The sequence below is a fragment of the Microtus oregoni genome, unplaced genomic scaffold (assembly GCF_018167655.1).
Source record: "Microtus oregoni isolate MIOR12 unplaced genomic scaffold, Mior012 000019F_ref0000042, whole genome shotgun sequence".
NCBI classification, from domain to species: Eukaryota; Metazoa; Chordata; class Mammalia; order Rodentia; family Cricetidae; genus Microtus; species Microtus oregoni.
Genome location: NW_024543078.1, coordinates 23,220,196 through 23,292,284, shown reverse-complemented (window position 1 = coordinate 23,292,284; position 72,089 = coordinate 23,220,196). Strand labels below are relative to the sequence as shown.

Genomic DNA, 72,089 nt, shown 5'->3' with positions numbered 1-72,089 from the left:
GTGTTATGTACAATTATTAGGGTATGACTCTTACTCAGTATATTTAAATTCTCTCCATCCTCATTTAAGTGGGGACTCAGGGAGGGAAGCCCATCTTTGATCTATTCATGCATGCATAGTTTATCACAATGCTTCAGAAAAGCTTAGGTGGCTCAGAGTATGTCCAGTGAATTTCTCGGGCTGGCCCAAAGCAAACACATCTTTAATGAGCAAAGACTAATCCCAAGTGAGATATAGTATTCGTTGGAGAGCCACCAAATTTGGGCATAGATGGTATGCGGATTGTAATTGGTTAAATGATACATTAGCACAAGAGCAGAATTTTGTTCACGCAGAAGAATTATGAAATGTAAATAGTATCACATTAGCCCACCCTCCATGCCTTTCAAGCTTGCACCAACCCCGCGTTGTACTTAGAGCAAAACTAAACCTCTTTGAGCAGACCACCTGGAGCTGGATTATGCAATCCAGTTTGTTCCCGCTGATCCACTAATTTACAACCCTCAGGGCAGCCCGACTCTTCTTAGAAGTGTCACACCGTCTTCTGTGTTAGGGTCTTTGTACCTGCTTTCCCTTACTCAGACCGTGCTTTCTGTTCCTCGGACCAAATGCCATTAATCCTGTCCGTCATCTCCAAAGGCTGTGTCCTCCTACGCACTTCTCTGACTCCGAATGCTTGGCTTATCACCCTCGAGCTTTCTCTTTAGAAGAAAGCTGTGTGAGTGTGCTTACAAGGGGGTTGCCCTGTTGAGCATCTGCCCCTCTCCTGCCAACGGGACAGAGATCGCATCTGCTTGACTCAGTACCAGAGATGCTTGGCACATTCTGGGTGCTCAACAAGAAGACTAAATAAAAGAATGAATGGCTGCCTAAGGGGGTGTCTGGATGTTTATGACAGACAGTGCTGGGATCTGCTAGCAGTACTGAGGGCAGGCTGGAGTGAGGGGTGGCCGAGGGCCACTCTGCTCAGCGTGATGAGGCGGGATATGAAGGAAGAGGCAAAAGGCCCACCTTTGTCAGATAATTTTCTTTTCTATCAGAAAAACTTAAGAAGAAAACTTGTAAGAATGATAAAAGCTTAAGCAAATTGAGCCTCTTCAAATCTCTGTAAACAAAAACCACAACTTTCCCAAATGGTGATAAGTAATTATTTTTTTAAAAAATGGGAAAAATATTTAAAATAACGAAAATTAAAGTATCAACTAAATTGAGGAATATATGAAGGACTTGACCCCCATAGCAGGAGCACCAACCTTCAGACTAACATCTTATGTAATGAGAAGCCTTTGTCTACTAAAGAGGAGTTCTGTTCATCTACAAATATATAGCTCTTTTCAAAATGCTCACTGGGTTTTCCTTTTAAAGAAAACTTAATGATTACCTTCTAAAAATCAACTGGATGAGTACTTTTAACTAAAAAAGAATTTTTATTATTGTATGTGCATATGATGAGGGTGGTGATGAGGGCTCAGTAAAGTGTGGAGTTCAGGGCAACCCTGTGCTCCATTTACTCCTCCCATCTTTATGTAGATCACAGGGATTGAACGCCAGGCAGGAAGACTCATAGCAAAGGCTTTACCCACCTTACCCTCGAGCCGCCTTGGAGTCCTGGGAGGAATATTTGAGAGTGACAAGAAGATGCAAAGAATACGAATTAATAAGGAAAAAAAAACCTCTTTCCATAAATTAACAATTTAGAGCCACCATAATTTGAAGGAGAATGCTGTGCGGTACAGACATTAGGGGCTGGGGAGGCGTGGATAAAAACCCAGAAAAAAAATCCAAGTATTTCCAAAAATTTTGATGTGATAAATAAGTCATCCAAATGACTGAGGCAAGGCTGAATTATTTAATAAAATATTTTACATTGTAACTGAGTTGAAATTGAGATTGCGCCTTCACTTCACGAAAAACCATTCTGACACTTTAAAATATATTTTGTAAATCTAAATTAAACAGCAATTCATACAGTTTGCTACTTCACCAAAAATATTTTAAAAGGTCATGAAAATATGTATTAAAATCTAAAATAAACAGCAATTCATATGACTTGCATATCTGCATATGAACATAGATAGAAGTGAACTTTCCTCAATAGTAAATTCTTGAACCTAAATTTTAAACTTATTTAAAATTTACAATGTGTATAAGCAAAATCATTAAGCTATTAAGAAAAAGTATTCAAATGCTTTCTGGGTGGGACTGTAGGGTAGAGAGTTCAAGGTCAGCATGGGATATGTAAAAAGATCCTGTCTAAACTCGTGTTGTGGAGGGAGTGGACTAAGAGGAACCTCATCCAATCCTGGTGGGAGTGCAAACTTGTGCAGCCACTATGGGAATCAGTGTGACAGTTCCTGGGGAAGATGAGAATCAGTCTACCACAGGACACGTCTGTACCACTCTTGGACATATACCCAATGGATGCTTCATCCTACCATAGACATTTGCCCAAGCATGTTCATTGATGCTTTATTTATAATAGCCAGAAATTGAAAACAACCTAGATATCCTTCAAGAGAAGAATGAATATAGAGAAGATGTGGTATATTTACACGATGGAGTATTACTTGGCCACTAAAAATTGAAATTATGAAAGCCACAATAGGTAAATGTATGGAATAAGAAAAAAAAAAAGGCATCGTGAGTGAGGTAACCCAGACCCGGAAAGACAAATATGGTATGTATTCACTTACATGTGGATATTAGTTGTTAAGTCAATGATAACCAAGGTACAATCTGTAGAGCCACAGATATTAGGCATGGAGTAAGGGACTAGGGGTGACAAACAGTTCTCATTTGGAAAGGAAAATAATTATAAATGGATGGAGGGGTCTAGAACAGGAGAATCAAGATGGGAAGGGGCATAGAAGAAGGAGGGGGGAGAGTAAATATGGGGAGAGCACTAAAATAGAGCCATTTGAAGGGTAGTATAAAATCTAGCACAGTAGAAGCTTCCCAAAATAAATACATACATGAGGGTGATCTAAATGAAATTGCCAAATAATGTGAAACAGAGTCACCAAATGAAGCTTGCATCACTGGGATTGGGTAACCTCTAATTGAGTTGTTGGCCAAAGGGGTCCCATGGAATCCCCAAACAACCCAGGCTGTGGCCCAGATTATAAACAACTCTCCACAAACTGATGGCAAAGCCCCTTCGCTAAGACAACACAAAGCCTTTTTCATACCTACATTTTAGAATTTTTGGTGCAGGAAGATACTCTGCAGGCTACCAAAAGAGAATCATAAACATCCAGCCAGCCACAAAGACCTTGATAATCAATACTGTCCTGCCTGAAGGACATGCTAGGGCAATGGTGGCACCGAACTTGTGAGAGTAGCCCCCCAACATCTGGTTTGACTAACGGCCCGTTCTCTGAGATGAAATCACATCAGACATTGCTTGAGTGACCAAAAACCAGACAGTAGATAGCTCAGGGGTCTATGGCAAAATCAAATTTTACTGGTCAAAATAAAAGCAAACAAAAAATAGTGGTAAAATGATGCTTTGTGGCATCCTGCTCTACACAAAGATCAATGCCTTGTTCATCCACCATCATAGAAACCTCCTCTTGTAACAGAAGGAAGCAAATGCAGAGAGCCACAGGCAGACATTATGCAAGTGAAAGAAATACCTTGGAACTCTTAGCCCTAAATGGGATGTCTCCATCAAATTCCTCCCCTCAGGGCTCACAGAAGAGGAGGCAGAAAGAGAGTTAGAGCCAGAGAAGATGGAGGACATCAAGAGAACAAGGCCCCCAAACCATGAGCAAAGCATATACGAACTTACAGAGACTGGGGTACCATGTATAGGGCCTGCATGGGTCTGTACCAGGTCTTCCGCATGTGGTGTTTATACAGGATCCCGCAGAGTGTGGGCAATAGGTCTCTGATTTTTATGCCTTCTTTTGGGCTCTTTTCCTTCCGTTTGTTTGTTTTGTCCAACTCTGTCCATTTCTGGACATTGTCAATGCCAGAAATGCCAAAGGGAATGATTTATATATATTCAACTACAGGAACGCTTGACATTTCTTTACTAGAAAAATATAACAAGGTATGAGCTAAATAAAAAAATTTAAACATGTAATATTTTAACAGAAAAAATTTAAAAAGCCTAATAGACAAAGAGGTTTTAAAATAATTTTTAATAGAAAGCTATATAACATTATGAAAGCTATATAACAAAGTCGGGCCGACAACATATTACACACAGGAGGAGAAATGAAGATGTCTCTGAACACAAACGAATGTTTAACTTTACTTATCATCAAGGACATGCAAAGTGTATCAGTATTGGAATGGTTTTTTTTTTCCTATACATCTGACAAAAGAAACAGCAAAAGACAAGCAATTATACATTCTGCTGAGAGTGCCAAACATCTCCCACAACTTCTCTAGAAGGTAGTATATTTTAAAAATATCATTTTTGAGTTATAATTCTCATTTCTACAAAAATTTCCTCCATAATTTGAAACTATACCCAGACTCTATAAACCCATACACTTATAACTTTCAGTCATTTGCTAAGTATTTATTTGGCGCCCGTAAGCTTGCGGGCACAGTAACTGAGGGCTAAGACAGAGGGATAAACAAAGCCACCATCTGTGTCTCCATCAAACCTGAATTCATAGTGAAGACAGATAGTAAATAAGTGGTCAGATAAACACAACGTAATTAATAATCATTCAGTGTGCCATAAGGAAACCCATCAGGGAAGCTCACGTTTAAGCTAAGGTAGGAAGGCTCTAAAGGAGATAGTTCCACCAAAAGCCAGGACGGAAGAAATGAAAGCCTTTAGGGAGGATTTCTTGGCTCCTTGAAAGAACTGATAATGAGTTCAGGAAAACAAAGAAAAAGAGCTCAAGCAGCTTGGAAAGCAGGATTGGGGAGGGCATGTAGGGGCTGGAAGAGGATGGGATGGGGCTGAAGAAGGAATTCTGGCTGTGGTAATGAGTCGGGCATCAGCCACTCCAGGTTTCACTAGTCGTGGTAAGATGTCCAGTTTTGTTCTTTCTACAGTGCAAGGGTACTGAAGGATTGATGTATAAGGAGGCAAGGGGCAATTTAGTTTTAATTTCACTTTTTAAATTTAGCTTTAACAGGTTGCTTTGAGGCTCGGCCTGATGGTGTGTGCTTGAGAAAGCCCAGCACTTGGGAGACTGGGGCTGGGAGATGGGAGGTCAGGGCCAGCCTGGGCTAAATAAGAGACAAGTCATGAAAGAGAGAGAGAGAGAGAGAGAGAGAGAGAGAGAGAGAGAGAAGAGGAGAGGAGAGGAGAGGAGAGGAGAGGAGAGGAGAGGAGAAAAAAAATAATAGAAACAAAACTTTGATGGACAAGTAGAGAATGGATTTATGAGAAGGTCAGTTAGTTTAGTATGCATCGGTCCAAAGACAGCATGGAAAATGTCATATTTGAAGCAAATAAATGTAACTTAGTTCATGGGAAGTTGGCTCAATTATTGAAGAACTGATTCATACAAGGCCAAGTCTTTCCTGTGTCAATCTATTGCTCCTCCAACCCAGCCACCCACCCCACCCCCACTCCCACTCACCCCACACCCAACCCGCTGTGAGCACTCACAGTAGGGATCTGGCTTTCTCCACAAACCTGAAAACGAATGGGGAAAAGTGGCCATCATTCTTGGCTGGGCACAATCCCTTTTCCTCGGCAACACAGGTTCGGGAGCTCCCCCGAGGATCACAGAGCAAGAATCCAGTATTTTTAATATAAGATTCGAGCAATCCCTAAGAACAGGGCCCCTTCGGCTTCTGATGTCTGCTCCCCAGAGCTCGGCTTTGCTGTTTTCACATATGGGGAAACGCAGGTGGAGCTTTCTCTGATCTCCACGTGCTCTGGTTAAGTCATATGCTTTTACTTCCAGCCACTTCTGTCCAAACATGTTTCCCCAATGAAGCATTATGCTCCTATTAAATCAAGATGTTTTCCGTCCAAACTAATATTTTGTTTTAAAATAACATTTATAGTAAACTTTATTAGTTGGTGGACAATAACATTATAGATCAAATCTAGACTATGGTGATTTTCCATAATTCTAGGAGCTAGCAACTACAGTTCATTTACACTGCAAAAAAAAAAAATGTATTTTGGATACATGGTTTCTCATCGAGTTTACTATATGTGGTATTTTCCAGGCTATCTTGTACAAATGCACGTAATTAAATGAAAATAAAGTTTATAACAATGTCATTGTCACAATCAAGGACAAAGCTAAAAGCCTTGGAGAATTTTAAGATAAATTAATATGCAAGAGAAGTGATAGTGCCCTGAATGTGGCAGAAAGAAAAAGCCCACATAACCAAACAAATCCTCAAAAATGGTTTAACTGTGGTTAAGGAAAAGGGGAGAAATCAGATGAAAAGATTTCGGATTGGATGTCATGACAGTGTTGTTGCGGGTTTCTGGGTATCTGGGGAGCTAATGCTACTGTCCTCCTAAGACGAGGAATTTTCCTTTCCCTAGGTACCTAGGTCACCACTGTCAGGCTTAACCTGGGCTTATAAAGGAAAGCTAATGGGAGGAGAGCCTGCAGTGAAGGAGCCAGTGGGTCTTCTCATCTTCTGTGGATGAAGCCAGCTTGCCACCCTCACCAGAGAGGCAGCTCTCTCCCTGGTGGTTATAAGCTGGAGCCTGCAATCTGGTTGTGAGCCTGCACTTTTCCAAGTGTCAGACCTGCCGCACGCCTTCCACAGCTTGTTTCATGGATGTAGCGAATGCTGTCTGTCTAATAACCACACTCGTTCCTCTCAAATTCTTTCCCAGTCCCAGCTCTCCTGGAAGACAAGGAAAGCAAGCTCTTGCCTTCTTCCCATTTAGCTGGCAAATCCTTACCCACCTTTCCAGGAACCCGGTCAACTTTGGCGTTTGTCCCTGAACACCACAGGAAACAAGCTCTCCTTCACGCGTCACTTCCTGCAATGACTTACCGACCTCCCTGCTTTCCTTCCCTCTTGTTCCTGCAGTCCCGTCAACACATTGCCAGCAAAGCAGTTGCTCCTCACTTCAACCGGCTCCGCCCTACGCTTCTCCTAGCTAATCACAGGACTACCCACCCAAAGTGCGTCTACAGCTTCCAGGTCAGTGCCGGGGTCCGGAAGAAAGGTACTAACTCAAAGGCAGCTTCCTGGGGCTCACTCAGGAACAGCTGGATCTGAATCTTTGGGCTTGGGGAAGAATAAGGCTTAGAACCCTGCATTTTAAAGTAGATCTCAGTTATATTAAGTGGATGGAGGTCTCTGATTGTTGCTGTGGTCTTAGTTCCTCTGCACAGGGACCTCTTTAGGTTCATCGGCTTCCTACACTGAAAGTCCATCTTCTTCCCTGCAGGTGTGGCTTCCCCTGCCCTTGCAGCTCTGCTTCCTAGACTCCTCATGACATGTCTTGGCCCTTCCTGGAATGCTCCTCCATCCCATGTCTTCTTGGTAAACACGATTTAATTTTCAAATGCCGGCAGAAGCTGGTAAACTGGGCAGCCATAGTTCCGCAAGATGTTAAGAGAGTACTCATAAGTACTAGAGTTGCATTTAAATTGCAATTTTCCTTTTGGTTAAAAAGGAAAGAAATCACCAGAAATTCTCTGTCCCCTGGTCTGTATTGAAGAATGAACCAACTATCATCCCATTAGAAAGCGGGACATAAAAATAGCTCACTCCTGCTATTTAAATGCAACTGTATCTGAGCCTCATGCAAAGAGGCATTTAAATCATGGCTCTGTCAAATAAAAACCCTGAAAAAAATCAAAAATAATCACTATTTGTTCTACAATCTAAATGTATATTTTTGTCTTTTTTATTTACAGTATAAAATGCTTTTCTCCCAGGAAATCAACAAATATGAGTATTCATGTCACCAAATGCTGATGATTAAAAATAATCACTCTAATGGGAGCTGGCCCAATGCCAACACGATCAGGGTCTGCATCGCAAGCATGATCATGATAATTTACATCTCCGTGCACACCAATGCCCCACCATTCTTAATGGATTCTATTTTAGTCTTTATGAATTCATAGAATCCTAATTTTCTATATTATGGTCCACCATTTGCTTTTAGAAACCATGGAATTGTTTTATTTTAAATGGGGAATGGCTCAGCATCATGTAATTCTTCAAGTTTCTTACTTCAAGGATTTAGCTGCCTACATACCAAGAGTCCTGAGAAGGCAGAAAAGAGAGAGGAAAAGAAGGAACAGGTCTCATGCTGCCCAACCAGGAAGACCCTTACTGCAGGGAATCTTTGTACCAGCCTATGGCTCTTCCCCCTTCGTAGAATATCTGACCCATCAACATTCCTGGCCATAGCCCAAGAACATAACAGCTGGCAGCGTCTCCCAGCATGAGAGAGACTGGGGTTTCATCCTTCACTTCTCTTATCCTGTTGAGGTTTCATTTATAACAAAGATATGTCAAAACATGATTGCAAAATTCGTAGCAAATCATCAAATGTTTATATTCAACAAATTAACACCTTTTGTAAAAAAAAAGGAGAGAGAAGCTATATAATTGTACTCTTCAGTAGATAATTATTAGCAATGTATATGTTGAAATACAATACGGTAAAGGCAGTGTTGACCAGTAATGACAACCCAGTTTCCATTTTAGACTTTTTTTGTTTTACAGTTGTGACTGTGCAAGCCCTGTGACACTTTGCAGACAAATTAGAGTCTATAATGACTTATGATAAGATCAGAAGGAAAATATGAAATGACTGAATGACAGTCAGACGGGGTCTGCTCTCTCTGCAAACCACATGTGTGCATGTATCTCCAACAGACACACCTCCAAAGTGCTGTTGTCGCTGGTGAGACTAGCAGAGTGAAAATGAGACTACAAGTTCAAATCCTGACCCACAAGCAGGAGACAGAAAGAGAGAGCACCCTGGGAATGGTGGCTGTCCTGAATTTGATCCACAAGCAGCGGCCAGAGAGAGAGAGCACCCTGGGAATGGAGGAAGTCATTTGAAACTTCAGATCTGCCCCTGGTGACATGCCTCATCCAACAAGGCCACTTGTCTTGACCTTTTCCAAACAGTTCTATCACCTGGTATCCAAGTATTCAGACATATGAGCCCATCGGAGCCATTTTCATTCCAACCACAAATTTAAAGGGTGTAGCCCTTTAAATATACCATCCCACTTAAAAATAGTCCCAAGCACACTTTGAGGAAAGATTCTAAATTAAACTTGGGGAGAAAGCAGCTTATTGGGCTTACCCATTCTGCTCACAATCCATCACTGAAGGAAGCTGCGGTAGGAATCAGGTAGCAGGATGTAGAAGGAGCAGCGGGCTGCATTCCTGCCACCTGGCTCCCGACCGCCTGGCTAGCTTATGCCCTGAAATAACAACACACAAATTGTATTCTTTTAAACACTACCTGGCCCATTATATCTAGCCTCTTATTGGCTAACTCTTACATATTGGTTTAACCCATATCTAGTAATCTGTGTATCACCACGGGGTTGTGGCTTACCGGGAAAGATTCAGCATGTCTAACCTAGTGGCTGGTTCCATGGCGTCAGAGCTTCACGGCATCTGCTTGACTCTGCTTCCTTCTCCCAGCATTCTGTTAGGTCTACTCTGCCTGTCTAAGCTGCTGTTCAATCAAAAGGCCAAGTCAGTTTCTTTATTAACCAATGAAAGTAACACATAGACAGAAGACCCTCCCATATCAGCAGGAACTGAAGCAGAAGCCCTAGACGAGTGCTGCTGATTGGCTGGCTTCCCATGGCCTTCTCAGCCCATATATAGGACCGCTTACTCAGGGGTAGACCTGCCCACAGTGATCTGGGCCCTCCTCCATCACTCATTAATCAGAAAATACCTCACATGCTTTCCTATTGGCCAAACTGTTCCTTCTTCCTAAATGACCTTAGGTTGTTTCAAGCTGAAAATAAAAGCAGCAAAGTAGCATGTGCAAGCACAATGTTTATACCCATTCTAGGACAGACTAAAAGGTTTTGGATGAAAACCTTAACATTAGAAGTATTGGAGACAGCATTTCAACCCAGACATCTGGACACAAGAAATCATGCTTCCCTACCCCACCCTGCTCCACTTAGCCCACACCCTTGGTAGTTCTTCTGCTATTCTCTAAATCCATTTTTTAGATAGTACAACATTAGCACCCCCAGTTCAAAGACAGGGGTCATAGGTATTTCTTCTGTGTAAAGAACGCACTTCTGAATCCCACAGAGTTGGGGTGAGCAAAGTCCTGGAGCTCACCGCTGCTGTAATTGTCGGGCGATGACTGTCTCTCCCTCCTCCACCCTGTGCCAGGGCAGTTTTACGATATTGACAGTGGCAGCATCAAGCTCCCACGGGACCTGCCTGCTCTTGGGTCCACTTCTGCTGCTAACTAGCTCTCCCTTTCTGCTCAACACATGGATTGGGGGAGTCAGAGCTCCTGTGACTCATAAGCTCTCCCGGAGGGAGTGCAGTGTTCTCTGACTTTTAGCGGCACATTTCCCCCCTCCAGAGACCTTTTCCTCCCATTGCCTGCTCAGAGGTTTGGTGACTTTAAAGTTGGTACTTCATTGCCAGCTCAAAAGGAATCTTACGAGTCTATTTGGGGAACGAAAAGAAAGACAGGAGAGGAGGAACGCTAGCTTCGCAAGCAAGAACTCTGGCATGGTGTTGGACTGCAGCCTAAGCACGGAAATGCTGGAACCTATGACTCTAGCGACAGAAAGGCCAGTGCTTCTGATGGGCAGGTGAGGCAGCCAATCACAAGGGAGATTCAGCGGCCTGAGAGGTTCAAGCCATAAAGAGAACTGAACTCTGCTTCTTGTGCGCGTAAAGCAATTCAATGGGCTCACTCGGGCTTCCGCAGAGTGCCAACTTCGACAGACTTTTTATGTCCTTTGGGGACTTTGTAACCAGGAACATCTGCCTCAGTGTCTGGGTTATTGAAAGTGTTCTTTCTTAAAAGGATCTTGTGTACTCAATCCCCTTACACAAGACAAAGCCAATCATTGTAAATGGATTTAAGTGTAGAAATAAGTGTACGTGATTTCCCCCCTGAATACATATTGAAATATAGCCTAAATTTTATCATAGTGGCAAAAGTTCCCGAGACAATAATGAGCATCTTGCTTTGGAAAATAGCCGGGGCCATTTCTTCTTCTTGCTTTGTTCTTTTAATGATATGCTCAAAAGAAATTGCCTACATTGTAACCTTCTGCACAATGCGCTGCTATTGACATCTGAGGATTAAGTTTTAATTGAATTAGGATTTCAAATAGTCTATTATCTTTGATCCCTGGATAATGATGACAAAGACATCCTAGAGCAGGCAATGAAACTGGCAAATGTGTTGAAGAGACAGCTAACAGCTCCATTCAGCTTACAGCAACTTGCCAAACACACACACACACACACACACACACACACACACACACTACTCCTACACTTACACGAAGCAGCAGAAAAGTCAGCAGCTGCAGAGACTGCCTGTCCCACGCTGCCTCCTGGGGTTGAAACCCAGGTGTCTCTTCTGCCAAGGTGTAGAATTGTCGCAGCAGGGGAGGGCACTGGACACGTCATCATGCTATATATTTCTGGTTGGAACTTTTTGGAGGGTGTGGGTGATGGAGAGTCTCTCACGTCAGTTATGTCAGAGGGCGAGCAAATGTTCATAAAAAAATCTCAACTCCTCAAGGAGAGGGGAGAAGTGACGTCAGCAGGTACCGAACAAATAATTTTGCAGCAGTGATTATGAAGTATTGCGCGCATGCCAACTGTGCCGGGCTTGCTCTGTCAGTGGCACACACAATGCTTCAGATTCCCCCACCCTCACCCCTCTCATAGGCACTCAACACTTTTGCTCAAAAAGCATGCCAAAGAAAAAGGGAATTCTGGGCCAAGCAGATCTGTCCGATTTTGGTGTGTTTGCCAAAGTGAGTCAGTAAGTAGCCTGGATTCCCATAGCACCCACATGCCGCCACAGGAGGCTTAGCTGACAGGGCAAGGTGGGGTCCAGAGCCGACTGCAGCTGCTTGTTGTAATTATGAGAGACAGCACGCTGTGCCACCCTGACTGCCTCCCCTAGCCAGCCCCTTCCAGCTTCCCAGCTCAGGACTGCCTTAGACCTGGCAAAACTGAATCCGAAATGCAAAGAAAGATCCTGTCATCAAGAAGTCAGCGAAGGACGGTCATGTGGTGCATAGGTTGGCATGAGAACAGCCTCCTGCTTCTCCACACCCATGCTTATTCTTCCACACTAGAGGCCCAAGAGTCAAGACTTTGGATGGGTCGGTTAGCGTTAGCATCCTTCCTGGCTCCATCCTGGTCCGTGCTCTTTGGCCAGCACGGACCCGCCACCCCTCCCCCAACAACAGACACGGCTCTGCTTATTCTCTGACGCCAATTTCTCATTTATCACCCTCACCCACACAAGTCAGACTTGGGATAAAGGTCTGGATATAAAATCCACAGCTTGCAGCAGTGTCTGGGGTGAAGCTAGCAGTAATTCTTCCACTTTACCTCCTGAAGCCAGGCACTAGGAGCCTTGAAGTAGAGACGATGCTATGAACGGGAACATACTACAGAAAACCCAATGACTTCCTGCGAGTTGTGTGGGGACACATAGAAGTGGTTCTTTGGCTCCCATTTTCAGAGCACTCTGAAAATGTAGGAAGAAGCTGGCAGTAAGCAGGTTCAGGATAAGCCACTTGGCTCATGGGTGTGAAAAGTGTGAAAAGAGGCATGAGAAAAAAATAATAATTTGTTTCTCGCTCTCCATTTTTGGTTTGGAAAAAGGGCACCCATCCCCATAGAGATGGACTCTCAAATTTCTCAGGAAGGCAGCCATTTCGTGCCCTGGCTGCGCCTCCCTCCACGGGAACCGTGTCTGCTCTCTGGTTCTGTATGGCACGGCCCAGCACCTAGGAGAGCTCACAAGGATTGTTGAGATGACCATGAAGCCATTGCCCATAGCTGGGCCAAGCCAGCAGGGACCAAGGCCAATGAAAGCAACCTCGTGGCTGCTAAGCCAGGGTTCTCATTTTCTAGCCCAACTTCCTTTCCCATTCCCCATCCAAAGGATGCCCTTTCCATCCCTCAAACCAGCTTAGCATCTCACCTCCCTGCCAGCCATCTCCAGAGTCCCCCTGTGGGGAGCTGGCAGCCACTTTGCCCACCACAGCAATTGTCTCCTCTTACACTGCTGACCTGGGCCTTTCTTGAGCTCGCTGAGCTCCTTCACAGAAATGATGGACACTCCTATGTGTCTTCGTGCACACACGCGGAGTAAGTCTGAGCAACGGCAATGCTGGTGACCGTGAAAGCCAACACTTATGCAGCACCTCCCGGGCACCGACCTTTGCCCCTCGCTGCCCACACACATCCCCTCCTCATTATCCCAATGGCCCGAAGAGACAACATCTATTTCTTTTCATTTTCCTCAGCAACACAACCAAGATCTTGACTTATTAAAAAGTGCTTTGTGTCTTAAAGGCACAGCCACATGGCTTCCGTGGTCGAAGCTGCTGACAGAATTTTGGCTCCGTGTCTTCTACTAGTAGAACACATAGTGGAGTCAACAAATGATCTCTTTTGAATAAATCAGTGTGCCCCAAATAAATGTCACCGAAAAGGATTCTGGCGTTTCATTTTTAGCTCATAAGACCTAGTTTTGGAGAGTCCATGTTGTCTTTGAACAAAAGATTGGCTTCTTGTCATTGAATTTCTTGACATAAACTATCTTATGAAAATGTTGAAATAAATAGCATATTAGCATAAGAACATCTATGTGTGTGTATACATCTGAAATTTGTAACATAAGGCTACAATGAGTACAAGATAAAATAATCTCTAATATAAAAGTCATCTAGATCTTGCCCAGCCCCATAGGCACATTCCTGTAGCAGGGCATTCATTGCTAATCATCACAGACTTGGGCTGAGTTCCTCTAGGGATAGGAAACTGGGTATCTTTCAGAGGAACCCATTCCTCTAAAGTGCCTCCCCAGCACAGCATCTTCCTGCAGCATAGCTAGAGCCCAGCGGTTACTCTGTTAATAACTTTGGTTTCTTTCTACAGTTACGCTAAGGAACACAGCTCAGGGGTAGGAGGTATATTTAGTTCCCTTTTTTCCATAAGCGAGTAGGTGAGTACATTTGCATATTAATCTGTCATAAGGGCATCAACCCTTGGATTTTATGCACCTATCACTTGACATCGTTTCATTCACTTTGGTTTGGAGAACTAGCAACGAGGCAGGTGAGGTCTCTAGAGAAAGAGTGACCACAAAAGCGTTTGTACTGCACTTAGAATACGGTTTCTCAAAGTTTGAATTTAATGTGCACACAGATCTCCTGAGCATCTTTTTTTTTTCTTCCAGTCGATGGAAGGGGACTTTATTTGGTCCCAGGGTCATGGGCCAGTTAATGCCCCGGCTTTATTTGACCTTCTTCTTGGGGCGCAGGTTGTTGGTGTGGCCGCACTTCTTGCGGCAGTTGACTGCACGGGGGTGCAAGCGTGCATAGCACTTGCGGCAGATCATCTTGTCACAGTTGTACTTCTGGGCAAGCTGACGAAGGGACGGCTCGATGGTGCCACCACGCAGACGAAGCACCAGGTGCAAAGTGGACTCTTTCTGGATGTTGTAATCCGACAGGGTCCGGCCATCCTCCAGCTGCTTGCCGGCAAATATCAGCCTCTGCTGGTCAGGTGGGATGCCTTCCTTGTCTTAGATCTTGGCCTTGACATTCTCGATGGTGTCACTGGGCTCGACCTCAAGAGTGATGGTCTCGCCCGTCAGGGTCTTCACAAAGATCTGCACGTTGGCGTCAACCCGCTCGGTTGCCGCGTTGAAAAGAAAACCTGACCATCTTTTTAAAGTCTAGGTTTTAATTCATTTGTTCTGACTTAGGCCTAAACTTCTAATTGTTTTCTAAGGCCCGGTTGATGCTGATAGAACCTGGAATCCTCTTCCCTAAACCAGATGGTTCCACCAAATCCCTCCCCTCAGGACTCAAGAAACCCTGAAGAGAGTAAGAGTAAATAGGGTAAGAAATGGGGGACACCAAGAGAACCAGACGTTCTAGACACAACAGGCCTGGTGCACATACGAACTCACAGAGACTGAGGCAGCGTGCGCAGGGCCTGCGCAGGTGCTGTAGAGCTGAAGGGACAAGGGGACAGATGCCCCATCCCTAACCCAGAAGCAATTTCCAGTTTATAACCACTCGCAAAATGAAATTTCGCTTTTCCACAGGAAACAAACTACTCTTGCAGGTAGGCTGCGTGCCCAGCAGTAGGTGGCCAGCAGAAAAATGAACTCAGTAGCATCTTTGGGGGTCCCTGTCTCATCTCATGTTGTCTTTTCCCTTAAAAACAAACAAAAAACCAAAAACCACTATTATATTTTTACTTTTATTAACTTTCTATTTTTATTCTCCCCTTTTACCCTACCAGTCTTTTGTGTATATATCATGGCTTCTGGCTTAGTGTTGCTAATGGAGTTCCTGAGTGTGCACATGAGTGTGTCTCTGCATCTTCATCTGTTTCTTGCACCTGATCTTGGGCGCTTTTCCTTCTGCTTGTTTGCTTTGTCCTATTCTATTGTGCCCATTTTTGTTCATTTTATTATTGTCCCTTAGAAGACCATTTTCTAACGAAAGACAGAAAGGGGGTGAATCTGGGTGGGGAGGGAGCTGAGGAGGAACTGGGGGGGGGCATAGCAGGGGGGGGACAGCAAAATCAAGATATAGTACGTGAGGAAATGAAAAAAAATCCCGACTTTCAATAAAAGGATTAAAAAGTATAAATAAAAATTAAAAGCAAAGAAATTCTGAAAAGGAAAGAAGACTAAATATAAAAAGTTGATACTTGTGAAATTAAAAGAAAAATGAACTCTGTTTCATCCACTTATCTTGAAAAAAGAGGCTCCCCAGTGGAGAAAGCGATGAATTCTTTCGGACTTCAGATGCCTGCTGCTTCGAGGAGCGCTGGTTTGGATGGTCTGAAGCAGAGCCTGCCTGGGGAGCAAGGCTCTCAGAGGTGTGTCCCGCATGTGGTCCTGATGCAGATGTCCTTCGGCTCAGAGGTTGGAAGCACTCCTGGAATGAATAAGTTAAGTGCAGCGTGGGTTTTGTTCATAGTTCATCATTCTTGGTCATTAGCGTGAAGGACGTCAACTAAATGGTGACCATATTTTGCAGGAGTTGGGTCAAGCTACGCTTAGCCACAAGAACGTACCCCCAAGAATGCCTGCTGACTGGAGACTCCAGCCCATATGTTTTTTCCCCATTTTTTTTTCAGGAAAACCTCAATAAATAACATTATTCAATGAGTCAGTGGTGCAGTGGACATATGGATAGCATTTATTGTTGGATTAGCCGGGACAGGTGCCATTTATTTGGATTCTACCTCTTAATTGATGGCATTGTCATAGAACAAAACGAGGCAGTGAGATCCTTGCCAAAGTCATGGCACCCTGGCTTTAATCTGGGTGGCTAGAAAACTACCTAACTCTCATGGGTTCCAGAAGAAACTAAGCCATATTTGAAAATACCCGAGGGTTATGAACTCAGAACTCCGTTCTCGTCCCAAATGATAGAATAAAACAACCAATAATTTCCATGTTCTCGACTGATTCTCCTAACAAAGCGTCCAGGGCTTTTCCGTCAGAATCAGGTAGAACGCAGAAGGAGGGCTGGTGATAGGTGCAGTCTACATAATAAAACTGAGACCAGGAAACTTCTACATCGATTTCTTGAGATGCTGGGATGTGGGTTGGATTTCTAACATAAATATTTCTTAGAAAACCACACATCCAATTACTTCCTGTGAAACAGACGAAATACCACAGAGATCAAACAGAGAGTAGGTGAGAGAAAAGGATGGCAGGAAATGCAAAATCCTTCTCTGTACCATGCATGTATCAGCAGGGCTGTGAGCTCACAGACAGACTCACTCAGCTATTCCTGAATGACCCTGTTGTGCTGAAGGCTCACTGAGGCTGCGGCTAAATGCTAAAACCAAAGCTATGCCCCTAGGAAAGCACCGAGGAAATGGACATTGCAAATACCCAGTCTCCGTGTGTGCATTTTGGTGCAGACTGTCTTGAAACAACAAGGCTTTTACTCTCAGGATGTCTGGAAATGCGCCAGTAAGATCTCAGAATAAAATGGGTAGGAAATGATGGTAGAATGCAGACGTGCATGCAGGGATATTTGATAAGTGATATAAACACGCACCCAGGAGCAGAGCCATACCCTCTCCGCTCCTGGGTCCTCGCAGACTGATTGGATGTGGTGATAGAGGATCAAAGGGACTTTCAGGACAGCCATCCCCTGACCTTTCCAAAACAGACAAATATTCAGTGTTGCATAGAGACATAACAACGTTTAGTGACACGGAGACTCCTGTAACCAGACACAGATGTAAACAACCGAAAACGCATTCCCAACAGTGCCTCCTTGATTAGTGGCAGTGGCTTCATCCTTCTTTTCAAACTAGCTGATAGTCCAGGGTCTCGTGAGAATCAATAGGTCTCTTAAGAAAAGGTTTCCAGGTCACTGACATTCTGGCACCATACAGACCCACCCCGATGTTTGAGATTTCTATAAGTTGAGGTGCGGAGGTCACATGCAGTTAGCTGACCACAGAACCAGAAGTTGAGGATGAGACTCCAGCTTGACACACTCTACACTGGCTCTGGTTCTGCCTGTCACCTATGTGCAGAACCATGTGGGCTTTGTGTCACCCTGTTGATTTCACATTGGGATGCTGATTTCGATGATGGGCTTTCTAACTCATCACTTCTACACCCTTGGTCCTTAACAATCACTGCACTGTTGAATGAATGAATGAAATAAAGAATGAATGAATGAAAGAAAGAATGAATGAATAAAAATATATTACCTATTACTAATCCTTTCGCTTTCAGTACATTATATCAGGGTATACTTTTGAATATTAACTGATTTTGAAAACATGCTTTCATTTAGATTTCCTTGGTTGTCATTGTTGTTTTTTGAGACAGAGTCTCACTTTTATATAGCCTTGGCTGATCTAAAACATACTATGTAGACCAGGCTGGCCTCATACGCACAGACACCCTCCCCTGTCCCTCTTCTGCCTTCTGAGTGCTGAGATTTTGTTTTATTTCACACACTTGTATCTAACACTGCTTCTATAAATGACAGTATCAAGCTAACTCAATCTTACTGTTCACAATCTATATTCAAAAGCATCCAAATTCAATTTTACTTCTCCAGGGTCCTTTTATGTCATCAGAATGCTTCCATCTTTCCCTCTTGAGTCCACAAGTAGCTAACCATCCTTGAAGATGTTCCTATGATCCTCAGCGAGGCTGATTAGGAAGCCAGATGATTTCTGTAACCCTGAAATCCTTACAGATACCAAGCGAAGGAACCCAAACGGCAGACTTAAAATGCTCACAAAATTGTGAATGAATTAGGTAAAACTCCGTTTTTACCGACATACTGTAACATTGCATGTATTTCTACCTCAGAAGCTATGTGTTCATTTCTTTGGTGACATCACAGCAGGTTTTACTGATCTGTGACATGGAGTGTTCTCAATATCCCCTTGAAGGTTCTGATACAGAAGGCAGGGCATGGGATGGGGGAAATGTGTGGTGAGGGGCCCAGGCAGATCTGACGTGGGTTTGCTTGGTATGCAGGGGAGCTGCAGCCTAATGAAATCAGAGCTGTTTCCACTCAGCCTTCTCCTCATGCTTCCTTGAGTCACCTCACAGGCTCCTTGGTGCTCACCGACCTCTGCTTTGAGAGTGTAAACCCAAGACACTCCTAGAAGGCTCAGGTGTGGGGCCTGTGTTCTGCTTTTCTTGCTTTTGTTCGATGCCAAGCATGATTAAAGAAATTGTCTGCTAATGCTGAGTTCTTTGGAAGGCTTGCCTGCTCAGGTTGGGACAAGCAGTGTATGAACTACTCCACCTGCCCCCTGAAGCACCATTTCCACCCTGGCCAGAGGCCCCAGGATGGCTTCAAGGTAATCAGCTTATTAATTTTCTGGTCCCCACTCCTGCTTTGCCTGGGAGCAACAATGATGCAATTATTTTCTACCTCTTATGATGAGACAGTGCCTGAGAGAATGTTTCCTAACCCAGTTCCACCCTCTTTGAACATGACTTCAACCCTAGAAAGTTCTGCGAAGGGCTTTGTCCCACATAACCACCCTGAGAACGAGTCTGCCCTGTTGGTGGAAGCCTGCACCAAAGTCGGGAGTGTAGATGCCACTCCATCCTTCCCGAGACAGAGATTACAGAAAGTTGGTGCTTTTGAAAGAATGAACATGTATTGCCAGCGCTTCCTTTCCATTCCCTGTCCTGGGCACATAGGTTGATGTCTTTCCCTTTTGGGGAAGAGGCAGAGCAGGGAAGAGAACCCAGGGCCCTCAAGCACGCTACGCAACTGCTATAACACAGTCAAACTCTCGGGCCCTTCTTTTCTGTGTTTATACACATACAGCCCCCTCACTCCACCCCAACACACACAAGTCCCAAGTAGCATAATTAAATGGATCCAGATTGAAATCCCCTCCAGCCATTTGTGCCAGGGGTGACTTTGGCTGTGCTGCTGTCTTCAGATGACAGGCATAAACACTAGCATCTCCCTCAGGAGGGAACTTGGAGGGGGGGGGGGGGTGGCATTGAGAGGAGCTGATATTTCTGATCCAGAGTTTCACTCAGCGCCTGGTGCCCAGTCTCCTTCCCCCTCCTCCATACTTATACCTCTCCTGACGCCAGTCCTTGGCACCAACCCCTTCCTCCAGGGATAGATCCCTTTGAAAAGACCCCCTACTCAGACCATTACCACGTGTCCTGTGATGGTCATTCCACATCTACAGTCTGAGGGACTTCCTTCCTCAGTTAGAATAAAATGACTTCCTCTTGAAAGTCTTTGCTACAGCAAGACAGTTTTCCCTCTGGGTCTCAGGGTAACTATCTCAAGCCAAGTCTTCCCGATTAAAATGGAGCGTCACTAAGTGGCCTCCAGCAAAGCTCAGCTGTATCCCGGCTTGGGGTCTGGGGGTCTGTGATCCCTGAATGAAGATCCCTTTGACTTCAACAAATTGGAATAACACCTATTTCAAATATATTATTTGATGAAAGCAGATGTCAGCAGATACTGCCTATGTAATTGATATTTGATTTATTCAAGATTTATGCATGCTGTGCCTTAGATTTATTAATGATAATCCCCGGCTCTTGTGTTTAATATAGTGGAACCAAAACATAATTTGCTGGGATCAGTCAGAAATGCATCAAAGTGATTAACTCTCCATGCAAACCATTATGCAGCGACATCCCTACTGTGCACAGTGCAAAGGAGGCAATAATACAGTAATTGACTTCACTTATGCGAGTTAGATATTTGCTGTGATTGCTAGAAAAATGTTATCTCTTTATCTTTGATCCTGGATGTTCATATCGTCCTCATCCTTTGATGTTCCTTTTACTGGTAGGATTTTCCTGAAATTGATACACACATATGAATACACATGCACGCGCGCGCGCGCACACACACACACACACACACACACACATACACTATACCGCTCCAACAATTCCATGCTAGAAATGATAGAATGTCTTACTAAAACAGACAGGCAAGATAACTGTCTTTGTGAGGCTGTCTGGTGGGCAGTACTGCATCTAGTTGGAATAAGGAACCATCTCTTTTAGCCCCTAGTGGAGGGTTGTGGTGTGTGTGGCTAGCTAACATGGGTTACACACCTGCACAGCTCCTACCCACGTCTATCACAGACATTAAGACCCAGAAAGACTGTGGAACCCTTGCCATGTAGCAGCGACGCTACAACTAGGAGAGAATCGGGGACTTGCCTGTTCTCTTCCAGTTTGCAGTAGACTTCTGTTTCTACATCGTCTCCTTGGGGCCATCCCACATCTGTGTCTCAAACACGTCACATGACTCACACTGTCAACTCATCCTTTCACCCAGTGTTGGTCCTTTTGTTTTGTTTTAGATAGCTAATATTTGATTGGGCGAACATCCATTCCTTATAAATGCCCTTCTCACTTCTTTTCTAGGATATTTTTCTCTCCGAGTAGATGAGGGCAGTTTTATTTCAGACTTTTGGAAGTCAGCACACACACGCAACAAAATACCCAAGGCCTGCAAGAACACCTCGTGAGAGCTGGCGGTCCTCTCTCTGTGCCTGTCCTCATCCGCGCCTCCCCTCCGAGGTAACCACTGCAGCCGTTTCTGGCATAATATTCCTGGAAATGTAAACAGTAGGCGGCCGCATACACGCACCAGGTGCTTTTCATTTAACACTGTGTTTTAGAGCTGTTTGGTGTTTGCTGATAAGGAGCCATTTGATTCTTTTTCATTGCTATCTTTGATCATTTTTAATTGTTTAAAGAGCTGCCTGGCCTTCGATGTGGTACAATAAACTCCACCCTTGAAAATAATTTTCAAAACCTTTTGTTTCCAGCCTGGGAATTGGGGCTGCAGTTCAGAGTGAAGGGCCGTCCTGTGTGGATTGAGTGAGGCCAGGATGCTCTCTCCCGGACCCCAGGATGCTCTGGTGTTTTGTCTGCTGCTGCGAATGTGCCATCTGTCTCCCGGCCATGTGGCAGAACATGTCAGTACATCAGCATGGCCCTTGATGGGTGAGGGCATTTGCCAATCTCATGCCCTTGCCGGTTCCTCGTAGGTTCCTTTGGAGTGTGAGGCAACTCATATTACCTAGCAGGGCTAATATGACTCATGCTAACTTAAGTTTTAAGACACCGTCCCAGGTCGTTCTTCGTGACCCTCAAAACAACCCCAGTTGTTTCTACATTGGTTTCCCTTTTGCTTTCTAGGTGGACAGAGGGACACCCTCTTGTGTTTTTTTAAATCTATCACCCTAACAATCAAGTGGACCCCCCTTTTCATTTTCTCTTCCATCTTTTTAAAGCCTCACAAACAATGCCCAGGATCCAGAATGGCACTCTGCATTGGTGAGACCTGCCACAAAACACCTCAGCCTTGGTCATTAGGAATTGTTTTCTCAAACCCTGCAACCTCCTGAGCCATGGGCACGGTAGTTCGTTCTCAGGGCTCCTTTTCTTAGCTGCTATAGAAGCAAGTCCTGCCTCAGCAATCCAGATCTATTTTCCTGTCCTAAACGTTAATTGATTCCTGCTCCTCAGCACCAGGAATGAAGAGAAACTTCACCTCTGCTCAGCAGCTGTCTATCCAACCAGGTTCAGCCAGACTGACCAGGGAACCTGGGAAGGCTGCCACAGCATGGCACAGCCCGAGGACACTGGGGCCCTAGTCCAAAAGAAATGAGGCCAGAGATCCAAGAAGCCTGTCTGAGGGAGGAATTGCAAAATGTGTGTGACCACCAGCTTCACATGCGGATGTGGACAGCAGAAGAGAAGAAGATGACACGTTCTTAAAGAGAAGGTAGTTTGTAAACTGCTAGTCGCTTCCACAAGAGGATCCTTAAAGCCAGAGTCACCCCGGTGCAAATTATACGACGGTACCTGAGACACCACAGGAAGAATATTTCCTCACTGGGAACCCCTGTTTCTTTTTCTGGGGCAGAAGTCTACATCAGGTGCTGTGGAGACAAATCTAGACAGCAGGTGGGAACACATCTTTGGAAAACGACACGGTGTATTTGCAGTTCTCGGCACCAGGAACCGATGAGCAATGATACCAATATCAACCGTATTGACGGTGATCTGATGAGGGTCCAATATTCACACTACCCCCAGTTTTCTCCGAGAAGGGCAAGGAGGGTTGCAGACGCCCAGCCTATGTTCCAGATGACACCTAAAGCCGGCCTGCTGGCCGTCTACACCCATTCTTTCCAGGCTCATTCAACTCAGCCCTCTCTCTGTTGCTCTGTGAGTCGGTGGGACTCATGATTCTAAAGGAATCTTTTTTCCGCTCCTGATGACAAATGTAATGAATACCCCCATACATATCCCAAAGCAGTAAATGTTTAGTTAAGTTCCAAGTGCTAGGGGAGAGGCTAGCTTAGTCTACTGAAAACCTAAAAGCACAGGACTCTCCTGACGCCTGGATACAAGCCGTTCCTATTCCATCAGCAACTAGTCATGTCCAAGTTATCGAAATGGCGCACGATGCTGAGGATTCTGGAACCTTCTTTATGGACTCTTGAGCCACTCTTGAACTGGAGGAACATCGTGGGTTTTGACATGTCTGTAGTATTTAATAGCCTCTGTGCAATACCAGGATGTAAAGAGATTTAAGGCTCTTTGGGGCCGCTGAGTAACAAGATGTTTCTAGAATATCAGAGGCAGGAGGAAAATCTTAGAAGTCCTGTCTAGCAGCTTTACCTTCCACTGATTTGGGATGGGCACACAGAACAAGTTTTATGACATAAAGGCCGTGCAGAAGCACAGTTAACACAATCTGTAAAAGCGAAGTTGTGTTCAACATCATGGAGATGGGGAAAAGCCCAGCGATTACCCCGGAAACTTTAAAATCAGAGACATCTGGCAATCACCGCTGCCCAACCTCATTCTCACCCAGTGGGAGTGAATAGCAAGAGTTATATTTTTGCTTTTAAAAAACCCTGATACATAATATGTGTCCACAGCCCTATGGTCCAGCGCGATAATATGATAAACATATCCAATGTGAAGTGGTAATTATCTTTTGCATATCCTCAGATATTTATCACTAAGACAAATATTTGGAATTTTCAGTCTCTTCTGATGTTTTTCAATTAAATAACTATCTAAAACAGCAGTTCTCAGCCTGTAGGTCATAACCCCTTCAGGGGTCGAATGACCCCTTCACAGGGGTCGCATATCAGATATCTTGCCTATCAGATATTTACATTACAATTCATTAAAGTAGCAAAATTAGTTATGAAGTATCAATGAAATAATTTTATGTATGTGGGGGGCGGGTCACCATAACATGTGGACTGCATTAAAAGGTTGCAGCGTTAGGAAGGTTGAGAACCGCTGGTCTGAAATCATGGTCTCCTAAGCCACCAAGACCATCATCTTTGGAATTCATTAGGCTTTGAAAGTTTGGGGCCCACTCCAGATCTGCTGGAGATAGATGCAAGAATCGAAAGGGTTCACTTAGAATGCTTTCAGACACACCCTAACTAACATTTGAGAGCAGATCCACCCCAAATTGAACATCGGGTGTAAGGGCAAGGAAAGCCAGTTTCCATCTCGTGGAGAGTTCGGGAATGGTTCTCTTGCATGCCAGACCCTTCCGTAGCATCAGTAGAATTCTGTCCTGCATTAGAAACAATCCTAGAAGAGGTTCTTCCAGACAAAAGATTATAATCATATAACAAAGAGATTTTGATCTCAGTAGATTATCATAAAAGATGGAGCAAATGTTCTAACTATTGCCAAGGGAATAAACCCAGGTAAGAATGTGATTTCCTAGAAACAAATAAGGCCCACCTTAAATTTAAAATTGATTTAATTTTTAAGATATATTTTGCATGCATTATCTCATTTGAAAATGCCCCCACTTTAGACCCAGGCCCTCACAGCCTTGTTCTTCCACATTCCAGGCATAAAGAAATGAAGAACAGAGAAGTTAGATGCATTTTCCACGGCTACATGACCTAGATACAGAATGCTAAGAAGATGGGCTGGAATTCGGTTCTGCCAGACACCTCGTCCATTGTTTTGGGTTTTATTTTTCTGATGATCTGGGAACTATGTCGGGCAATTATCTAAGATGCGAATCTGTAATGAAATTGGTTTCCTTTATGAGTCCCTCTCCTTTCCTCTCTTCTGTTTCTCATGTCTGGTAGTAATGGCTTCATAAACACCTAAAATTGTGAAAATCCCAGCTCGGTGATGAGATCGGGAGCTCCCTGCCCCATCTCCGTTACAGGTGAGATACGAGACGCTGTAACTAAGGCAACTGCTCCCTCCTGATCTTATTGGTGGGCATCTGTTTCTAGTTGTAAATGGCCCAACATCTCCTTTACAGGAGAGCTAATAACATCTTAACATATGGTCCTGAAACTGGGCTGCCAAATGACCTTGCATGGAGATTAATTGAAGGTGTTAATGGCATAGTTCCCAGCCAGGAATGTCAAAATACTGGCCTGGCCTTCTATGCACATATTTCAAGAGGATTTGCTAGTGATACTGAGCTGGATTAACGTTAAATATAAAGAAAAACACTATACCTTCAGCAACCACCCGCAAGGCATGTTTCTGTAGCTGAGGAATCTGGATTAGTGTTGCAGGCTAATGAATTTGACATCCCATTTTAACCCCTGGGAAAAATTCTCAGGATACAACCTTCTTAGGTGGAGGTAAGCCAAGCAGCAAACCTGAGGGTGAAATCTTTTCTGTGACTTTCTGTAAGATCATCATGGACAATGCCATTAAGGATCAGAGCTGATCTCTGCGTGTTACCTGTGCACCCAGCCTGTGGCCCATGGACCACATGTGCCCTGTGATAGCTAGGTATTCACCCCAACACAAAATCAGACACCTAAAAATGTGAGATATACATGTGTGTGTTAATTACTGTATGAGCTTTAGAGATGACCATGTCCTGTCACAATATCCAAAGAGTGGACTCACCTAGGCAGTCACCTCTCATTGCCCTTTGTAATTCACCCATGTGAAAGAAACAGGCCAAACACCAGAAAGAAAGAAAAAGTTATATTTTGAACTGTATTTTCTTAACTATTTACATGAACTATGTTCAACTTTCAGAATCCTGCAAGCTTAGTGATAATTATCAATGTCATATTTTAATGGCATAATTTTTGTTTTCACTAGTTCCTTTTGCTTGTTACCTGGGTATGTGTTAAGCATGTGTAGTTTTAACCCACCTGAAAGCCTTTTGGGCTGAAAATTACAGACATAAAAGGAAACGTAAAATAGTTTCCCTTCAGAAACTTTTTGTTTTTTTTTTTGTTTTGTTTTGTTTTTCGAGACAAGGTTTCTCTGTGTAAGAGTCCTAGCTGTCCTGAAACTAGCTCCATAGACCAGGCTGGCCTCAAACTCATGAAGATCCACCTGCATCTGCCTCCCGGGCACTGAATTAAAATCGTGTGCACAACCACCGCCCAGCAAAAAAAAAAAAAAAATTCCTTTCAACCGCATGCTCACTGACCAATAAACTCTAATGAAAGATAAACTGTATTTTAAAAATGCCGAGAGTTACTTGGACTGGACCTTTCTCTGCCCAGTTTATTCTGCTCTCTGGGCCACTGGAGACAGACTTCAAATGTTGAAGCCATCAGCCGCTAGCTGCACAATCAACTGGCAACTAAGAATTCCTTGGTACTAGAGCCAAATGGAATTGAGTCATGTCGTTACTATACACGGTACACATTGGTTTCATAAACTCACAAAGGCCAGACAGCACCCATTAGTATTAATTGAAAAATAGTCAGTATAATACAAAAAATAGATAAATAATCCCTCCCAAATTTGGATTAATCATTACAGTGTACTTTTTTTTATGTACTTGTGCTGACAAGAGTCCATAGGTATAATTTAATCTCTCCTAAACAAACATTCCAAACTTATTTTTAGATTATTTGTTTTTATTATTTTAAATTAAATGTACATGTATGGGTATGTTTGCACGCATGCAGATGCCCTGGATGACTCTGGAGCTAGGCTTACAGGTGATTGTAAAGCCTCCAAACAGAAGTACTGAGAATTGAACTCGGATCCTCCGCAAGAGCACTAAGTAAGTGTTCTTAACTGCTGACCCATCTCTCTAGCCCGTCCAAATTTGCTTTGTTAAAAAAAAAAAAAAAGCATAACCCTTTATGTTTAGATGAAAGAAGATGAAGTGGATCAGCTTTATCTAATTTTCTAAATTAAATAAGAAGAAAAACAAATATGAGAATGACGTAAAGCAATGTACGTCTGATTCCCTTGGCTTTCCAGGGGGGCGGACCCCTCAGAAAATCCATCTGGGCCCCTGAAATTCAACACACACTGTGCTCTCAAGAGAACATAACAGACCAGCCATCTGCTGGATAGCCATTGGCAAAGAGAGTCCCACAAATAATAAAAAGAAAGAATATTGAATGCTGAATACTGACCATTACAGGAGTGCCAGGTTTAGGCGTCTGGGAGCATGAAACACAAATAGAGTTATAAAAAGAGTCCATGGCCCTGCGCATTGCAAATCTAGACTCTTAGCTCACCGACAAGAGCCAGTGGACAGAGACCTAGGTGGAGAAGGCAATTAGTGGTCGGGAATACAGTTCCTTCCTTTGCTTTCTCCATTCGTTCCCTCCCAATCCTTTCAAATCTCCCACGAGTCCAATTTGGGAATTCTTGCAAAGGCTAAAGTCCAGCAGCTTAACAGCTATTAAACACGCTCGTAAAGTGAAGATGCGTCCTGCGATTTGGGCTCTTGGCAGCGTCAGAGGAATATGGCAAACGGCATAGCTCCTTTACTGAAAGGAAATAATGGAAGAGCTGGCGGGAGGGGCTGTGGATAAACCAGATTGGGGCTTTCAGATGGCCACCTACAGAGAACACTAGCCCGCTCTGGTATTGCTATTTAGTACCTGTGAAGTCTACCAGCATGCATTATTAAATTCATGTATTATTGAATCCTGAATCCTTGTTCCCCGATAAGAAATGGAGATGATTTTTTTTTTTTAGTTTAAATTAAAGCCCTGCCTCCTTATTTGAATAAAACCGAGTTACTGGCTGCCTCGCATGCTAATCAGAAAACGGTGCATCGAGCAGGTAAGGCCATATAAATTAAAAAATAATGAAACAAGACTTCTCCAGCCAGACATTGTTCCCTCGCCTGCTTTTCATGACAGCGGATTTCCTACTCGGAGTTGATAAGACAACGGCAAATGAAGATAACAACATGAGAGGAAAATCATTCACTCTAATGGGCTCCACCTGTGCAGACTTCAGCTCATTTACATGGCTGCAGAAAAAATTAGAAATCACGCAGCAATTAGTCTGTTCTAGATTATGCAGTATGTCAACTGATACCACTCAGGAGGGCACTCGTGCTAAAATGGTTTCAGAAGATAAATCTCCCTCCTGTACAAACAGTTTTAATTACCTGGAAAACGGCGCTGCCTATTGAGAAATCTCCATCGTGAACCTGGGCTGCTCCTCTGCTATTGAAATCAGATGTTGGGAAATTCCAGTGTTTATGTAATTGGCTCATACAGTATTTTTGATGACTTGTTGAAAAAGAAATTGGGCCTCTTGGTCGGGTCCCCGGGTGTTCATCACAAACCTCTTTTCATGGCTCCTTCAGCGTTGGTCTAGGGAAGGTTGGCGAGTCGGGTTTTGTTTTTACTGCTTCTGTGTCCTGGTAACCCTTGCATCTTGGGCCTTGGCTCTTGTAGGTCTGCGCAAATCTCATCGTTTGTTGTTAAAGGACTTTTTAATATGAAGCTCAAGTCAAGACGTAGAGCAGCTACAACCTTATGAATAAAATAGTACCGTGGTTAGATATGTAGCTATTCACTTAAGACACTGAGGTGAACACTTCCTGCTCATCAGTGGCTTTGAAATGTGTATTACATTCTTAGAAAGCTGGAGAAATCATAGGCCATAAAACCCAGGTTCTACAATTAGCCAAGATGCTTTAAAGTTCAAAGCTTTGCTTTGCTTACAGAGATGCCTACGTAGCCATACCTACCCCATTAAGTTGTCATCGTTGCTTGGGAGCTTTGCGGTTGTCTTCTTGGATTTAGGGTGAGGCAGTTACAACTGGATTAAGAGCTGCATTCACGGCAGAAGCAGAGTTGAAGTGAGCACTCTGTAGGGAGAAGTTTGGACCTTGGGTGGAAGTTGCTTCTCGAGATGTTGCTAGAATCTTTAGCCTCTGTCTCATACAGCTTTGGAGAGAAGGTGAAAAGCCTCTTCAGAAAACATCAGACAAGCCCGTAGCCTAATCTCCTAGATTTCCTTCCCAGAGCAACCCTGAACATGGGTTATCCTTGGCAAATGGACGTAGGAACACCTGAGAGGCAGTACACTCCTAACAAAAGCAGAATCCGTGGTGGAAGCTTCCTCTAATGCGGTGCAGCTATCCTCACCTGCAACCTGCCTTCAGAATCAATTCAGTATTGTAACTCAGACTCAAAATATGGTCTCTGGAGGTGGCTCACATGGAATTGTAGACTAGCAGCTTTCACTCTTTGTCCCAGGAGCATAATCAGTGAAGCACCCTCCAGGAAAGAGCGTCAAGGAGATACAGTGTAGCAGACATTGTTGAAGCCCCTTCCTGATCAGCCACAGGCATCTAGCTAGTCAAAGACTCTGGAATGGACTTTAATAGAGTAGGTTGGAATCCAAGTTTTCCAGATTGCACAATAAACACACTCCCAGTTTTTTGGGCGATGCAGCAAGCACTCCTTTACATGAAGAGTCCACGAGGATGTGTTTTGTAGTGTGAGGTTGAATTGCCTAGCACTGGTTTTTCCCAGGGAGAGGACACAAGGACACTGGGGCCTTGGCTCATGGCCCTAGGGAACACAGGAAAGACCTCACTACCTGAGTGATCTGGAGTCTTTCAGAAACAAGGTTCCTCCATCTCTATGTCTATACAAACCACACATCCACACAGCTGCACGCAGGTACGCGGACACAGACCCTCTCCCCAGCTACCCTATCAGAGCCTTATTCAGGCATCTGACCAAGATTCCTTAAATAAACCACTGAGCACAGAAAAGTTTTTAGCTGTCTTCCAAGGCTGTACTTAATCAGTGCCATCCTAGATGGCCAGGAATAAAAGCTATTTTGTTGCCCACAGTGAACAGCTTAAGGCATCTGAGCATGATTCTTTCTAAGAACCAGGGCTGGCAATGCCCTAGCAATATTTTTAAGCCAATCCATTTCCTTTTTACTTCACCTTCCCTGGGAAACAGCGTGAAGTGCTGGACGATGTTAAATCAGAGTAGCTGGTCATTTGACCTGGGAGTCATCTTAGAGGCAGTGAAGTTCCTTGTCCTCATTTGACAGATGAGGGCAGTGAGACCCAGATGGATGGACCAAAGTTCAGTAGGTGACACGCTGAGTCAGCATGGAAGAACATTGTATCTACAGCCTTCAGACTTAAAGACCAGAACTGAGTCACAGGGGTAGACGCAGAGTTCCAAACACTGCCATGTCCCACAACCTTTCAGAAGGGGAGGAGGGCAGACTCCTCCATTCGAAAGAGTCCCTGAAGGTTCGTCAGCTCAAGTAAAATGGATCAGACACTCAAAAGTCAGAGTCAGAAACTCAGTCTAAGTACAATGCCATCAAGAAAAGCAGAACCCCCATGCCAACCCCTTGGAACTGTACATGTCTTAGGAGAGGATAAGAAACTAAGTAGTTGAAAAGTCAGTCAACAAACTGCAGTAGCAGTCCCTTCAGAGAGATAGAGAGAGAGAGAGAGAGAGAGAGAGAGAGAATCTTTGAAATGATAATGTTAACACAGCAATCATCATTCTGCTTAGGAAAAGGTGTTGAGCATCGGTGTTTGGTTGGAGTAGTGTTTCAGTTGGGTAGAACAGTCTGATCTTGGGAGAAGACTTATTTACACAAGGCTTGTTCCAATCAATGCGAAAGTCACCATTAAAAAGCAACGACACCAAGAGCAACAATGAAATTTTACTAACAGAGTACAGAGTATCACTTGACCTCTAAGAATGATATTTATTCTGTTGGTATGATGCTTGGTGAAGCGGCCATGCGTTTTGGACACAAGGCTTTGAGGTGCTGAACTGGAGTTGGCCTAGAGTCCCTGGGGACTAGTTTTCACCCCCAAGGTACTGTGCAAGCTGCTGTAGGAGAAAAAGCAATGAACCACTCTACCCAACTGTGCTGCCTATGAACCACAGCCACCAGAACAGCGAGATCCTCCCAGGAGTGCACTTGAAACACACATCTAAAGGGGAACCAGCATTCTCCTAATTGGCCTTAAAGCCCTGCTCAGCAGGAGGGGATTCATGCCTGCTACTATAAACCTAACAAGAACCCATGGATAGAGAGATCATAGACCTGGGAGGGGAACCTGATGCTTCCACGTCCTTAATGCAGCCTAGTTTTTAGCTATATTCTATCTAAACACTTATCATTATACTCAGATTTTGAGTGTAGCTCTTCAAAGAAAAGCTTCTTTCTTTTTTCAGCAGATAGAGACTGTTACAGAGCTCCAAAATGGTCAAAGTATAGAGAATAAGTGACCAACTGCTGCCCAGTGCTAACCCATGCAAGTACGACCCAATCCCTACACCGAAGGCTCAGGGGCCATCTGAAAAGAGAGGGTGGGAAAACGATAAAAGCCAGGGGACTGTGATGCCAGCTGTGGAATTTTGTCTCCTAGAAAGGGCAGGGAAACTGTAGCCATGGCATCTCAATGATGCTGTTGACTAAACAAGACCCATACAGTGACAATACCAGGTGACATGCCGACATAGATGGGAAAGACGTCAGAAGGCCTCACCCTGGGTAAAGAGCCAAGGGTGAGCAATGGCGGCTGAGCGGGATCCCTCTTCTCCTGGGATGTACCTCTGTTAGGTTACTTCATCACAGGCGGTCAGCCCTAATCACAGGCCTGCGTGAGTGGTACTAAGTGGACTCAGTAGGCAGAAGTGCTGGAAGAGAGGGCGTGAACTTGAGAAAGAGGGGTAGAGGCACACAGAAGGAGTTGCGGGGGGGGGGGGGGGAGGAAGGGTGGACATGATGTAATTACAGTACTTATGTAAGAAATTCTCAAAATAAAAAAAAAACTGAATTAAAAAAAAAACCAGAAGCAGTCTGTACTGAGGGATGTTTTAAAGAGCAAGAACTATTTTGAAGTGTAAAAAAAATGGAAAAAAAAACTTGAAGTATCTTTGGATTTGATCGCATAAGATAAGAAACAGTGGCGTGTTAGAAGCTGGCAGCCCGAGGGAAGCTGAGAAAGTGATTCCAGAAAGCCCTGGCTACTTGGAAATGCATGTCTCCAGCCCAGACCTTGGCCCTGAACTTCAGGCTCAGAGATCCAGTGGCCTCTTGACATCTGTCAGCACAGCAGGGGCACACTTTGTATTCTAGTAAGGAGAGGCGAGGTGTCCTGGGTTTTGGACGGGGTGGAACCAACTATATCGCATCTCCCAATCCCCTCTGAAAAACCTCTACCTGAGCAGAGCGTTTCTTTTCCTGAGGTCAGGAATGTGTCTTCTCACTGTATCTTGGAGTGACCGTTGAGGACAATTGTTGGGCCATCCACACGGGCTCAGAATATCACACGGCCTCTGCTTTCCCTGCCGAGCTGTGCCTTCGTTTCCTCCACCCCTCCAGTAAAGGTGCTCGCAGTAACCCAGGATTTGTAAAATTCGCAGCTTATCTTTGTGTCTTTGCTGTGGGCCCAGGGCCAGTTCCTGCACGCCCTTACCAGCCATTGAACAGGAAAAGGTCTTCAGACTAATAAATGGCAGATTAGATGCAGCCAATGAAGCCACGCTTCTGCACGCACCGTAACGGGAGCTTATGAGATGCTGAGAGGATGTGTATGATGTCCGTCGGAAGGTGGATCCCACCGTACTTTGACTGACAGCAGTAAAAACGGGACAAAATTTGCACAGCAATAGTATGCTGAAATGACCCTGCAGCTGTAAGCCCAAGAAGACCCAGGCCTCTATCTCCTCTCTATCCCTACTCACCGCTGGGTGATCTCATCCTGAATTATGTCTGTGAGCACCAGAAAGCACTGACGACTTGGAAATGGATGTCTCCAGCACAGACCTCGGCCCTGAACTTCAGACTCATAGATCCAATGGCCTCCTTGACATCTGTCTTGGAAGACTAAACATATCACAGACGCTTACCTCCCAGATGAGCTCCTCATCGGTCTTCACACACCCCCTCCTCTGTCTCAGAAAGTGGCAATTCCAGTCTTCTGTTGCTCGGTTTTCTCTTTCACCCAGCCCTGCCTTTGACTGAGCTGGAAACCCTGTCGGCTACTAGCTTCAGAATGTACCACTATATGACACATCTTCCTACTTACACTGGAAGTCTTCTGGCCCAAGACTCCATCATGAACCGCCAGCATCACTAACTCAGCACCTTGTCAGTTCAGTAGAGTGGACAGAAGACATCACTGGTTAGCCGCTCACATGTTAGCTTTTTTTACATCTCAGAGTTTCTCTGTATTCCCTCCATACACTTTCCACCTCTGTGCATGCATTTGTGTGTGCATGTGTGTGTGCATTGTGTGTGTGCATGTGTGTGTGCACTGTGTGTGTGCATGTGTGTACATGGATAGAGGTCAGAGTGGGCCTTAAGTCTAATTGAAGGGCTGTGGGTTACCACTGACATGTGAGGGACACTTTTCTTGTCCCTTTACGAATACCTTGCCACACTGGTGTTGTCTCAGTTTATAAGGGTGGCTGGGTGGGACTGTTTAGTGCTTTCCTCCCTTGGTAGCTAGCATGGTATTTTCTGGAACTATGGAAGCTAGACCGCAGGAAAGAGGCTTTCAGGTCAGATCCAACTTCAGTCCTTTGAGTCATACGTCCTATAAGGATGTAGGGTCTTCAGAAACAGGGGCCCACGTTCAACCCCTGAGAGGCAACCAAGGACCACATTAATGATTTATCTTGTTTGAGGAGTCCCTTGGACTACCCTTACCAACCCTTTAAAAGGTGGTTGCTTGGTTCTTGTGAGAATTGTCAGCCCAAGTGTCCTAATTTACGTTAAAGAGTGTGTGTGTGTGTGTGTGTGTGTGTATTACTTATATTTATTCTGTAAATTTTAGGTAAATACAAAATTATCTGATTCCTTGAAACTTTGTCAATCAACACTGGTGTTATTTGTCCTTCCTCCTCTTGTATTGACCTCCATCTTCTCCTTCCCCTTCTCCAGGTGGAGCCCTTCCGCATTATTCTGTTCCCCCTTGTTATAACACCTATATCCTGCTGTTCCTCTCCCTTCCCACCAGGCGCCATAAGCCTGCCTGCTTTCTGTGGCTAACTCCATGTTATATATGCCCATCTGAGGATCTGGAACAAGGATCTGCAGAGGGGAGAGAAAATGCAGCATTTGTCTTTCTGGATCTGGGCTACTTCACTCAGTATCATCTTTTCTAGCTCCATTCATTTACAAGGAAATCTCATTAGTTAATTTTTCTTTTTAGACGAATGGTTTTTAATTGTATTTTGTACTACATCTTCATTATTAATTCATCTGTTGAATGACATCTAAGTTGTTTCCATTTCCTGGCTATTGTGAATAAGGCAGCTACAAACATTGCCAAGTAACTATCTGTGGAAGAGAATGTTGGGTCCCCAGAGGCATATGCCAAGGAGTGGCATAGATGGGCTGCCTGATAGATTTACACTTAGCTTTTTGAGGACACTCCACACTGGTTTTCAGAGCGGCCTTGCTAATTTATACTCCCACCAACAGTGAACGAGGGATCCTCTTTCTTTCCATCCCTCTAGTATGTGTTGGCGGCAGTTCTTATGTTAATCTTGGCCATTTTAACTACGATAAGATGAAATCTCAAAGATATTCTAAAATTTGCAATTCCCTGAAAAACCCCAGTAGCACAGAAACTGAGAGAAACAATAAATGGGATTTCCTGAAACTGAAAAGCTTCTGTAAAGCAAAGGACATGGTCAACAAGACAAAAAGGCAGCCTAGAGAATGGGAAAAGATATTTACCAACCCCACATCAGACATAGGGCTGATCTTCAAAGCATACAAAAACTCAAGAAATTGGTCATCACAGAACAAATAATCCAAGAAAAAATGGAGTACAAGCCTAAACAGAGAACTCTCAACAGAGGAATCAAAACTGACTGAAAGACACTTAAGGAAATGCTCAACATCCTTAGCCATCAGAGAAATGCAAATCAAAACAACTTTGAGACTTTATCTTACACCTGTAAAAATAGCCAAGATCAAAAACACTGATGACAACTTATGCTGGAGAGGTTGTGGGGTAAAGGGAACACTCCTGCATTGCTGGTGGGAGTGCAAGCTGGTACAGCCCCTTTGGATATCAGTATGGTGATTTCTCAGAAAATTGAGAAACAACCTACCTCAAGGCCCAGCAATATCACTTTTGGGTATTCCAAAGAATGCTCAATTGCGCCACAAGGACACGTGCTCAACTATGTTCATAGCAGCATTGTTTGTCATAGCCAAAATCTGGAAATAACCTAAATGCCCCTCGACTAAAGAATAGAAAAGAAAATGTGATACATTTACACAACGGATACTACACAGCAGAAAGAATAATGACATCTTGAAATTTGCAGGCAGATAGATGAATCTAGAAAACATCATATTGAGTGAGGTAACCCAGACCCAGAAAGACAATTATCTTATATACTCACTCATAAGAGGTTTGTAGACATAAAACAAAGAAAATCAGCCTACAAATCACAATCCCAGAGAACCTAGACAATAATGAGGACCTTAAGAGAGATATACATGGATCTAGTCTACATGGGAAGTAGAAAAAGACAAGATCTCCTGAGTAAAATGGGAGCATGGGGATCATGGGAGAGGGTTGAAGGGGAGGGGAGAGGAAGGGAGCAAAGAAAAATGTATAGCTTAATAAAATCAATTTTAAAAAATGGTAAACACTTTTGAGGTATTTCTTAGCCACTTCTGTTTCTTTCACTGAGAACTGTGTCGAGATCTCTAGCCATTTTTTGAATTGGGTCATTTGTTTACCTGACTCTGAGGTTTTTTTTTTTTTTTTTTTTTGGTTTTTTCGAGACAGGGTTTCTCTGTGGTTTTGGAGCCTGTCCTGGAACTAGCTCTTGTAGACCAGGCTGGTCTCGAACTCACAGAGATCCGCCTGCCTCTGCCTCCCAAGTGCTGGGATTAAAGGCGTGCGCCACTGAGTTCTCTGCATATTCTGGGAATCAATCCCTTGTCAGATGTGTATCCGGCAAAAATCATCTCCAGTTCTGTGAGGTTCTTCTTCATTTGGTTGATGGTTTCCTTAGCAGAAGATTTTCAGTTATGTGACGTCCTGCTTGTCCATGGTTGACCTTAATTCCTTGCCAAGTGGAGCCCTGCTCAGAAAGTCCTCTCATGCACCCTATCTTTTAGGGTGTTGCCCATGTTTTCTTCTAGTGGTTTTAGTGTTTCAGTTTTCAAATTGAGATATTTCTAGTAAGTAAACCTACAGATTAATTTATGAAAATATTTCATACTTCTTATTTTGGGCTTTTAATTCATGTGTAAGCTCGGCATATCATGACTGCATGTATTTATTCCTCAAGATCTCCCATCCTTGCTTCATGGTGTTTATTGTATAAATTTTGCAGATACGTTGTTACTGTTTATAATGATTCTTCTTAAACATTTCAATTCTGGTTCATCTTAATATGTCAATACATTGACTTTTGTCCAGAAGTCTTGTATCTGGTGACTTTTGTATATTTAGTAGTTCTACGGCATTTACATTGGTCCTTAGGATTTTCTACCTCTGTTGTTTATAATGATTATTTTACTTCCACCTATCCAATCTGTGTTCCTTTTACTTTTCTTTCTTAGTCACAATAGTTAGGATCAGTAGGAACTGAGTTATTTCTCTATTATATACATGTAAGTATAAATGTATACATATAAACATATATTTGTATATATGTTTGTGTTCATATATACGGAGAAGTAGAAGGAAATATACAAATACAAAATATAAATATGTGTATATTTTCTTCTACTTCTCCGAATATGTACACAAACATACATATAGTGGGAGTCAGTAAACAAATTATAGGGATTGGTCCTCTCCTACTTGAGAGATAATTTTATCAGACTTTAGAAACTCCCTCTTGTTCCTATTTTACTGACGTACTTTATTATGAACGGATGTAAAATGTTGTCAAATGCTTTTGCTACGTCAGTGGTGATCGTATGCTTTTGTAGTATTAATCCATTGGTGTGGTGATTTACATCAGCTGATTTTTCACATACTGGACTAGTCTCCATGATTACATTAATGTAATCAAACCCGCATTTGTCGCTCTGTGCTACCCATTTATATATTGCTGTATTCAGGTTGCTCTCTGTCTCAGAGGAGATTTTGCCTCTGCGTTCACAAGACCTGCTGTCCTGCAGGTCCCTCTCCTCTGTCAGGCTTCATACACGGCCAAGGTAAAGGAACTCTGTAAAATAAAAATCATCCTCTGCTCCTACTTCTGAAAAACTTGGGTTTGGCTCCATTTCTTCTTTAATGTTTATTGAATTCACTGATGAACACATAGGAGCCTTGTCTTTTTAAAAGGGTTTTTAATTAGGACTCCAGCTCCTTAAACAGATAGACCTAGCCCTTTAATAGGTACACCTGTTCAAGTATCTGTCTCATCTTGAGGGAGATTTTGGAAGTTTATAAATCTCTCAGGAATTTTCCCTTTGCACGTAATATGTCAGATTTACGGCCATGTGTTCCTGCCTTATTTTCAGCATTGTCCCTTGGTCACCGCTTATCATCATTTGCTTACAAGGTGGATCATCGTGCTTTCCTTTATGTTTATTCTCAACAGAACAAGGAGCTTTCTCCAGCTTCTTGATTCTTTGTGTTTTCTCTATGTAATTACATACTCTGCGCTGATTATGATACAAGCAGTGATCTGCAGCTTGATCCCTGAGTCCCTTGTGCTCCCCTTCTCAAGGTACTCATTCCTCCCTCCTACCTCCCTCCCTACCTCCCTACCTCCCTCTCTCTCTCTCCCTCTCTCATCCATGGGCCATGATGCCAAACACCATATCTTCACGAAACTCTATGCCAGCACCACTCCTAAGCAATGCCAGGGGTATGCTCTTGACCCAGAACCACGAGCTACAGAAACCTCTTTTCTTTGCAAAGTAAAAATACATAAGTGAAGGTTCTCCCATTGACAATAGCTCTTTTAAAGCCTGGCTGCTAGTTTTTCCACCTCTGTCATGTCAGTATCCTGTTTCTGCTGACTGGCTGTGTTCTGACTGAGGGTCATAATTTTTGCGCTTCTTTTATAAACCTTTTATATACTAAGTACACACTTCAGTGAGTTTCTTGGAAGGGACCAAGCAATATCATGCAACCCAATTCCTGTAAACAAATTTTTTTTTCTGACCCTCAAAAATCATCTTTTACTTCATTAAATTCAATCTGTTTCCTCATGCCCTGGAACCTCTAAAGTGATCTCTATACTTGTAAGTTCAAAAGAACTTCATACAAATGAAATCACATAGTACGACATCTTTTCTACCTGGCTTCTTTCGCTTATCATAATGCCTTTGGAGCAGAGTTGGTGTTTCACGCGTAAATGCATTCTTTCCTATCACTGAGGTCTAGCTGCTTTATTAACACACCATTCTGTTCATTCACCCACAATTCTGATGGGCATTGGGATTGTTTTCCAGGTTTGTCCATCATGACTAAAGTTCATGGACTATTTGAGAACACGCATTTTAAACTGACACGTCTTCATTTCTCTTGGGGGAAGTATCTGCCAGATCCCCTTCACCTCCTCAACGACCCCCTACACCTCCTCACAAAAACCTACACCTCCTTACAGACCCCTACACCTCCTGTTGGTTCTCTGAAGACCTCTTCTCTCTGGACACCAGAAACATATGCCACTTAGCTCTCAGTCTCTGCAAACTACTACTCTACATGCTTGGTCTGACATCACCAGTTACCTCCAGTGGCCTAGTTTTCATGTAAGATTCGCTGCCAATGTGGTATTGAACTTCGTTAGACATTTCCTTTCTACATCAGTTGAGACAGGACACAATATCCTCCTTTAACAACCTCATGTTACATGAAGGATCTGCCAGTGTCCACTTGTGAGCTTAATCTACCAGAATGAAGTGAATTAGTTTAAATATACACTTGGGTCTAATGGGATAATTTTTTGAAACTTTCACTATTTTATTAAGGTTTGTTTTGATAATTCTCTTGTAGAACCAAGATTACACTAACATCGAAAATGAGTTGGGCGGGGTTTTGCTTTTACCCTCCTACTAATTTTGTGAGTGATTTTTGAAGATAAAAAGTACCAGTCCCCAAAAGTTTGGAAGAAATTTCTCTTAATGCTGCTTGTTCTTGGACCAATTTGTAAATCTCTGATTACTACTTTAATCTATTTTGTGGTTATTTTTCTATATGTGAATTATTTGCCTTTTATGTTTTTCAAGAACTTCATGATTTTCTACTTTCTTGAACTTATTACATTTTGACAAACATTTAAATCTAATTATTTCATTGCAAATTATGCTTTAGTGATGACCCCAAAATTATATGTTATTTCCTTTTTCTTTAGCTCAAACTATTTCTTACACTTGCCTATTTTATGAAAAAAATTTAAAAAAATATGTATTTGGTTTTCTTGAAATATGATTATTTTACATTTTTCTTTTATATTCCTGTTTGAGCCTGGCTCAAACCTGTAATTCCAGTACTTTGAAAACTGGAGGTAGACATTCATGACGAGTTCAAGCCCAGTCTGTACTATATAGTCAGTTCCAAGCCAGCCTGGGCTGCAGAGTAAAACCCTATCCTTCAAAATAAATAAATGAATAAGTAAATAAATTCATTATTGATTTTAAATATATTGGATTATAAACTTAAAAGCTTAAGTCATTATGTCATTAATCTTTCATAAGTATTGAAGTTTGTACGTGTGCCTTGGTGTCAGGCTTATGTTTGGTGTAATTCTATCTATGGATGTTTTATGTGATGTTCCAAACAGAATCTACTTTCTCTATGCATTTTTCATAAAGGTATTTAAATAGAGAAATGCAGAGATACGAAGTCTGAGATTATTAATCATGTCCTTCCTGTTTTCTTCATCTGCATCTTTAATATCCTTGATGGAGCTCACTCTGAGAATTAAAGTCTCTAAGCACTGTTGAGTCTACGCCCTACTGATTTCAGCCCTGACTACTCACCGTTCGGCATATGTATGCTCACCACTGTTGTGTCTTCTGACGTGTCTCTGTACCTCTGTTTTGATATTTCCTTAATACTCATTTTCTCATGATGCTGTATGTTGCCTAGATAAGAACAGTGAAGAAACGAATTTCTACCTTCACAACAATAAATCTATCATTTAAAGACATGAATCACACTGTTTGCTTTTTAAACTTGTTTTTATTGAGCTATATATTTTTCTCCACTCCTTTCCCTTCCTCTCCACTCTCCTCTACTCTGTCCCATGATGCTCATGCTCCCAATTTACTCAGGAGATCCTATCTTTTTCTACTTCCTATGTAGATTAGATCCGTGTCTCTCTTAGGATTCTCATTGTTGTCTAGGTTCTCTGGGGTTGTGAATTGCAGGCTGTTTTCTTTGATTTATGTCTAAAAACCACTTATGAGTGAGTACATAGGATATTTGTCTTTCTGTGTCTGGGTTACCTCACTCAATGTGATGTTTTCTAGCTCCATTCAATTTGACTGCAAATTTCAACTTGTCATTATTTTCCCCACTGAGTATTACTCCATTGTGTAAATGTATCACATTTTCTTTATCCATTCTTCAGTCGAGAGGCATTTAGGTTGTTTCCATGTTCTGGCTATGACAAACAATGCCATTATGAACATAGTTGAGCACATGTTCTTATGGTACGACTGAATATCCTTTGGGTATATACCTAAAAATGGTATATTGCTGGGCCTTGAGGTAGGTTGTTTCCTAATTTTCTGAGAAATTGCCATACTGATTTCCAAAGGGACTGTACCAGTTTGCACTCCCACCAGCAATGGAGGAGTGTTCCCTTTGCCCCACATCCTCTCCAGCATAAGCTGTTATCAATGCTTTTGATCTTGGAATATCAGAATTGTTTTGATTTGCATTTCTCTGACAGCTAAAGATGTTGAGCATTTCCTTAAGTGTCTTTCAGCCATTTGAAAAAACCTTTGACAAAATCCAACACCCCTTCATGTTAAAGGTCTTGGAGAGAGCAGGGGTACAAGGAACATAACTGAACATAAAAAAGGCAATATACAGCAAGCCAACAACCAATATCAAACTAAATGGAGAGACACTCAAAGTGATTCCATTAAAATCAGGAACAAGACAAGATCGTCTATACTCTCTCTCTCCATATCTGTCTAATATAGTACTTGAGGTTCTAGCTAAAGCAATAAGACAACAAAAGGAGATCAAGGGGATACAAATCAGAAAAGAAGTCAATCTTTCACTATTTGCTGATGATATGATAGTTTACATAAGTGACCCCAAAAATTCTACCAAGGAGCTCCTACAACTCATAAACACCTTCAGTAATGTAGCAGGATACAAGATTAACTCACAAAAATCAATAGCCCTCCTTACATAGATGATAAATAGGCTGAGAAATTAGAGAAACATCACCCTTCTCAATAGCCACAAATAACATAAAATATTACGGTAACTCTAACCAAACAAATAGAAGACCTGTATGACAAGAACTTTAAATCTGTGTTTGTGTTTGGTTTTTTTCCCTTTTTTTCTTTCTTTTTTCTTCTGATCATTGGTCCTATCTTTGCTGTCAGATTTATTTTGAAAAGCTTCAAAGAGTCTTTTCTAATTCCTATGATTTTAGGTTAACTCCACATTTCTCACAGTGTTTTATATATTCTTCTGATTCAGTCTTATATTTCTGGTTCCCCCTAAATGTGTTTTAAATGATTTCACTTACAAAATCCAGATAGAGTTTGCCAGTGAAGTTGACCATGAGCTTTTGCATATGAGCAAACTGATTTGAAACAATGGAAGATACAGAATAATACTGGATCTTGTGCTAAAATCCATCATGGTCTGGCTGTTGCCTACCACGACTGCCTCACAGTCGATGTGTCCCACTTTGTACTCCTAGGTAGGCATTTCCCCTGTGCTTGAACTCTTCTTGCTCATTGTCCATCAGACAAAACTTTATTCATCTTTCCAGTCTCATGTTAAGTAGTCCTCTATATAAACATATTTCCTACTCTAAGGCAAAAATAAGAATTTGGCTTCTATCCTTATTGTCCTTTATATCTCCTGTTAAGTAGTCTTCCACATAAACATATTTCCTACTACCTAAGGCAAAAATAAGAATTTGGTTTCTATTCTTACTGTTCTTTATACCATGTCCACATCACATCACTGATCTCACTGAATTTAAATAACTATGATTGGTATATAAAATAATTTTTCATAATTTTCTCAACTATATACCACCTAGTATAGTACATATTAATTAATTCTGAGTGGGGTATTTGGGGTCTGGCCATTTGAAAGATACAGGAAAACATTGCCAAAACACTTCATTTCTAAGTTCATAACTGGCATTTTCTTAAAGAGATGAGCACTCAGATGGACTCAGAATGGATCAGCAGCCCTGATGTCTGCCTTGTGAGACTAGAAGCACAGTGTCTTAGTTACTTTTTTCATTACTTTTATAAAGACCATGACAAAGGCCCTTGAAGGAAGGGTTTTTTTTCTGGCTCACAGTCAGAAGTTACCATCCAGCATGGCAGAGAAGTTATAGCAGCTAGTCACATCACATTCACTCAAGAAGTAGAGGGCAAGAAATGCTTACATTCCGTTTGCTTTCTCCTTTTTCGATGTCCAGAATCCTACCCAGCGAATGCTGCCACCCACAGTGAGCAGATCTTGCCAAGTTCATTAACCTAACAGATAATTCCCAAAGGCCCATCTCCAGGTGATTCTAGATCTCATCAAGTTTGCAATGGTGATCAGCTATCACATGATCTCATGTATGTAACTACGTATTTTCACTGACCTCTGTCCTCTCTGGTATGTGAACACGTGAATGTCGGAAAGTAACTTCAAAGGCCCAATTTCTCATTGAAAAAACAATGCTAAAATCTCGACGGTCAGATGGGGGATAGTTAACCCTCAAAAAAATGCGTTTTTCTCTATTGTTTCAGAATATTTATTTAGCTATGTAAAGATGTGTTGTATATGTTCATGTTGCAGAATATTTGTTTAACTATGTAAAGAGTTGCATTTGTTTAGCTATGTAAACACGTGCTGCATTTGTTTAATTATGTAGAGATGTGTTGATGTTTTACCTTGCCTCCCTAAGGTACCTGATTGGTCTAATAAAAACCTGAATGGCCAGTAGCAATGGAGGAAGTATAGATGGGTCTTTCAGGCAAGAAGAGTGTAAGTAGGAGGAAGAATTTAGGCTTCAGTGAAGAAAGAAAAAGAGATACCAGGGAAATGCCAGGAGCCAGCCAGGCAGACATGGAGGAGGCAGGAAAGTAGGACATAGAGAACGAAAGAAAGGTAAAAATCTCCAAGGCAAAACACAGATGAATAGAAACATGTTAAATTAAGTTAAAAGAGCTGGTGGGACAAGTTAAAACTAAGGTCAACCATTCATAATTATTAAGTCTCTGTGTCTTTATTTGGCAACTGGTTGGTGGCCCAAAGAAAATGGCAAGTATAATCTATTATTGAAATAAACTTTTTTTTTTGGTTGGAAACAGATGACTATATTTTCAAGTATGGCATAAATCTAACAATAGTAGTTTTTGGTCATCTGAATATGGGATGTCTTTCATTCTGTGTCGAATATACCAGAATGCGAAGCACAGCCTTGCAAGAGTGTAGGGCTGTCTTAAGGAAAAGTCACAGAAAGGCCAAACTAGAGACAAGCTAAATGGGTGTCTAAATATGTGTGGGAACAACAAATAAATTATTCTTATTTTCATTTCCCTCATTAATATTGCTTTTGGAATCAAGACAAATCTAAATTTGAACCAGAACTATATCACATCTTTACTTTTTAAAGACAAGAAAGGTAGATTTATTCTCTTTAAAATCCCAACTTTCTCAGTTCTAAGATGTCTTGTCTCATCTCTAGTGCCTATAAGAACACACACACACACACCACATACACACACAAAGAGAGAGAGAGAGAGAGAGAGAGAGAGAGAGAGAGAGAGAGAGAGAGTGTGATGGAGCCTCCAAACATGAAGATGTGTCATTAACTAAACTGTGGTCTTCTATGATTTTTTGAAAACTGTAGTCAAGCTGACTTAGAGACTGATGAAGGTGCACACACCTAGGCTTCAGCACCGCCATGAGCATAGTAAATATTTCCTTTAACACTGTTTCTTCTTCTAACACCCACATGTCAATTTTAATGGAAGCCCACAACTGTATTGATGTATTGATTGTTTCATCTTCATCTTGCTCAGCTTCAGTTTGGGTACCCAGGAAGCATTTCTAATGTTGGGTACATATCAAAAAAAAAATGTCTCTTTGAGAAGAACAGGGAGGGAGATAAAATAGGTGGGAGTAAAGAAAAGGGATCGCACGTTGTCTAAAGAAAAACACCGCTTGTTGCCAAAGTTTCGTTAATTCAATAAATAAAAAAGGAAGTAAGCTCCAACTTCAACAAGGTCAAGTTTCCCTCATAGCTGCGAAACCACAGCACCCTGACGGCTGCTAAATATGTCAACACATGACCTTCTCCGTGTGGAGACATGATTTATGAACTGGTCTGACCATCTTTAAATGAGGTTTTAAATAGTTCACTCTTACAACAAATTCCGCCCCTTCATTTGGTGGTAAGTGATTGTGGGCTCTTAGAGAAAGGGGAGAACTTCTGGAAGAGGGAAAAGCAGAGCTGGAAGCAACCCCAGACAACTCGGTCCTACCTTCTGGCGGGTGAGCTAATCGCTGGCCCCCAGCTGCCTAGTGAACAGGCTTTGTTTGGGGTGGTTAAGTCTCGTCTCTTCTGAAAACCCAGAGCCAAGGCACAGAAGGGAAAAAGTGACGCTGGCTGTGGTGAGGCTGGAGGACCTGCCCGCAGCGGCTTTTTCAGAAAGCTTTTAGAAGATGTGTTATGAGGCATGGTAATATGTGTCAGTATTCATGACTAAGTCAAAGGATTTAGCAGGTTGGGTCTATGAGCTTGGACCTGACAGTGGAAAATACCAAATAACGTATGAGGTTATACCTCACGCCACTGCCGGGGTTCTCCCAGCCATCAGAGCCTGTGGAAGAGGGCACAATTTCTTGGAATGCTGAATGAAGCTGAGTTAAGAGACGGGGAATTTGGCTCAACCGACTCCAAAGTCATTTTTATATGAAGGCAAAATGAATTCCTATTGTTGAAGTTGTTAATGGAGATCGTGAGTGGTCTTTCAAAAGTCAAAAATAAATAAAAATGGTGACATCTCTTACTTTGAGAAATACGAGGTAGCCCTAAAGAGAATACAGTTCAGAGTCTTTCTATTGAAGTTTTCTCTTTCTTCTGTCTTTTTCTTTGTTGTGGTGGTTTTTGTTTCTTTCCGCATTTGTGTTCAGTGGAAACTGAGGTCATTCCCAATCTCTTCGCTAAGGATCTTCATCCCACCCTGATGGGAACTCAAACAAGGGGAAGCCCAGGCAATGTTTCCCATAAGCAGAGTAGAGGTCAGGATAAAGTAAAGTGAGCCTCAGGACAAGTTACAAGTAGGGCTGGACAGCCTTGAAAAGTCACGGGGCCATCTCCATTTGTTTGCCTCAGAAGACTCCTATCTCTTCCTTGGTGCATTCTGCATCCGTCTTTCACCTTCCGGAAGTCCACTCTATGCAGGTCAACAGTTGTAGATGACCATCCCTCAATGGCTTCTTCAGTTCCCAGATCTATAGCCTTCCCTTTCAGGTGATCTGTTAAGGTCAACATTAGCTGACATCTGGAGAAAGTTGGTCGTAACCCAGATCTTATTCAATGTAGATGTTTTATTATCTTACCAAATCTTGCCATGAAACCCATAAGATTATTCTCATGGAAAAAAGGTAATAAAACTGATGAAGAGGCTTAGCTGGTGTAAATTCACAGCAAACGAGGAATTGCTCTGAGTTTCAAACACAGGCAATCTGCTCCAACATATCTGCCTTTAACCACAACTACTCTGCTCATGGAGTCCCAAAGTTATTCCCTAGCATGGCCTCACCAGCCCCTACATGAATGGTGGAGCCACAACAGAACCACACGGCACAACCTGAATTTGAAGACTCTTCCCAGTGAGGGGGAGGAAGTCATATTGGATAGATAACCCTTAGTCTTCCACACTGTTCAAAGAAAGTGCTCCAAGTCATGGGACCATGCAGCAAGTGATGTGGGACTGAAGGCCATTCTCACACGGTGACACAGAGAAGGTTTGCTGGGTCTGATTATATTAACCGAGGTGATCCCACATGTGAAGACCTCCTTTACGTTCCGTCTCTAGAATTCTCCAGAGATAAGGATTTTAAATTTCCCACAAGGCAAACCAGCCAGGTTCTCGAAGTCTGAGAGTTCTTTCAGGCTAACCTAAGCCCTTCTGATAGCAGCTGAAACTGATTTCTTTTGTCTTGCTTTCAGGGCAAAGCTGTACCACAAAATGGAACATATGAGGACATTCTGAAGTAACTCTGTTCTTTGGCTGCATGGCACACTGACTTAATTAGAAAACGTTATCAAAGGGCTAATAACAAAGACATAAAAATTCCTGGAATCATGTGTCTGGAAACAGTTTCGTTAATCTCTCTCTCTCTCTCTCTCTCTCTCTCTCTCTCTCTCTCTCTGTGTGTGTGTGTGTGTGTGTGTGTGTGTGTGTGTGTGTGTGTGTGTTGTATGTACATGGTAGAGCATTGACTCCATCATAGAAATAATGAGGAAGACAGAACTGTAAATGAAGGAATAGGCATGTTAGGGTACCTCACCCTATAAATGCCTTAATGCGTGAGGCATGGGACCATAAGGAAATTCTGGTGCAATCAACACTGTTTTAGTGCAAAATTCCATCAACTGCATACAATACTCAATCATAGCAAATGATGCAAGTAAGAAAGAAAAACCAAACAAGATACGCTCACTTTGTTCTTAATTACGCAGAGACATTTTCAGCTGGTGCTCTCTGTCCGGCTTGCTTGGATTTTGCTGCTGCGAAGTGTTTCACTTTTCACAGTCCCCAACTTTTAAATTTTTATTTATTATTATTAGTGTTCATGACGTGCTAGGGGGTTTGCTGCCACAGCAAAAATGCAGAAGGCAGCAGACAATTTTGTTAGGTTGGTTCTCTCCTTCCTTGGTTGTAGGAACTCTGGGGATAGGACCAGGGTCATCAGGCTTACACAGCGAGCATCTTTACCTGCTAAGCCGTCTCTCCAGCCAGCTCAATTTTTTAAAATCAGTGCTCGTTTCCACTATAGTCAACTAGTAAGCTAGTGGTTTGTTCTACCACCACTCCCCCGCCCCCCCCCCCCACACACACCTTGGTTTTGCAACTTCCTGTTGATCTTACACTCTTGGTTTGGGTCTATTCTATCCCAGGCCCCATTTGCAGCAATAAGCAATCTTTTAGGAGCAGTAATGGCTGGTGGCTTCCACTGACAGCATCTACACCTTGTCTCTCTATTGCCGTTGCTCATAGCCTCTTCTCCACAGTGGAAACTGCAACCTGTAATTCTTAACCCATCTTCACTACAAGCTTGATTGAATGCCCTGCCTCTGTCTTTGATTACACACCAAAGTGTGGCTTGTCTGTCCTCTTGAGATTCCCATTTGCTCTCTGGGTGACACCAGAGTTGGCTCAAATGGACATTTTCCATATGAACCTTTCTAACTAGCCATCTCAAATAATCTTCAACTGGGGACAATCCCACAAATGTGAAGTTCCAGTTACATATCCGTTCTACTCCACACTTCCTGGGCTTAGAACTCCAAAGCTTGGTTAAATTCAAGTGTCTTAGAGATCAGTTGAGAAGACTTTGGCCAGAGATGGTGACATAAATATAGCTACATAATTGATTCATTTATTCACCAAATGCTTATTGAACTCATGCGCCAACCATGGAGTAACTCTTTAGAAGTTTGTATTCCTTCTGTCAACGCTGGTGGACTTGCTGAAAATGTTGCCTGGAGCTGGGGAGGGAACTCTGAGGGGAACTGGGCAAGAGGCTGCGGTCAGTCTCCCTACCAGAGACTGACTATTCTATTCTACCAATAGTCTCAACAGTGTGACCTTGCTATCTAATGCGCATACACACAATAAGCTTGTATGGTACCAGTGGCTCTGCGCAGATCCCTTTCTCATCAACTGCTTTAGCTAGCTTTAGTTTTCCATCTCTTACTATTGCTCCACCAGCATCTTTCTTCTGCTCTCCTGCCCCTCGCTACACACCTCCCTCTTTCTCCTCTCTCTCTCTCTCTCTCTCTCTCTCTCTCTCTCTCTCTCTCTCTGCCTCCAGACCCTTACAGTTATAAGAAACCTCACTGGAGAAGCCAGCCCAAAAGTCCTCTCCTTCCAGGAACATTTCCACAATATGCCATGCTTGAAGGAGGCAACAGTTGGAACATCTTAGTAAACTACTGTGGAACTGAATCACAGGTAGTTTTTGCTTTGGTTGGAGACAGACAGATTAAGATAGGTAATAATTTGGATGGAAGGAAGCCTTTCTGCAGAAAATCAAAACACTTCAAAGCATCAGTAGTAACCTCTCTGTCCACTTTCAAACTCATCCCCAAGGTCAAGTCCTAGTGTCCTCTGAACTCACATAGCATGGGTTGTCCGCAAATTGGAGTCCTAGGATTTGAATTAAACCTCAACCTCTTTCAGGTCCAGAATTCTTTGTAATCAGTAGAGAAGCCTTTTTCTTTAAGAGCTATTGGGTTCAGTGTGGTCATTTAGCACAATCATCTTGTCTTGACTTTGATGTCAACTGAGCCTGAGGGTACAACAATGTGGGAGAATGGGAAAGGGCCTTTGCTGGGAACCTGGGACAATGAGTGCAGGGTTGGACCACACATGATTGCCTGCAGTGCTCATGAGTTGCAAGGTGGTAGAAAGAAGCTTTGCAGATCGTGCCTGCCATATGATGCTTTAAATCTAAGACAAGAAGGCAAGATGAGGCAGTAGGTAGCCCAGAGAGTAAACACCCACATGAAATGAGTCTGTGCCTTGAGTGTGAGGTCTCACACCACCTCTGGAACTACATATAGCAAGACGTTTTCTTCTGAGGTCACTCAATGTGACTGTCACCAGCCAAGACTTTCCTTTGAGGAGGTTTAGGCCAATCAGTCTTCCTGTCTATCCCATGTTTCCCGAGGCCTCTGAGGACAGAGTAGTCACTCAGTTGCACTCAATGGCCCATCTAAATCTTGACTAGGTCTCAACATTGACTCCCAAATGGGTTCTGCAGATAACCTGAACCATTCATCTGTGGTCAGAATGATCGCAACTGCCTTTGGAGCTGTGTACATCCTAGGGGCTGGAGAGAATCACACAAGACTTTGGCTTTTTGGGGGAATGGTGGCCAAGAAAAGGAGACTTCTCGCTAAGCCCCATTAACATTTTACTAGAGCTTAAAGCAGTGAAGCTCTTTGAAACCGCCTGCTTCATAATTGGCCAATTGTCATTAGATATAGTTACAGTGCGTGGCATCGTATTAGAAAGTGCTTTTGAACCCCCTCCCTAGCATCCAGAGTAAATTCCTAACAGATGATGTCATAACAGGCCGTTACAATCCCTACCATGTAGATACCATTAAAGCAATGTGTGCGCCTTTTGATACTGAAACATCTAACTTTATTATGAAGTCTGCTATAAAACCTGCTATGATGTGTTTAATAATATTAAAGCGTTTATTCTTTAATAGTGAAGTCATGCTGCCCCCGTAAAGCTGGTTACTTCGGCCACAACGAGGGTTGCCAGATCTATCAGTTTGGCCTTTAAACAGTGCTTTAAGAGATTTCTCGCTTTCTTCTTTCCTCTTCCCCAACCCTTTTCTTTCTTTGTTTTTTTTTCCCATTTTGCTGTGAAAAAGCAGATGTTTGAAAGCTACACATAACCAAAAGCCAGCAACAGAGACTCAAAGATGAAACTTTATAATTTCTATAAGTCAACCCAATGAGCAATGTCTGCATGGTGACCAGGCCAGGAAGCAGAGACAAGGGCAGCATCGGGAGTAGTCAAGGAGGTCATGTGATTCATCACGGTCCTGTGTGCTCGAGTCTCCCCTATAGTCAGCTTCTCCACTTGGTTAATACAAAAGGCAAAACAGACATAAAACCCATTCTTACTTCATGGCCCATCAGCTTCAGCTGCTGTGTTCTGTGGTTTGTGTGGAGCCTGAGTTTGTCTAAGGTGATGTAGAAGAGGAAGGAGGATTAGTACCACTATTGTCCATGTCACTGTAGCAGATGCTATCTTAACAAAATGTTCACGTAGATCACTGGTATATATATTTTCCCCTTCTCTCCCTCCCTCTCTCTCTCTCTCTCTCTCTCTCTCTATATATATATATATATATATATATATATATATATATATATATATTTCTAATTGTTAACAAAAGCTTATTGACAATTATTTTTAAACCAGTGTCAAAATAAGATCAGAATTGTTCTTTTCTAGACAAAGTCATGAAATTTAGATTGTGATAGGGACCTATGTCATGCAGGAGATCAGGGGGTTAGGCCAGAACACCAACCTGAAACCTACAGAGAGTATGTCTATGTCAGAAAGAAATTGGCACTTTTTCTAAGACGTTTTGATGTGGACATACTCTATGCTTTCTGCTGGCTGCTTACTAATTTATAATGTATTAACCCAGATTGTGCATGATCCTCAGAAATGCTAAGCCCACAGATTGCTTTTCACAGACCTTTCTTTGCTTTAGGAATAGGTGGAAGATTTTTTTCAGTTTGATCACCAACTATTTTAATGAGCGACCTTAGGTGTAGTATTGAAAACCATGTCCATATAGAGGTTACTGTGTTTGAGGCAGGGCCTTGCTATGTGGCCTAGACTGTGTCTGAGCTTGCAGCTCTCCTGCCTCTTCAGGGCTCTGCCACCATCCCTGGTTCCCATCCAGAATTATAAAAACACACACTGTACTGCCACCATGAGCAGGCTCTCATTCCATTCCTGTTGGAACTATTCTTGTTGGAGAGTCGCATGAGAAGCTGGCTCCCTCAAAGTAGCAAGTGGCAAACTCAGATGTTTGGGACACACTGAAGCAGCTACTTAGATATAAACCTAGTCACCCTGCGCTAGCATAGGAAGCTTAGATACCCATGAACGCAGGCTGGTGACACAATCAGTCGAAGCCAGTGCCCGTGATGAAAATTGACAACTGGACCTAGGCATCAGAAGCAGAAGAGGCATCAGACACTAGAACAGGAAGGACTCGGGTGAACCCAGCATGGTATCAGCATTAGCTTGGTAAATCTGCAACTGAGAAGACAAAGTTACATAAGAGAAAAAGCTCACAGGTGTAAACTTAGATCTCAGGAGACTGAGTGAGGCAGGAGGATCACCACAGTTAGTGGACTGCAGGAGTTAATTCTAGGCCAACCTGAGCTAGAGCCGCAGGAAAGAGGAGTGAGTGGCAGAAGCAGCCTCCGCTCAGTGGGCAAATATTCTCATCATCTAGAATGTAAAGTGGGGACTCAAAATTAAGAAATCTTTTATGTTTTCAAGAGAAAGAAGTCCAAAACCTAATTTTCATCCAAATACGCGCCTTCCCTCCAATTAAGGGAATTAATTAAGAAAATAAGGCTAAGCCACAACAATAAGTACCACTGTGGAAAAAGCCCACGAAGTTATGACCTGAGGCAAGGGTTGAGCTCAGACCCAAGCTGGCCCATGGCGGACACTATCTCCCCTCTAGCCATTACTCCAAGTTTGCTCCCTTCCTTTCCTCCTCAAAAACCATCATTTCATCTCTGAGAACTCACAGAAACAGATGCAGACTCATTTTCAGGAGGCTTGTCCTGCAGCCAGGACCAGCAGCGTGACCTCTTCTGATGGCCGATATAACCAGTGACTTCTGACATCACTATTTTTACAAGTAAGTTCTCCTCGGGGAGAGGGTGAAGGAATTTTAGAAGAAATTCAGGCATACTGAAAGGATACAATTTTCCTCTACCATCGTCTCTAACGTCAGCAACAATCTGGGGGCATGAGTGTATCTTTTAAAGAATAGCTCTACCCACAGCATCCACAGGCTCTCAGTGTTCTCTGCCAACATCCCTAGGTTCCTACCCTCAGACTCAGCAAAATCCTCCTTACAACAACTTAATCCTCCAAGCTGCAGTGAGTTCTAGAACTTTGTCCATCTGAATCGTGGGAATACTCATCTTATCAAACAAAGCAAATGTACTTCTGTGTCAGGTGTCCGAATGGTGACTTGCCTGCCAGACACTGAGAGCAGTTCACCTGCAATAGAAGCAGGAGACAGCCTTTCAGGATGTCCCCAAGGCCCTAGAGCTGCTTGCACAGGAAACCAGCAGGTCCCACCTTGTGAGCAGGGTTCTCACTGCAGAAGGGACAGTGGGAACCTACAATCAGGGGACCATTGTGGCTTACTCTCTGCCGTTTCTTTTTCAAACTCTCTATCGGAGTGGAGAACTTTGTAGGCACTAGGTTCTCTCCTCACCCTCCTAAAGGTGATTTGAATGACCTGGTGCAGCCATGCTTTGCTTTGCCAGTGTGTTTGTGCTTCCACAGCCATTGATTGGTGACTTTGACTCACCTATTATGAAGTGTCTTTCTGTAAGTTCTGGCCTGGAGAGCCGGCTCAGGGCTTAAGAGCACTGGCTGCTTCTCCAGAGGAATCAGGTTCAATTCCCAGCATCCATTTGCTAGCTCACAACTATCTGTAAGTCCAGTTCCAGGGGATTTGTGCCATCTTATGGCCTCCCTGGACCCACACTAGGCACGCATGTGGCGCACAATGTACATGCAGGCAAACCGCTCATATGCATAAAATAATTTAAGTGCCCAGTTCCTTTCTTCACTGCAGATAGAGAAGCCATCAGACTCAGAAACCTGTCATTGCCTCTTGCTGGCCTCTCTGGGAAGCTCTTAACACAGGCACCAACATGTGAACCCACAGCAAGGTCACGTATAGGCTGACAAATATTTGAATGTCCACAACCCACTATAAAACATGGTGAGATTGGGAAGGAAGTTGAGCAATTTTCAACTCTGTTTAATAAAGAATTATTCAGTCTTGTCTTGAAGGAGTTGGCAAATCAGAAACCGTCCTTGGCTACTGACTCTGGAGGTCACTCAGAGTGGGCGTGCCGTCTAACTAGATGGGAGGTATTTTTGGGTTAACACCTTTTGTTGCAGTGTGCTCATTGCTTTAAAAAAATGATCCTTATCTGATGGGCACCAAATGTGAAGACAAAGGAGAGAAGGATCCTGAATTTCTTTGGCTCTGAACAGGTTCCCAGGTGAATACAACAGCAATATGGATGCCTACCTGAAGGAGCACGCTCTTTAGCTATGGCTTTGATAACCTGTCTGCCCTGACAGCCTGAAGCACAAAAAAAGCACTGCTCCACAAATGTAAATGTCGGCATTTTCCAGAAGACATTAGAGTAATGCAGATAGAATGAGTACCTAAAAATATAGGATGCCAAATTAAATTTGAATTTCAGATAAATAACAACTATTATTTTTAGTGTGAAGGGTTGATTCACTGGGAGAGAGTGAGCTAGTGTGTCAGTACTTTGTGCTCTGGGAGCGCCCGTGTTATGTATCACCCACTTGTCCTCCCGCGTGCATTCCAGCCTCACTCTGTTGACAGGACTCTGGGTCAGCACCAGGACATAATACAAGCCTGGGGACCTGCCTCTCTACCTCAGCTCTCTTCCTTCCAGAGTTAATGCTCTGTGTTGTCCTGGGAGGGAGATGCATGCTAGCAAGAGAGTCCTACTCCTGGAGGGTGATGGAGGCAGGCGGTGACTTTCTTGAGAAAAGAAGAACATGGTGTGTGTGTGGTGGTGGTGGGGGGGGGGTCCTCCTTCTCCGAGTGGTCCCTCCAGCACTAGAGAAGAAAATGCGGAAATCCGACAGGAAAGACTCAAGACTTCCCCGGGGGAGTTGAGACAGAAAGTGAGCGTGTCTTCACCCTCTCGTGCCAGTGTGTCTAACACTGTGGCCTGTGAGGTGTGAGGCTTTGTGCTGTCACCTGTGGAGACCAGCATGCGCATCTACACACACACACACACACACACACACACACACACACACACTGTGGAAAGCATCACATACCTTGGATAAAGTGAAGGGCATAAGAAAGAACAGAAAGGCACTCCTTAGTGGGCACCTGAGTCCTGCTTCATCTTGACAGGATGAATATCCCAACCTGAAAAGGGTATAGCTCAGCAGGTTCAGTCTGCACCTTGTCTTGGGCCCTAGCCAGAGGGACACATACATCTTCGTCTCCTCAAGCTCAGAAGGGCAGAGAAGGGAGGGACAGAGAGTCTGCTGACTCAAGGGGTTAGACCACGGCATGTAAACTGCAACCCTTCACCTGGTAGTCAGGGTCTCGTGGAGTCACCCCACAGTCACTAAAGGGACCAGAAAGGGATTGACCAACCAAGAAGGTTAAAGGCTGCTAGACGGGGTGAGACCCAAAAGGGCGGAAGTGAACTCTGTCGACTTCCACCCGATTCAAGAAAGATCTCTCTCAATCCTTTCCAGAGGTGAACACTGTGAGCGGGTGGCTGGGTTTAAAGATTGGGAGCGTGTGTGAAGGTGGCACATTGCCTGTGGTCCAGCTGCGAAGGGACCGCACGCACCTGGGCACAATCCCAAGGTCTGGCCTAGACGTGGTGGCTCGGCCAAGTCATCCGTTTTTATTCCTCTCGCCACAGTGATTTGTTAAGTACACCTCTCGGTGCAAAGAGGTTCGAATTGCTTTGTAAGGCTTTTTCAGATGAAAAGTTCATAAATCAGAGAAAATCCTCCAGGACCATGTGTTGAAATTTCAACTTTGCCAAGTTCCGTCACCACGGACCAGAAATGAGAAGGACCCCACTCAAGCAAAATTCTGGGATGCTTTTGCCTCCCAGTTCATCAGTCTGGCCTTTTCCTCCTCCTTCCCTCTTCTCTGCCTGACACAGCTTTCATGATCACCTGACCTGGGCAGCCCAGGCTGCCTGGCCCAGCGATGGTTACCTGGGCTGAATACGGGAATCTTAAGTCACACTTCTAACGGCTGGAGCATACTTTCCTCTATGGGAAAAACAGCAAAAGACTCTAGGGCCAAGGAAAGCCACACACGGTCCAGGAGAAACTGCGAAAACTCATTCACTCCCTAAGGAGGACAGTTCTGAGAGCGCGGCTGAAGACAGGCTAATCCGAACCTGGAATCTTCCCCTAGCGCAAAGTCCTGAGTTCGTATTTGAGCTCAGTGTCGGAAGGTCCGAGGAAACTCTTGTTCAGGACACGTAGGTGCTGCCTCTGTGACAGGGAGACAGGGAAATTAAGAGGCAGAGAACTATCACTGAGAAGGTACCGTTGTCTTGTCACCCTAAAGCGGCTCCATAGGGTGACCAAGATGGCGGACGTGGGTACGCGCCTAGAATGTGCCTTTTTAGCACCCACCTCCCCTGCTTACATCTCAACAAAAGAAAATGTTTAAGGGCCGGGCACTTGGATACAAGGCCGACCCATGATGGGGCCATCAGGTAGGGCTCTTCTTAGCTTCTACACTTAGGCTTCTCCATCGTACTGTCTGCTGGTCTGAGATTTAGGGCAATGTTCGTTGTCTTGGAAAAAGCTTGCTTACAACACCTTGAGCTACGGATCCCCTGTGCGCCAGCCTCCTCCCACACTTCCAGCCCCTTTCAGGGCCTAGCCCCTGCCCCTGGCGCCGAGAGTGGCTGTCAGCGCTTCTCAAATGCCACTTCTTGTGACACTTAAAAGGATAGCTGTTGAAAGGACACTGAGAGCAGATGGGATGCTGGGATTCTTCAACCCGCCATGAGAGCTTTAGCATGTTTAAAATGTCCCTACCCCAATCATAAGGGATAGCCCGTTTTTTTGTTTTTTTTTTTTATCTAGGACACACGCATCCCTTGCAACTAGAGAAGCTTTGGCGTGGCGTTTGGGTCCCGCGTGAGTGTTCAGTCCTGGGCACTGTTTAGGTCTGTTAGTAACCCACCGAACGCTTGTCGGCTCCCCTCCCTGGATAAAGACAGAGATACTAACAGAACAGCAACGCTGTTAATCCCAAACATGTTACTAATGATAGAAGCTGCTTTGCTCAGGGTCACGGGGAGGGAAGGAAGGGAAGCAGAAACGCTCATGCGCAGGCGGGCGCTGACTGTGCACGGATGGGTTTTCCAATAATGAGGGATGTCCTGTTTTTCTCAAAATGTCACCATACTTCATCAGCTTGGAACTCTCTCACTAATCGCTTGTCCTCGGCTGATGGCTGATATCTGGGAGTCCGTGACAATGACCAGTAAATGTGGATGAGTTGGTTCCATCGCGGGTGGCACTAGAGAGATTCTTGCCAGATTCCACTTCCCTTATTATTTTTGACATACTTCAAAATGTGTGATTTATTGACCTTTTGGGTGTATGTCGACTGAAGCGATTCAGCTGTGAGAAGAAAAATCAATAAATGCACACAGAAGCAAGCCTGCCTCAATCTGGCTACAATTCCAGAGAAGACCAAACCAGAGAGACCAGATATTGTATGGTTTGGGTCAGACGTAGCCCTGGAACCATGGCCCGCCTCGGGTCAAGAACTGTGAGCAGGAGAGAGAAGGAAGACAAACTGTGGGAAGTGATTCTTTGCTTTCCCTGTAGAGCAGGTGTGGGCTGCTGAGGAGAGAAAACGCAAACAGACACCAGCTTGGGTTTGGAAGTTAACACCCAGAGCACTCTCTGTGCTGGTCCTGGATGTGTGAACAGTTTGGCAGTTTTTGTGGTGACGGAGGAATGGCCACTCGCCAAACTGATGCGTCTTGCTTGATAAATAAGGTAGTTCTGGAAAGCCCAAAGTAATTACTCCTATTGCCCATAAATTAGAAAATCTGCAAGAGTTTTTTAAAAATCTTATCTACCCTGTCCTCCCCTCTGGAGATCAGCTCAGGGCTTGCACCTGAGGCATGCTGGGAAAGGCATGCTGGGTGATGCTGTTGCCCCATGTTAAAGAAGAAAGTCTTTTTCTCAGACTGGGCAGTTCAGGTTGCAGATGGTGGTATTTCACAGATGAGGTCATCATTTTGAATGGAGAATGCTTGTCACATCTGACTTTGCCAAATAAGGAAGCAGTAACTATCACCAGCTGTCTCCAGCCTTTTGGGTTGCTATAACAAAATAGCCTAACCTGTGCTGCTCCACCTCAGACACATGCTCTTGAACCCCCAGAACTCTGAACCAAATAAAACTCTTTTTTATAATGATACCCAGTTTCAGGTATTGCATTGGCATAATAAAAACTCAAACAGGTATCTATAACTGTACGAGGTTATTTCCACCTCTGTACCTTCATGGTAGAAAGAACAGAAACACTTTCTGAGCCTTTTATGTAAGAACAATAAGAACATTTAACCACCTCTTAGAACTATGATATTAAAATATCAATAGCAGGATAGATATACACATATAGGCCATAGTATGGGCTAACTACACTGTTTCATGAAAATATTGATTAAAATTCAAAAAGACAGCTGAAAACAACCCACAATAGCAGATCTTTAAAGTATTGAAATGCTGGGGACATGGTAGCATCCCTTGAGGATTCTGCTTCAATTCCTGCCTCCAGGGTCCTGCTTGAGTTCCTGCCCTGGTTTTCTCCATGATAGATTATCATTGAGACATACAAGCCAAAGAAATCTTCCCCGCCCCAAGTTGGTTTGGGTCAGTGCTTTATCACAACAATAGAAAACAAATTGAGAGCAAATCTCTTGTTCTCTGTTACAAATGCCGGACTACCTGGCCCCAAAGCTCGCCCTTCTCCACCTCCCATCTCACCACAGGAACACTCGGCTCACGGTTGTGCACTACTACACCTGGCTTCACGCGGATTCTGGAGGCTCAAACTTCCAGTCTCATGCTTCTGTGGCAAACACTTCACTCCCTGAGCCATTTTACCAGCCTGTACCTCCAACATTTTGTCCTCCAGCCTCAGCCTGAAAGCAGCTTGGGTTGTAGGCACGTGTCAGAGCCTTTAGCTTCAAGCTCCCTTTAATTGTTTTCCTTTGGTTTTGAGAAGTTTATATACAAGGACACTGTGTTTGTGCCATTTCTAATCCCTGTCCCTCCAACTCCTCCAGTGCCCCTCCAACTGCTCCCTTTCAAATTTACGGTCTTTTCTCTATTTTGTTTTACATACATATGCCTGAGTCTGATTAGTGCTGCCCTTATTTGCATATGTTTAGGTCTGACCACCTAGGATTGAGGTCTCTTCCCAGAAAACAAATAAGAAACTGATTTTCCTGTTATTGGCAGCCTTTGACTGCCTGTAGTTCTTCATCTAGGAGAGTGGTCTTGAGAAAGTTTCCTTCATCCACTTTGGCATGTCTACTGGTCTTTGCATGTCTTATGTGGGTGACCCTATTGTTGAGAATTCATGGGAGCAGTGTCTGTGTTCTAGTCAGAAGAAGCTATCACCCGGCAGTCATTCTGATGGTCAGGCTCACACAGAGATGTGCTTCTCTTTGCTGTGTCCCTAAGCTTTAGCTATGATAGTTGGTATAGATGTCCCATTTGGGGCTGGGCATCCCACAGCCGGTCACTTGTCTTCTGAACCTTTACAGCTGTGACTCTCTCTACTAGCCTCTGTCTTCTGTAGAAAGAATTTTTTTTTTTTGATGATTTGAGAGCTGTACTTATCTACGGTGCAAGGATGAATATTGAGTAATGCAAACCTAGCCAAAAACCCGTGGCTAGAGAGGTCATGACTGTCGGAAGAGAGCCCACTCCCAGCATTTTCCTGAAGTAGTACAGTCTCCATCTGCCTTCTGAGTACTCAGGTTGTCCGCCAAGCAACTGCTTGGGATGAAGTTATCCTGTACTTTAGAGAGAGGGTGCAATGCCCAGTAGGGAGACCCAACTGGCCAAGACCAGTTAGAGGACCTGTATTTGCCTCCAGGAGGCTATAGTACCTCAGCCAGCCTTTGTCATGGACCATTATTTCTAAGCCAACTTGTACTCAAATGTGTTTGATATAGAGGAGGTGGCTCAGTGGATAAAGTACTTGCTGTGTAAGTGTGAAGACCTGTGTTCAAATCCCCATGAAGCATGCAAAGCCAGGTGTGGCAGACTGCATCTGTACTCTGCTCCTACAGTGAGGTGGGAGACAGACAGGAGAATACCTACAAGCTCAAGGGCCACAGTCTACGTGCACACAACGCAAATAACAAAGAGACCCTGTCTCAAACAGGGTGGAAAGTGGAGCCTGAAACTCCAGGTTGTCCCCTGACCTGCATACCTGTGCCGTAGCACACATGCTCCTGCTCATACATAGGAATACATATGAACATATGCACACACATGTCACATGCATGAAGATTTTGAAAAACAGGGCTTAGTAGTTTTTAAGAGCAGCAATGTCAAGAGGGTGATAAGACTATATTCTCAAGAAGCCAGGGACTGGCTCTCAAGTTCATCTAAGTGGGCAATAGCAATGAGTGGCGCCTGTTCATCCCTCACAGCACATGGAGATGGACAAGTTCTCACAGAGGATAAGAAGAGCCACGCAGTTCCGCCCCCACAGGAAACCGTTTTACAAGCAAGATGTTCTTCAAGATAGAATGACTTGAAGCTCCAAGATGGTACAGAGGCCATACACTTCCTTACTGCAATCATCTAATATATATATATATATATATATATATATATATATATATATGTATGTATATATATATATATATATCCATCCACTTGTATGGATGTACACACAGACTAGGCAGAGGTTTCTGGGTAGATAGTAAGACTTTAACTTTCCTTACAGATTAACCTCTTCTTACTGATGAAGACCGACTGCCCGCTGGACAGCCATCTAACTGCCTTTTATGATCATGATGTTTTGTACTGCATTGAAAGGCTCTGTTGGTGATGAAGAGCACAGAAATAACCAACACCTGCGCTGGTATTTCTGGCTCTCCACACTTGTCTAATTCTTTGTCAAAGACACATACTTAATCTGCCTTGGTAGATCTTTGTAACGTAGCTTTTAAACAGAAAAATTCTACTCAGGCATTCTGATATTACCAAGTAGCAAAAAACCCATCCTGGATGTTAGCCAGAATTTGCATGTTCATTACTGCATTCCGAGTTCGGGCATCTCGGGGCTGAAAAACAATGGTTTTCCAAGGTGTTATTGGCTCTGTAACTCCGGCAGCAGGTTCATTCACATAGCCGCTTCCATTAAGGTGATAATTATTGGCATATCATCTCAGGAGTTATCATGTATAATGGCCATCAACTGCAGTGGAATGGCCCTTTTAGTACAATAAATGTTTGGTAAGTACCTACTATGTGTAGCCGTCTATCATTCTTTACCTCTTCTTAGCACTTCTGAGTTACAGAAATTATGCCAATGTGTGCAGAGTGACCGGACCTCATGAGGAAACTGGCCCATGAGAAATAAAAAAGGAAATCTCTTGATCAGGATCACTGTGTCCGTGTCTGTTGTACGCGTGTGTTTTTGTGTGTATGCAAGCGTACCAGCCAGTGCGTGTGTGCAGCTGTGGAAGCTAGAGGTCCACACTGGGTGTCTTCTCTATCACTTTCTACCTTAATCTTTTGAGACAGGGTGTCTCACCAAATCTGGGCTAGCTGCTCAGAGAGCCCCTGGTGCACACCTTTCTCCACCCCACCTCCAGCGCTGGGGTGACAGGTTGACAGGTGTGCGTCACCACTCCCAGCTTTTACATGGACATCAAAGAATCAGCCTCAGGGCTTCATGCTTGCACAACAAACCCTTTACCCACCAGAGTCATCCTCCTGCTCTTGCTTGGAGACTTTGACAGTGACTAGCAATACAATACTTGACAATGATTAGCAATACAAACTCTAAGCCTGCCCCGTTCTCTGGGCTCTTCTGCTTTAACCTTCTACCCCCACACATTGTTGATGCTTACATGAAATGTCCTATAATTCGTCTTGGAATAATTTCCATGCCAGTAATACTTACATTACTTACTTTTTAAAAACTATTGTAATGAAAATTGCTGACCAGAGGCAGTTTAGAGAAGGGCTTATTGTCCTAGAGGGAAAGTCTTAGGGCAGGAGAGTAGAGAGCAAGGGGACAGAGCAGGAAGCTAAGTGGTCACATCTCCATCTACATGGAGGAAGCAGATGGAATGCTCTGGAAGTGTGGTCTGACCATCTCTCACAGCCCACCCCCAATGATGCATTTCCTCCATCAAGGCTGCATCTTCTAAAGGTTCCATAACCTCCCGAACACCGTCAGCAGCCAGGGACCAAATGTGCAAACAAAGGAGCCTAGGTTGATTTCTTACTGAAATCAACGCAATATTTGTTTTTGAAACCTACGGTCTCATTTGATAACACACACAACTCTGAAACTCCATAAACACACCTCCAGGGACTTCCAGTGGTTGCCCTAGCTGTTTCACCTTGCAGATCACTAACATTATCTTTTCATGCAGGTCCTTTCCAGAAGGAAGGATTACAAGAACATGGGCTTGGCACAGTGCAGACAGTGAGGCGTGTGGAAAGCCCGACAGAGGACCCCAGCTCTTCCCTTGATTCTGCCATTGTGGGGACACAAAAAGATAGACAGAGCTCCGTGCCATCACAGCCTCTCTCTACCAAACAGGGACAGTCCTGTCTTTTCTCACCTCCGCAGAAGAGTGAGGTCAGTGAGGCCAAATATGGGAAGGATTTGAAGACAGAGTCTGGATTAATACAGATATTGGCAGGTCTTTTTAGAATCCCTGCTAACATTAAATATATGTTTATGGTGGGGGTGGATAAAGAATCTTTGCAGCCATTATCCTGGATCAAAGAGATTTGGATAGTGTTTCCATGGATCAACGAAAACAGGCAGTGTAATTCTGCTTGTCTGTGGAGGGTGAGGATGGAATGAAGGCGATCTTACCTCCCAGTTCACAGAGCCAATACACCATACCTTTGCTCTTTCTCTAGCGCCTGCTGTTGCTTGGAATGTTCTGGGCAGCAGAACCATGAAAGGTTTCTCCATGTCTAGTATCTTCAGAAAAATATAAATGTCTAGATTACTATCTCGCGTGAACGTCAGAGAAGATTAGAAAATACAATTGTTTAAAATATATAGTGATCTACTGCTAGACACCTACCTTAACGGCTCAGATCTGAAATGCCAACAATAGTGATTGGGGCAGGGATGTTTAGCCACAGGAACATTTGTTTACTGCTGGTCATAAAACTATTGCTTCTGAAGGCAGTTTGACAGTTTCTCACGAAACTAAACACATCCTTACCATATAATATGCTAATTGTACATCGTGTTTACCCAGAGGAACTGAAAATGTCTAAACAAAAAAGCAAGACATCGATGTTTATAGAAGCTTTGTTTGTAGTTGCGGAAACTTAGGAACAATGAAGAGCCTCCACCAAGTGAATGGATAAACTCCGGGGCAGCCAGATGGCAAATCCTCTACAGGGAAATTCACTTTGGAAGCCATGAAAAGCTATGGAGGAAGTCTCAAGGTACATTACTCAGTGAAAGACCCATCTCAAAGGATTTATTATGTATGAATCCAAGCATATGACATAGTTGATTGAAATAACCACACTCTGCAGGCAATGGACATGAAAATGCTTGCCAAAGACTCGACGGTGAAAAGGGGAACAGTCTTCAAAGCATACTTAGAGATGCAAAACTCTGTCTGACACGATGATGATGGACAGCAAACATGCATACCAGGAGGAAACGCTCAGGTAATTTATGAACTTCAGGTATTTGTTCCATGGCTAACAAATCTGGTGCCCGGAGCATAGAACAACCTGTGTGCCCTCCTCAACAGAAAATATTAAACAAGATGCTTCCTAATTTCCTCTCTTCTTTTCATAGCTTCATTTGGAAAATACATTCCCATTGTCCCAGAGCTCCAGGCTGATGAACTTTGTCTTAGCAGAAAGTTAATTGTCTTCCGTGTGCTGTGTTCATCTTCCTGAGTGGCCACTGGTAATGGGCATTCATTTGTTTGCTTGCTTGATTTTTGTTTTGTTTTCTTTGCTTATTGAACCATAGCTGAATAGCCATTCAATAACCCATCCTTTGTGCTCATTTCCAAATAAAAGATTCACTAGAGAAGAAAATTCCTAAAGAAATAGTTTCCGTGATTAGCCCAAGAAAAGCCTCGACCACTAAAGGGCTTCCTTCTTGAGGCAGAGATCCATGGTAAAAACCAATAGTAGAAGAAACCTCACAATATTGTACTCAATAAGAAAGCAAAATAGTCACATCCATGCCTGAGTAAAAATGGCCCTTAAAATTTAAATTTTATGATTTGATCTTTCTGATATTCAAGACTATCCAATTTTAGGAAAGGCAGCCCCAAGCCAGCTTCTCTGCTTCTAATTTGCTTAGGGAATGACCCATAATGCGATGGGCACACACCACTGGCCGTGTCTTTTCTTAAGATGGCTTCTTTTATTGTCTTACCGAGGAGGTATCAGAAAGCCAGATCTGACACTCCTCTATGGTGGCCTTCTTTGACATTCTTACGTTCTCGGAGGCAGAGACTCCAGGCTGGGGCAACAGCCTAGAATGGGTCTCTGAGAGAGTAAATGCTGTCCCTGCAGGAGGTAGTTGTCGCATGAACTGTGCAAAGCTTGGCATCTCTGTCCAAGGATTGTCTCAGAGCCTGAGAGGATGATGAGCCACACCAAAGGTACATAAGGTGGCCCTAAGGTCACACAGGCCAGCATTCTGTAGTTCAGCGCTCCTCACCACTTCAGATACATGACCTAATAGAGTCGAGGGATCATAAAATAAGCCCCTATCAAACACAGAACAGGAATTACAGTCTTTCCCAAGGAAGCTGTCAGGAAAAGAAATTTCCTCTGGGGCAAACAAGATGGAGTTTCAGCTACACTAGCGACGAAGCGGCCAACCCTCTGTGCTGTTTGCCACCGAGGCTTAAGTTTCCCATCCGCTGTCCTCACTGTGTAGCGCCTCCCTTTTCAGCACGAAAAAATGTCTCACTCTGGTAAACGGGTATGGATTTGGATGGTACTCTCAAGAGGAATTGTCGTGCTGACCTTGTACAAGGTAGGCCAGGCAAAACGTGTTCATGGAAAGAGCGCCACAGGTGAAGGCCTCTGTTCACGACATACTGAATTAAAAAAAAAAAATCCACCAGCCAATTGGACACTCATGTGAGAAGCCTTAACCCACTATGTGCTAATTGTTCCTGAGACCGAACTTGCTTAATTCACAGTTCTCTCCACCTTAGACCACAAAGCTATTGAATTCTAATCAAAGGACTAACACAAGAGCTACTCCTTGCTTCCTACCTGAGAATAAAGAATAATAAAATTCTAAATATTAGGAACACCAGAGGTGCAGGCTGCAGTGAATTCCTTCGTTTGTCCCCCCCCTCCCCCCCATCCTGGGTCCACGTCTGCTGCTGGGATAAAATACCCTGACAAAAGCATCTTGGGGAGAAGGATTTATCGGATTACAACTTCAAATCACAGTCCCTCTGTGGGGAAGTCAAGGCAAGGACTCAAAGCCCAGAGTCACCACATCCGCAGTTAAGAGCAAAGAAAAGAAACACAGCCATGCTTGCCTCTGGCTGGTTTTGCTCAGGTAGGCTTCTTCAGCCTTCGCCCAGGTCCCTCTGTTCAGGGCTCAGGGTGGGTCTTTCCACCTAGGTTAACAATTAAGACAACCCACAGACATGCCCACAAACCAACCTGATATTTACAACCCTCTTTTGTTTACATTTCTTTTACTATATACTTTGTGTCTTTCACATCAGGTGTCTTGATCCCAATCATTTCCTATCCCTGTGTATCTACCTTCCCCCCTTGTAACCTCCCCCCACAATAAAATAAAATATAAGAGAAAGAAAGAAAGAAGAAAAATCTTGTGACGCAGTGAGTCACAAGCAAACCCTTTTATCCATAGATCTTTACTTGCAAGTGTTCACTTGGTAAAGTTATTGGTATGGTTGGAGGCCTCTGGTTTCTGCTACACTATCACTGCTGGACCCTCCATGGGACTCCTCTTGGGTATCCCATCATGGAGATCCTGCTGCTTTGGGTCTGCAGGACCAGCCCATTCATGTGCTCAGCAAATCATAGATGGGATGAATGTTGGGATGGACCAACTCAGAACCCTGGTTCTGGGCCTGGGTAGTTTCAGGGATAGTCAGCCTGCCAGTCCTCCTCACCCCATCCAAAGGGTGAGTTCTCCAGCATTGCCCACTACTCCTTCACTGCTTGTATTGATGAGCAAGGGGCAGGGCCAGGTCTGCTTTCTCATCCTCAGGGTGGGCTCTCCCACACCTACACCTTCAGGGCTAGCTCTACTGTGTTGTCCAGGCGAGGTGTGGGGCCAATTTCCCAAGTCCTGCAATTGGTGATGGGCAGGGACAGCTCTCCTACCTCCTACAGGCAGTGTGTGTGTATGTGTGCATGCGTGCGTGTACGTGTGTGTATGTGTGTGTGTGTGTCCCCTGCCCATGCCACCATATGACAGATTAGGGGCTGCACCAGATCTCCTGTGTTCACGTTCTCAGGGTGGTTCGCCGGCTCCCCATCAACAGGGTCAGCTCCCCTGTGCCTCTGTCACCAGGGCCAGCTCTACTGTGCTGCCCAAGAAAAGAGCAGGGCCGTTTTCCTAGGTGCTGCAGCTGGTAATAAGCAGGAGGTCAGCTCCCTCATCTGTCACAGGTGGTGAGGGGTGAGGGATAACGAGGTGCATCTCTATCCCACCCATACCACTATATGACAGAAAAGTAGTGAGGGCAGCTCTCCCAACTCCCAGCTTCAGAGCTGGCTCACACACACCTCTGCCAACAGGGTTGGCTCTATTGTGCTGCCCAGACGAGGTACAGAGCCTGCTCTCCCAGTGTTGCATCTCAGATGCCCCCCCACTTCCAGGCTATTATGAGAGCAGAGGCGGATCTCCCATGCTTGTGTTCTCGGCGGCTCACCAGTGCCCGTCAACAGGGTCAGCTCTGCTGTGCTACCCAGACGAGGTGGAGAGCCTGCTTTCCCAACTGTTTGGAACTGGTAAAAAGAGGGCCGGCAGCCTCACCAGCTGGAGACAGTAGGGGCAACAGGAGAGGTCATCTTTGCCTCACCGCAACCACCACCGCACCACTCCTGAGTGCTTCAGCTGGTGAAGGGGCAGGACCAGTTCTCCCTGGTTGCAGCCAGTGTGGGGCGGGACCAACTCTGTACAGCCTTATCCTCTCCACCTTTGGAGCCATGGACATCAACACAGTCTGTGGCTGCATCAGGGGCATGAACCCAGGCATGGGGCCAAAGCAGCAGCTCAGGCCCAGACATCACCATAGCCCTGGGTGGCAATCAAGTCAGCACCTCAGTCTGCTCCTCATTGCTGTCGCCTCTTTAGTTTTGTCTCTGTCCACACAAAATGAACCATTCTGCCCTCCCCACAACACACCGTGCATTAGCTCCCATAACAGTGCCCACTTACCCAGCACTGCAAGGCACCGGGTGGGCTTTGTTTCCTCCTCCATAACTGAGGCAGGCCTGAGTGTGGGTCTCTTCCACCACCACCACCCCCCCACCTCAGTTCGACATGGTGCTGGACAGGAATGTACTTCTTCCTCAGAGCCCAGGGCAGTCCACCCCAGGCCTGTGTGGGGGTCTCTTTGCCCACCCAGCTCGACATGGCGCTGGACAGGATCATCTTGATAATGCTCTTTTTTAAGACTCTCTTCCCAGTGATTCTACACTGTATCAAGCTGACAAAGCCAACAGCATACTACCTAAGTCCATATTTGTCAGAGCAAGTGACTTCTAGCCTAAGCAATGAATGAAAGGCCACTTGGTACCGTGTGCAATCTCTCATTTCCCTATCCATCTTTCTGGGACTCTCGACTGTCTCGCAGAACTTTCTCCCTGACCCTCCTGTGTGCATATCTGAAGATACCTGATAACAATGGACATGTTTTTATTTCAAAATGTACTTTGAGCGAATCCAATTATTTTTGGTCAGGGAGACGCGACTGCCTAGTTTATTTGTGGTTAGCACTTGGGTAAGTAACAGGTTCATATCATTAACATAAAACTCTATCTTTGATTTTAAGATAAAATTAAGACATCTTACTAAAACAGAATCTAAAAAAAAATCAGAGACGTGGGGGTGAATGTCCTACAGCAAGAAATTATACACAATGAAGTTTTGAAAAGTTTTATTAACTTCAGATGAAATAGACATGAGGTATTCAATTAAAATGATTTCTAGGGTTTTAAAACTATCGTGTTCTATGATTAATATAGTAAATGTATGTTTGATTGAAATATTAAGCAGAAGGGAAATAAATAACGGAGTTTAAAAATATATATTCTCATTAGTAATGCAGGGCTGAAGGAAAAAGTCCAGTAAAAATATGGCTTGCTTCTAGGGGATGAATAACATTATTTACGGAACTCTTCTGAACAAGTCGGGATGTTCTCATTTGCATGTAGAGCCGGACAGGTGAATTATGCACAGGGCTCCAAATCATTGTTCTCTAAATGTAAGCCCAGAAGCATGCCTGATGCTTCCACCTCCTTCCTCCCGCCCCTTTCTCTCACCTTCTACACCACGAAACATGAACCTTGTGGTGGGAATTGGGCATCTAGATGGAAAACAAAAAACGAAACAAAACCAAACAAAATACCTGCCACTCGATGTACGATCAACTGATAAAGATAGCCAAAGATGATTTGGGCATCTTTTTAAAAAAGACTCATGTGGATGGATGTAATTCATTCATTTGCTCTATATTTCTCTTTGAAATCAAAGTCAATGACAGTTTTAATGAAAACAACGAATACAGGTCAGTACGAGAAGAGATACATCAATAGCCCTGTTCAAGAGGGAGAGGGAGGCTGAAGCGGCGGCCAAAATAATAGCTGAAAACTTATTTGTGAATAGGCCACAAATAAACCAAGACCACAGAAATGCGCAGGTGTTTAAATAGCCTCCCCTAGAAACAAGCAGCTGGGGAACTCTGGCCACGGTGCTACGATCTCTTCCATCTTGATTGACAGAGAATACGGAAACTCTTTTTTATCATTGCTGTTGCTCTTGCTCAACCAATTCTCTGAGTCCTTGCTATGAGGAACAATGGGAGCCTCAGACAGCCCTGCCCTTCGGAGGACAGCGTGGATCTGGACCAAGCACCAAGCAAGCACACACAGACGCACACGAGAAGGGCAAAGAGTGCACACAGATGTGCACGAGGGGACTCATGCCGGAGTCTGTGAGGATGACGCCAGTGAGTAGGAAGTCAGGATGCTGTTTGGAAGTGAGGAGCGAGGATTCTACTAGGTGGCACAGACACAGAGAGCAGCCGCTGCAAATGACGAAACAGAGCACACACAGACCCACTGGTGGGAAGAGGCAATTAAGTTTGTAAACTCTGAACAGGTGTGTGTTGATAGAGGCCAGAGAGCAAGCTGCTAGGATGAGGATGAGGATGGAAAGGTCAGCTGGAGGTCATATCAGACAGTTTTGGACATCATATAACCATGTAAGCTTTTCTTAATAGATATTGAAATACCACCAAGGGATTTTATTTTTTTTAAAAAAATGACATGATCAGAATTGACAAAGTCACCAGGCCAGATAGATCCTGTTTAAAAAAGGCAATCCTGTCTAGCTGGGAACTCCCTGTAGCTGGGAATCCTGCCTGAAGAAAGCACTTGGTAGTAAACCCTACAAACCACCAAACTTCTGCTCCTTTTTGAGGCTGATATGCTGCTCAGCCTGGAGGTATGAAGGTCAGCCGAGACCCCTTCCACCTAAGAACAGCCCTGAAGCGTCACCCCAACTTCAGAAAGCTACAACATTGGCTAAGGCGTCTGAATTACACTTAAGCTCAGCTCTCCCCTCTGAGTCTCACTACCCCCGCTTCACTACCACACTCCATAAGAGACTTCTGTACACTGATCTCTGCCCAGAGCCTGCTTCTGAGGACATCTAACTGGGAACGGGGGAAAGAGCATAGACAATGATCTAGAGAAAGGCTTAGGGGTAGTAGCCGCTAAAGGGAGAGGTTTGGTCATAGTGAATCTAGCAGCAGAAGCTGGGGCTGGGTGAATAGGAAGAGACCCGGTAAGTGCTGGTGGACTTAGGAGATGTTTGGGAAGTAAAACGTAATAGGATTTGGTGATGAAGTGGATATATGGAAAACCGGGGGGGGGGGGGGGGAGTAAGATGGCATGAGGGCTCCTTGGGGCTCTGGTTTGTATGACTGAGAAGACAGCAAAGGGTCATGTGGGAAGGAAAGAGCCCAGGCTTTGATGGGGTGTCGCTGAGTTTACACATTCAAGTGGAGTGTGGACGAAGGGCATTGACTGGAATCTGGTTCATAGGGAATGTATCTGGACCCTATAAGAAGCTGACCCAAGAGAAGACAAGAGGACAACTCTCAGTGTACCCTCCAGTTCTAATACTGCTCTTCCACACCTTTAAGAGCCCTAGAGGCAGAGGTAACTGTTTCGGAGTGAGCAGCCTTGGAGAAGAGGGGAATTGACCCTTCGTTCTTTTGTGGTTCCCGTAAGAAGGAACGCTTTAGTGACACCAAGTCTCCAAGTCGCACTAGCTCTCACTCTAGGGAAAGCCTTTGTTTTCAGAATCTATTACTTCCTAGAATTTTAAACAACACACACATACCCTGCTCACAGAAAGCATGTGTGTGTGCAGCAGATGCAAATGAAGGTTGGGAAGAGCGTAAAATGAGCATAATTTAAAATCCAATATTAGATGTTCTCATTACGGACTGCTCTGCCCCATCCCAGTGCGGAATTTTCACTGGTTCTTTGTCCCACAAAATGTTGATCGTTTTCCCTCCTCTGAACCTCTCTACCCAACTCATTTTTCTCTTCCTCTCAGAAACAAAACACACATGTCTTTAAACGATTCATCAGGGCCATTCTAAGGATCTTTTAAAGTGTTGTGTTCCTACTGAAACTGTCTCCCCAGAACCTACCCCTCTACCTGAAACAACTTAAGCTATTTCTCTCAAAATTCGTAGTTCGTCTCTAAGAGCCTGGGCTGGTTAGGCTGATAAAAACATTTTTTCTCTGGTAGTGTGAGTTCTTCTTTAACTGAATTAGAATTTTAAACTACTTTCCAGTATTAATAATTTAGCTGAAGTTGATTAATTAGATGAGTTGATAAGAACAAGAACCAAGGACATGGGGGGGCACATTTTGCTGGACAGGGAGGAAGTGGGGAGTCAGGGGGAAAGCACTAAGGAAGTTTCCAGCAATGGAGGGATATGAACCAGACAACATTCTACAGCAAGAAGCAGAAGCCAGAGCTGTGATGGGGGAAGAGTCAGAGCTCTTCATGGGACAGCAAGACAAAGAAACGTAACTGTATGAGCCTGGTGTGGGGCCTAATGTTTGGCTTTGCCTGCCCGCAGTGCAGTTGAATCCTCTCACGGAGCATACATTCAAGCCATTGAGGGAATTCTCCTTTGATGTGGAGACAGCTACCAAGAAACTCAGATTCTCCAGCATGAATCTCAGCTGTTTTTGGAGCCTGCCTGGGTACAGGGAGCCCAGATGAGGAAGGCTAGAATGTAACTGGTTGTTAAGGCCATAAACTGTGCACTCTAACGGTGCACCAGTTAGGGTGTGTGTGTGGGGGGGGGAGGGTGCCTGTGGAAGAGGGGCTGAGACTTTTGTGTTATTTTCTGGAGCCTGCTTTGGAATTTCCCCATCCGTTTCTCTATATAACAATAGGCATTAGCGTTCGCATATGTCTTGAAAGTTAAAGCAAGATGTGGGAAATTCAATTGTTGAGGAGTAGAGCTCTCTAATTGTACTCTTCAGAGATTTCCAGCCCTCTCGGAAAATCTGCACTGACACAGGGCTTAACTTAATTATAGGTGGTGTGTCATTTCCAGGGATGGCCTGATTTCCAAGCCACACCCAGCCCCGCTGTATCTGCTCTGCGCGGGATGCTTCTGCGTGTTTCAGTCCTACCGAGCCCAGAACAAAGATGCTGAACAGAGGCCAGGCAGGACCTGTGCTGATAGTTTGCAGTCATCTCTGTGTCTATATAACCACTAGGGAAAAAAAAAAAGTTGCTTTTGGGCAATTGATGTCTCAAGAACTCTTCAAAAGAGCCAGCGCTAGATCTGGCATTTTGACTAGGTAGAATGCTTCATCGCCAAACATGGGTGTAGTTAGATGCTATCTATCTACTGATGTAGTTGTGGCTTTACTTCACATCTGTGCTACTCCAGAAGGTAAGCCCCGCCCCCATCCACAACCTCTCCAGCACCCAAGCCTTTGTACTGGTTGGAACTCAGTTTACTCACATACCTCTCTCTTATCATCCACCACGACTTGGGGAAACCTCTGTCTTCTGAGCACTGGATGACTTAGCCAAGATTCTCTAGCCTTTCACAGATAGCATTGCCTTCCACGTGGCCCACCAGACCATGTTCCATACAGGTCTCATAGACTTAGAGATCTCACATACAGAGGACAGAAGGCAGAGCAATGCGAGCCGAATTAGCCAAGCCTTCCCCAGGAACCACACTATGATTAAGTGACCCATAATCCAAAAGTCCATCTTTCTCCCTGAAGCTTTTTTCAGTAATTCAGCAGTTAACCAGACATGAGGCCAGAAAACGAATTAAGAAATGGGAGACGTGGCCCCAGTCTAGACCTACCTGTGGTCCATCCCAGCTCTTGGATGGGAATCAGCGAGGCATTCACACTGACCATCGACTGAGATGTCAGAAGGGCTTTCATTTTATGGAGCCATTGGCAGGACGCTAGGTGGAAATCAATACCTATAGTCTAAATCTCGTGTTTGGTGTGCTGTCAGCTGAAGTCTGATGTCTGTTTCTCCTCCTTGGACTGATTTCCTTTCTGCAATCAGCGTGATGAAAAAGAAAGCACTGCTCATAAATGAAGTCAGCGCAGAGGCCTGGCTGAGCCAGAGGAAGCTGGCAGCGGCAGGGGCTCTGTTTTCACTTTACATGAAGTGGCATTAATTAGACTGCTATGTAAGTAAGTCTAACCACACGGTCGCGGAATAGAATTCTCTTCTTCTGTCAAGTACATGGAGGCGCAAACGTTTGGCTGTAGGGTGGGAGAGCCAGACCTGACTGGCCATGTCCCAGTAAGGGCTGTATCACGTAGGCCAAGACCTCCTTTTGTAATGACCAGAGGTTGTCAAATGCTTTCCCTTAGCCAAGAAGAGAAGCCAAAGTTTGCAGCCCAGAGACAG

At 43.9% G+C, this 72,089-nt stretch overlaps 1 pseudogene; it reads right to left on the bottom strand.

Moving 5' to 3' along the window:
- Positions 1-14,367: 14,367 nt before the first annotated feature.
- Positions 14,368-63,488, bottom strand: LOC121459257 (annotated as a pseudogene).
- Between the last annotated feature and the right edge of the window lie 8,601 nt (positions 63,489-72,089).